Genomic DNA, 71,691 nt, shown 5'->3' with positions numbered 1-71,691 from the left:
AATCAAATCTCGTTTTTGATTCCTTTTGGCGAAGATGGCTGTAGTAGTGGTCAGAATACGGTTGCTTTCTCGTTAGGAGTCCTGACTGCGGGCGGCTTTAATCAACGAAATTTGTTAGTGCGACTCTTAAATCAAACGATCATAAAACAGTTGGACAAGGCATCTTTATGCAAAGCAGCGTTTTGTACTAAGAGACCGGTTCACCTGAAGAGCGCCGTAAGGCAAGGGAGTAAAAGAAGATAGAGGTGCTTTAGTGTACAGCACCGGAATAATTTCGACCATTTGGGACCCGTATTGGTTAGAGGATAGATACGCCTTATTCTGAGTCTTGCTATTCTTAAACTCAAAGGGGTCAAGGGTTCTCAACAGAGGGTGAACAGTTCCTTCAGGCGAAGGCCGAAAGGCGTTCTGCCCAAGTGGCTAACCTATATATAATCCTGCCTGGGGTGTACATGTTGCGGGAAAGAAGGCGAAGTGGCGTTGTGTCCGCCGCTGGAGGAACTCCTGTGAGGGAAATACGCTGCTTCTTCCTCGAGTTGTACTCCAGTTTAGTGTCTCTAAATCGCCTATACAGGAACACTACAAAACAGTGGAGGGGAGAGCCGCCTCTTAAGAGCTGTTGTGTGTGCACGCAGGCGCCTTTACTCTTTTCTCGGCCTTCCCCCTCCTCGATTGGGAAGATCATGCTGTTGTAGCAAACGAGGAAGATTGCTCTGACATCTCGGTGGACACGTTAAAGGCGCAATGATGGAAGGCAGGAGTGAAGGAAGGAAAAGATAAAGAGGTGCCATATGTGAGTGCTCCAGAAATTTTCACCAAAAAAAAAATGATTTCATCCACGTGGGGATCTTTAACAGGCACCGACGTCGATCAGCACACGTTTGCGTTTCGCATCGATTGAAATGCGGCTGCCGCAGGCGGATTCGAACTCGCGTACCCCGGCTCAGGAGCAGGGAGATATAACCAAAGAGCCAGCGTGGCGAGTTTCTCGTTTGGGGGGCGGACGCAGGGTAGCACGTCATGTCGACCGGACGATTACTATTGTGCAAAATCGGGAGGAATTCGGTTACAGATAAGGTATTTTTGTGAAAAGTTGTCATTTGAAAGTCATATTACTTAGTTTATTAGTTAATACAATTCTCCCGTTTTCTGATGTCCACTACTACAGATGCCTTACTGTGCCAATAAAAGGCATCTTAATACCTCATAAAGCCTGTTGCGAACGACTACTGGATAATTGCGGTAAAGCACTAAATTCTTGCACTTTTCCTGCGAATCTGTAAGGACTGCCTCCATATTCCTGTCTGCTGTGCTTTGTGAACTGAATCATACCTTTGGAACATACCTGCATTTATTAGTCCCAGATGTCTTGAATTTCATGATGTGCTCTATTTTTAGCACTTAGGCAATAAGCCGATTTCGTTCTCGAGTGAAGGAATCCACTGCCTGAGTGTTTCAGTCACACAGTGCGACAGCATTCGCCCCTCATTTGGATGTCTATGCAACATGGCTGGCATTACTTTTTCGGGGAGGAAATGCGCGCTGCTACGAGTTTGTGGACAAAAAGGCGAACGTGGTGTACACAGGCAAAATTGTTTCCAAGATTCATCTTCAATCGGACGTCAACCGGCAATATGTGAGTTCCTACATCGCTGGTCTTCCTTCTTTTCAGTCTATATGAAGGAATATTCTTAATTGGACACTGAGGAGAAAAAAAATGATTTTTTGGATTTTAGAGCGAGAGATCTCCTCGGGGTAAAACATGCGGTTTCCATATGGATGAGGCGATTACCTTCAATGCCTCACGAGGTCACACCGAACTTGATTGCGCGGTGGTATGTTCCAAGCTATGGTAGTATGACCACGTGATCATATGCCCACTGGGTACCTCACCCTGACATTTGATTTGAGACACAGGAGAGCATGCTTAAAAGAGCGATCGCTCGTTTAACAAGCTTCAAGCCACATTGAACCCCGGCCATTTCTTCTGCCGACGCCGCAGCAGCAAGGCGGGCAGATGCACCGGATGATATGAAAACGAAAGTAACGAAGGGATTGCTGCGGCATAGGATTCGCGCGCAAGTTCAAAATGAGTGGCGCCCTCTACCGAATGCCAAAGAAAACATGTTTGATCAAGGATTGGCTATTTTCTCCCCGTCCTCCTCCCTCAGTGTTCCCCTGCCCACGCTTACGACAAAATGACGAGACGTCAGAGCCAGCCGGTTCCAAGCGTTTCGTATATTTGGGCCCTGTGGCCATTTTCTATTCTGATACATTATCCACGTTCGATTTCGAATCCACTTAGTACTCTCTAATTGATCACAGTTTTTCAGTCATGCAAGTGCGGCTTTCAGGCGTCAGTGGAAAGCAACCAAACCATTGGCTGTGATACGGTGAGGTCCGGTCTCATGTCAGCCAATGGTAACGTCGATTCCCGGAGACGCTTGAAAGACGCGCCAGCTTAACAGAACAAGTGCGAAGTTCTCTAGATTGGAAATGGATTGCGGATACTTAGAGAATATGGCTCACACGGTAACGTATCGAGACAGGCAAAGTTCAATCTCTCCTTGTTGTTTTAATGCTACCATAAATTTTATTGCAACTCTTTGTCAGAGGAAGAGGGTCACAAGCATTGGACAAAATTTACACCTGGTTGTTACAACGCAAATAGGAACACAGGCACATATGTCAAGTTTGATCTCTAGTGACCGATTACCTTTGCCATGAGCATAGCTTTTGTCATTTCAGCGTACGCCTTTATTAATCATAAGTACCAGCATCTTAGTCCGCCACTTTACCTTCTTTTCTTTACGTTTCCTACAACCTTTTGCGAGATTACCAATTAATTTGTTGTCCACAGCTCGAACAGGAAATCAACATCCACCGAACCCTGTGCCACAAGCACGTCGTTCGCTTCCACGGCCACTTTGAGGATGCCAAGAACGTCTACATCATCTTGGAGCTGTGCACAAGACAGGTGTGTTAACATTCCTGCTTTCGGTGGTATATATTTCCACTTATTTTCCTTGAGTTCATTAGAAAATGTGGAAAATGTCATCAAGGTTCGTTTTCATTTCGTTTAATGGTGCTTAACGTCCCAAAACAACTTAGGCTGCGAGGGACGCTGTAGTGGAATAATGTTTGAATAATTTAGGCCATCATGGGTTCTCTAACGTTCACTGACTTCGCACAATACACGAGCCTCTTGCATTGGCACCTCCATCGAAATGTGACCGCCGCGGAGACTTTTGCGTAAGAGGCGTTTTCTCTCTTATGCAACTGACGGGGTTTCGCTTATTTAGTTTTGAAGGCCCGATGTAGGATATTCAAGGTTTTCAGTGCTCCAAACTGCTTCTATGACTGAAATTAGGTGGCTGGAATATGTATTTGGTTGTTTATATGTACCGGTAATTTTTGCGACAAAGGCCACATTGTGCTCTTAAATCATAATTTAGGACGCAGCCAAGAAATGAAAGCTGCCTGCGTTGTTTCGAAAACTGACATTTAATATTGCTTTGTGGGCACTGTATTTTGTGCAAATAAAAGCAATTACTTCAATCAAGCTTTCTCCAGACTGGGGGGATTGGAACAAGTGTGCTAGAGTCGTCATGCCCCAGTCTAAAACCTGGAGGCTTGAGATGTTCGTTGTCATGTTCTTAAGCGTGTCTGTCCTTCAAAGTTCTTTACCATTCTTCTATAGCGCATTTTCCCCCGCAGTCTCTGGAGGAGGTGCTCCGGTGGCGCAGGATCCTGTCGGAATTCGAGGTGCGGTATTTAATGCGCCAGCTGCTCCGCTCCTGCGAGTACCTGGTGCAGGAGCACGTAATCCACCGAGACCTGAAGCTCGGAAGCTTGCTCCTCACCACAGGCTCTCAACTCAAGGTGGCCGGTCTTTGGACTCGCCACCCGCGTCCACTACGAGGGGCAATGCAAGAGGTCCCTCTGCGGCACCACCAACTACATAGCCCCCGAGATGCTGACCCAGAAGGGCTACAGCTACTCAGCGGACATCTGGTCCGTTGGGTGCATCATGTGAGTCTCACGTGATGATTGCGCAGAACTGTTTGCAACTGTTCACAAGTTAATGATTACGAAGACAGCTCGACTGACATCGTACCGGTGCATCCGTGCGCATATGCATAAGAGGGGGCGTCTATTTCAGAAATGTGAATATAAAACTGGCAAATCCTTGCCTTGCTTTTCTGCATGTTAACCAAGGTAATGTTCGTCTAGCATGGGAACAACGGTTCACAATTGGCAGCGATAACCTGAAAGTTGTGACGGAATACGTCTACTTAGGGCAGGTAGTGACAGCTGATCCGGATCATGAGAGGGAGATAAATAGAAGGATAAGAATGGGGTGGAGGGCATATGGTTAGTTTTCGCAGATCATGAGTGGCAGTTTTTCAATTTCCCTCAAGAGAACTTACCGGTACCCACCTACGGGGCAGAAACGTGGAGGCTAACGAAAAGAGTTCAGCTTAAGGGCAACACAGCGAGCCATGGAAAGAAAAAAGATATGTGTAACGTTAAGAGACCGGAAGCGGGCAGAGTGGGTGAGGGAACAAACGCGGGTTAATGGCATCCTAGTCAAAACCAAGAGAAAGAAATGGGCTTGGGCAGGGCATGTAATGCGAAGGCAAGATAACCGCTGGTCCTTAAGGGTAACGAAGTGGATTCCAAGAGAAAGTAAGCGTAGCAAGGGGGGGGGGGGAGGGCAGAAGGTTATGTGGGCAGATGAGATTAAGAAGTTTGCAAGCAAAGGGTAGATGCAGCTGGCAAAGGACTGGGTTAATTAGAGAGACATGGGAGAGGCCTTTTGCCTGCAGTGGGTGTAGTAAGGCTGATGATGATGATGAGGATGAAATCCTTGCCTATCTTGCATTGTGGTGACAATAACGCGGAAAGAAATTGTGGCCGTGGCATTTTTATTCCAAACGTGCCAAGCAAATCGAGCCAGGGTTGGCTGTGGTGACGGGTTGTGTTCAAACTTCGTTGCTGTGCTCGTAGTCGGGTTATGTCGAGTCAAATTTTACGAATGCACTAGGCGCTATATACAAATGGTTGATTTAGTTACAGCAAATTGCAGGCGCCAACATTTTTCGCATTTCAACTAGTCAAGTATCCCGCAGAGTTGATTTGATCTTGTTCATTCCAGTATGTTGGCAGGCGCAATTTTATCGGGACAATGCACTTGCGTATATATGTGATAGATATCATGTCCCTTACTTTTTTTACTTTTTTATGTTTTTCAACCTTCGTGATGCTTTAATTTTCGGATGCGAGAAAACCTAGGAATCAGTAAATTGGGCGCTCATTATCCTAGTGGCGTAAAGCAGCGCAGACTGGACGAGACAAAGATTTAAAAAGACGTCAGATACGCTTCATCCTTCTTTCGTATCTTATCCAGTTTAGGCTGTTTTTCACAACTATCAGGTTACGTCACTAGCCCACACTATTCTTTGCAACCCTCATTGCCACAAACCTGGCGGGCAGTCGTCTTCAAAGTCCTTGCGCTGACACGCCTGTTATGTTGGGATTCGCAGACACCGGCCGCCAGACAGCAAGTGGCGTTAAATCATTTGTCGAGAAAGTACGGTTGGAAACGTGTTGTCATGATTATAAGGTATAGAACCGCGTATACGTATCTTCCAGGAAGGAAATAACGATTGCTGCATAGAAAATATTACCCATAAAATTGCTATAAGCTTCCTCTTCATGTAAAAAAAATCAGATCATGCACTTCATGTTCGAAACCGGACACTTACGTGCATCACGTGCGTCGTTACCATTCCGCGGTGATTTGCCGGTAGTGCTGTCGTAGCATGGCTGTGCCTGCACTGCTTCAAGCTGTGTCGTGTTGTGACGTTGGCCGCCACATAGTGTGCGGATTCCCGCGGAAACTGACAGGCCGCAAACTCTTTGCCGCAGGTACAAGCTACTGGTGGGACGTCCCCCTTTCAGTTCGTCGTCTAAGGCGACGACCATGGCCAGAATCTTGAGGAACGAATTCGAGATCCCTTCGACTGTCTCCCCCGAAGCGAGCGCCCTCATCCGATGGATTCTCCAACCGGAGCCCGCTAGGCGGCCGAGCATCGAGGCCATCATGCACCACGAGTTTATGACGAAACGTGAGCGTCATCTTGCATCTCTGTCCGTGTGCTGTGTGCTGTGCTGCCTCAATCATGGTTCGTTTTTTGTACTGCGTCAATCATGGCTTATGGTTCGGCAGCCAATTTGATATATATACGATAGTCGAGGTATTTCAGACGCCAGCGCCAATTGCTCCTGTAGTAGGCTACGCAAAGCCAACTGGAGCATTGTATTGTGGTCACGGAAATGGTACGAAGCCGAAAGAACTTTATCCCCGAAAACGACTCGAACCCGCACCGGCGTTAAGAAAGCAGCTTCGTTCCCCGATGCCTGAGAAAATTCAGCCACGGAAATTAACTAGTCACGCTGCATGCATGCCCACGATTTGTTCTTTTTTTCCATATCAGGTCTCATTCAGTCACCAGGTATGCTCAAGTAGTTGAAACCGAAACTAAATGAAGTGACTGACGTGTTCGGCTTCCCGAGGGTTGCTTAGGAGCTCGCAATCTCTTTAACGCGACAGCTTTAAGGGTCCTGTTCGGAGGAAACCCAGCGTACCAGTTGGTGTCCGCCGATTCTCATGAGTCTGCTTAGAGCGACAATCCCTGGAGTCAGTGGCAGATGAAAGATGATAGTCCTGTCCCTACAGCTCCACGGTCCGGGATAGTCGCCCCTGCATTGTGGCGCCGCTCCGTGCATTGTCTCACAAGCAGGGTGGTGAGAATGGACCGACGCCTCTGGTGGGAAGCAGGTCCAGAGGGATCGATCAAGTACCAGATCGGGACAGTGGGTGAAGGTGGAGAATCGGTTGATACCATTGGCAGGAATGTTCCATTTGCCATTTCGTTCTTGAGTTGTATTCGATTATAGCACATCTGCTGAATCAGCGCCAATGAGTCGCGTTTATATCGGCACACGTTTAATGAGTAAACTGAATTCTTTCCCGGCTTTCTTGTTTCTGTGTACGTGCGGAGGCTTGTGCGTGCTTTTGCCTCGGCCACCTGAGACTACGTCTAAGCGTAACTGTGCGCACCGATCACTCTTTACTCTTATGGAAGCAAATTCGCAAGAACACGAAATTATATTACGTACTGCACCAATTCTTGTCAAAAAGAGACGTTGTGCTTTCCTACACGCCGTTGCTAGAGCGAAAAATTTCTCTTTTCGCGCGTAAGAACTTATCCGACGAGTACCAACCCCGAGCAAAGCAGTCCGTTGCCTTGTCTGTTCACAGCTGGCCTAGCTCGAGCGCTCCGTCGCTCGGCACTGGCTGCTCGTCGTCGTGTTCCACGTAGCACGAAATGTGCTTTCGCGCTGATTCGAATGTATTAATCATTATCAATAGCTTTTCCTTTTGCTTTAGCAGAACGAGGTTTCTCGCGATAAAATACTGTTGATGTGAAAATTTCTCACATGATAAGAGAATTTGTTGCAGGCTGATGCAGCAATTTTTATTCACTGAACAAAATTTTATGGCTTTGACTCGCAAGAATAAAATCTTCGATATCAACTTTGTGTCGTTCTTCTATGTACGTGATATAATTCACATTGGGAAGAACTGCTGTGCATAATACAGGTACACAAAACGATCAATGCCCGCAAGGACACAACGTGTGCCTGTAACCGTGGAAATCGAAAAAGTGAAATGGGTTCTGTGTGCATGGCAACATGAAAAAATAGTTTCTGCATGGGGCAACATTCAGTGTGTATTAAAACTGAACGTGAGTGCAGCCGGCCTGTGTATACTTGTTACGGTTTGTGAGACGCACAGCGCCGTTACTGGCATCCCGCGATGCGGGCTTTGCAGAGTTATCAGCATGGATTCCTGTTGCATGCGGATTTTAAACGGTTTAGAATGGGGCCAGCTGAGCTGCATATCAGAAAGCTCTCCGTCGAATCTACTGCAACTAGTTATACATCGATGTAGCTTTTAAGGCTAGGGTACAACTTCTTAATCACTTGACACGGTGGTATGCAACTCTCATTGTTTCGAAGCATTAGCTCATGGACTGCGTGGAAGAATGTTCTACAAGTGCATACATTCCCGAGATTTTTGTTTGTTTTTTGTGGTAGCACCTATTATTTGCGTTCACATTTACGAGGTTTGCTTTTCTGAATAAGAATAGCAACGTGCGGGTCTCATCAGGTCTGCGACCTCTTCTCTCCAGAAGTGCTAATCACGCCGCCTAGTTCATGGCATTGATATATCCCCACAGCCGCAGAATGCTTTTCGCCCTCTCCTTCCAGGGCTCATTCCTCCACACCTGCCTGCCTCATACGGAGGCACTCAGCACCGCCCAGGACTGAACCGACCGGAGACACGCAAAGGAGAAAAACGAAGGTTGAGCTGAAGTGGACAGCGTCCCCGATTCAAAAGTCCCACATGGAAACAGCTTCACTTATTCAGTGCTTCAGCAGCGTCACATTCTTTTTCTGCTTTTGTTACTGGTATTGTAACATTTGTTTTATTATCACAATACTAGATTTCTGAAGCTTTTATTTTCATTCAAGCGCTAAAGAATCTTCTTTCTTGTTGAAATGCAATGTTAATTCTTTGTCATTGGAGCACATGTACAGATGATATTTTTGACAATGCCTCTGTCATTACTGCCAAGGCTGCGATTGGGCTCCTACGGTAGACAGCACTGAATCAGTTCTGATCTGTGCTACGGCTGTAAGGCGATTTTAGGTTCCTTCGTCGAGCTTTTGAATAAATATTTGTAGTGTATTTCGTGTATTCGTTTGCAGTTACTGCAGCTGCTGGTTGAAGACTCTTTATCGTCTCCTAGAGCAAAAAAAAATGATGGTAGGAGGCAGATCTTTTGAAGCACACAAACTGCGGAATTTTGATTCCAAACATTGTGATCCCATGCGGCCACTTAATGGAGGTTATCGGATGGCAGCGCCAATTATGACCAGTACAGCCAGGTTCTGATGGTGCCGTATGAATTTTGTTTAATTTGTTTTCAGTTATTTTTAACCCAGCAGCTTTACTAGGCCCTATAGCAGGCGGGCATGCCCGATTTGTACACTCAGTCCCAAGCGACATCGAGAGAAGTGTAAAACGCAACCACATGGCTGCAAGAAAAGATAAATGATGACAGCAGAGTTAAAAATAAGAAATAGTGAGTCCATGGTTAAGAGAGGAAAATATATACGCAAAGACTCATTGCACGCTAAATTATAAGGTGATTAGTAAAAATATCAAGAATATAAAGTGATTTATTGTCTGTAGAGACTTATTTCTATTTTGCTAGGTAGTTTTCATGTGACATCTGGTGCGCCGATTTTGGGCGCAGAGTCCAGAAACAGCGCTCTACGCCAGGATCACGTTTAAATATGGGCGGATAAAAAAACGACCAGGCGTCATGCGAATTTTGGGTATACTGTGTAGATAGTCACTTCCACTCTTCTGACATCTGGCCTTGCAATTTCTGCTTCTACTTTTCTTCACCTGTTCTATTCCAGTCAGGCAGTAGCAGATGAAAGGGGATAGCCCCTTCCTTCCATGGTCGGGTGTACGGTCCCAGCTCTGCATTGTCGAGCCGCTGCCGGCATTGTTATGCTAGCCGGTTCATGAGAATCTGACGACTGCATTGGCCGAACGCAGGTTGTTTGACGATGAGAAACAGCTGCGTTCTTGAGCGGCGTCCGACTATAAACAACGAACAGATTCAGGGCATTTTTCCATCCACAGGTGCTGCGACAAACGTAATGGCGGTCTTCAAGAACAGTCGCGAGTAAAAAACATTAGCACACGAGAGGGATCACAGGAGTGCCGGAATGACGTGGCGTGGCGCTGCAGGTGACGAAGAGGCTGATAACAAGGGTCCATTCTTATTCTTGAGTAGTGTTGAGGGGGGGGGGGCTTCAGCGGACCGTGAGGGCCCTGCAAGATTTATTATTGCGACAGCCTTTAATGGCTCATACTCGCGGTGGCCGTCCGTTACATATTAGGCCACGAGACCTTGTCACGTGTCACAACCTGCCAACTAATCTGTGAGCAAACTGCCCATTGTGGCGGGTAGTGTGATCCGCCGCCAAGCAACACTGCGCTTGCGCGGCGTCACGTCGCCACTCAAATTCAAATCAGTGCAATGAGTCTCATACGGCCTCCACCTTCCCGCAGTTAAAAGATATTTTAATGCCTCCAACGAATTTCTTTTTCTGTGTCGCCGTCTCTCTTTTCCTTTTTTGTTTTTCATATTGCTTTGCTCCATTAAGCGAAGAGTGAAGATGGGGATAGTTGTTTTCTGCATGTTTGGCAGTTATTTTCGGGAGCAGCATCAGCCACACTGCCGAAGGATGGCTATGAAGGAAGAGGGAATAACTGCCTGAAATAAGCGGTCGATTGGTTGTTGCCTAAGCGACAGAACAAGTCAATAAAAGTGGTGATATCGTACGCCACATTCGTGCCGGACGGTAGGAGGTGTTATAAATTAGATTCGCGCTCTACCGATATCCCCAGAAGAAAAAAAGATGCCGCGCGTCAACTTCGCTATAAGAGTGCAAATCGTGACGTTAATTCTGGAGGGCAGATCCCGGAGAAGCAATGCTGCCGAGGTAGGGTGCGCAGTATAGGGACAGTAACCCGCATTGTGCGTGCCATCCTAGAAGAAGAGAGGATTGGCGACGCTGACCTTAGCTGACGTCCGAGATCCCTCAGTGAGGAGGAAGACCGGCTGATCGTAGCCGCCGCCTTCTGCAGTCCCCATACGGCCGCTGCCGAGATAGAGGAGGAAATGGGCAGGCATCCACACACTGTCTTTGTGGGCGATTAGGACACGGCTTCGCTCAGCAGGAATATACCTCCTCTATAGTCGCATCGCTTGCTGGAGGCTACTTCTCACCGCGCAAGACAAATGACTCCGTCTCAACATTGCCACAAGGCACCTCGCTTGGACTGCGGAAGGTTAGAGGGCAGTCGAATTAAGAGATGAATCGACTTTCTTCATAAAATAGGGACAGGAGCGGCCCGTCCGTAGGCGGTTGGTGCTCGGTCAGTGCACGATAAGAAAATTGGGAATTTTTATTTCGACCGCCTTTTTTTTATCTGCAGTCACTCCAAGGTGAGAAATTCACCCGGCCAGTGACTATGGCCAACATTCCTTTTCAAATAAAATGAGTAATATGCTCCAGTTTTTGTTATACTCCTTCATTGCTAACACCTCATCTGGGTGCGTTTATGTTTAGCAGTCTAATCTTCCACACATAGACTTACAAATGAGTATGCTGGAGGTAGCGGAAATTGCACATTTATACTAGAATCTAACAATAAAAGGTTTTCGGAAATGGACGCTCAGCTTTACTCAGGTGAGATTGCGTAGTCGTATTTATTTTTCGCAGCAGTGAATCGCAGTTCGCGAAGCGGTGGCCTTGGGGCAGAGCGTCCGTCTCTCATTCGGGAAGTGCTGCGTTGGATCCCCTCTGCCTTCGTGTATCTAAGGGTTTTCTAATGGGTACAAGATTTCCCCCGGCCTGGTCCTCGGCTCTTCTGGCTGAATACTTGGGAAAAGGATCTTCGACCGAAGAGTTGTGCTGGGCGACCAGAATTTCGTTCCGCCGTCAAGCAAGGCTAAATTCGCCTCGTGCAGTAAAAGCCCACTTGTGGCCCTTTCTTGCTGTGGCCTTTTCAATAAAGCGAACGTCACACCATTAACGTGTGGGGTTGAACTGCGCACCAAGGGCTCTGGTCACTGATCAGGATCAAGGGTACGCTGACTTCCGTTTCCTGCGAAGTTATTACTCAAGAAGAGTGTTGTAAGGACGTATAGTTGGAACGTCATTATAAGAACAATAACTAACTGCGCGAAAAGGACGGGATAAGCGAGAAGAAGCACAAGGGACGAGAGTGCAGTCTAACAACTGGTTTATTCCACCAACACATCCTTCCTTCAAAAACAAAGCGCAAGCACACCAACACACAAAAAGCAAAAAGCGTGATCACCTCGTCGCCCCGAGAAACTCCAACTCCTTGCGGTACAAGTGGAAGGGCGCTCCACTAACACATTTATCAGGCCCTTGTTTCGTGATTTCCAAGAATTTGGCAATTTCGCGTCCTTTCCTTTTTTCCAGCGTCCGATAACCTTAGTCCTGCCGAAAAGCGGAGTGCATTCTTGGCCATCATGCTTGCAGCTCTTACAATGCTTAGGCAGATGCTGGCCCCATGATTCAACTAAGGGATGCGAATCATGGAGTAATGTAAAGTTCATACTACGGCCCGTTTGCCCGACATACACTTTTCAGCAGGGCAGCGGAATCCGATAGATTATATTCGATCTACAGTGCACAAGCTTGTTCCTGTGGTTAGGATTCAAAGCGACCTTCTTTTCTTTCTGGTTGGTTCGTTCCATAATCGGTGCTTCATATTTCAGCAGGACAGATGTCCTATCCTAACATGGGGGTGTAACAACGTTTTAAATTACGTCTTGCCAGGCCAAGAGAGTGTCTTAAACCGAACGACATTTCTAACACAATCGATACAAAAGACCAGCTCCGCAGGAAGGAAACCGGGAGCGTGGAGAGGATAGCGTGCGTGGCCAAGAAAGGCTGTGCGTACAGCTGGGACTGGTGACTTGGTATGACTAAAACCCCAAAATAAACTTTTCTAGGGAATTAAGGTACGACTGGCTGCGTTGAACTGAAAAACTTAGATAAGGGATTAGTAAGCATGGGGGGGGGGGGAACCAAATAGCGAAAAAAAGAAGAAAATAGTCCGCCAACACTGCCTCAGTGGTCGACTTAACAGCGTTTGTTAAGAGGGCTTCAAGTCCTTACATCGGTGTGCTCTGGAAATGTGGACAAGATCAAATCCTTATTTATGGTGGGAACATCTTTTGAGATACACCTTGCTGACACCCGCTAAATTTGAGTGTTGCCATTTTTTTTTTTTATTTATTTTTTACAGAGACCTGCAGCGCCCGAAGGCATTATTTCAGGGTGGGAAACAATAAATTCTGCTCGTTTGGCTAAAGTACCACAGGACAACAAAAATACAATGACACAGCTAATAATGATTGACGAAATGCATGCACTGAAGGAGGACAACCGCGCTCCACAAATGAAATGACACTAATGAAATCAAAGACACGGGCAAGAGAACTGCGCGCCAGTCACACATCAGATAAGAATGCACAGAACTGATCTTCCGTGCAGCACTCAGGGACGCCGGCTGGCAGCATGTTCAACGCATTAATCGTCCGTGGAAAGAGCGAGGTTTTGTAAATATATGTAATATATTTAATCTCTGGTATCTTCCACTGATGGTCAAGTCGTCTAGAAATAAACTGAGTTTGAAGCAAGTACCGGTCTTTGTCAATGCTCAGCTTTCCAAAATAGATGCGATACATGATTTGCAAGCTGAAATATTTCCTACGGTTAGCTAAAGATCCCCAACCAAGGTGGTTTTTAAAAGACGCAACACTAGTTGAGAAGCTGTAATTATTGGGCACAAACCACGCAGCGTTATTCTGGATGCGCTCGATCATGCCAGATAAGTAAGCAAACAGGGGGTCCCATACAGGACAGGCATATTCAAGAATTGATCGTATGTAAGTGAAATACAGGATTTCTTTGAAATTAGACTGCACTTTATTGAGACTGCGCCATTTTGGCACCCAACTATACAAAAGCCCGGTAAGCTTCATGGGCGATTGTCGGAGAGCTAGCAGTATGACCACGCACTAAGAGTTGGAGAGACTGCTTTCGAGCTCTCTTTGCCACTCGTTGGCCAATGAGTTCACTGAGTGTACTCATTGAACTCATGAACCAACGGGTGGCAAACAAATTGAATAAATATTCTCATAAATGAAGGGATCGATGCGCTCACCAACGGGCGTCAAGGATCCCGTCAATGACGAACGCTTTGCCCAGACGAAGTCAAGTCCTCTTGTGGGAACGTTGGCAAGCACCCTGAAGTTTTGCCCTCCTTTGTTCAGTTTCGCATTGCATATGCAGGATGCAACGTGAATGGTAAAAACAGGATCAGATATACTTCAGTTTCATGTTGAGGTTAGTGACTTTTTATTAATAACATAACGATGTAAGGAAAAGATGTTGCCAGCCGCGGCATCTGCCATAGAAACCTGAAGCACCTGAGTCGCGGCTGGCGGATATAAGCGACAGGGAGAAGACGTGAGTGTGGATTTTGAGTTATAGCGTTGGTGAGCGCGTCGATCCCTTCATTTATGGAAATATTTATTCAATTTGTTTTTCTCTTCAGTGTTGAAATTAAGTCTATCTTGTGCCCTACTTCTCTTTGTTCTACTTGTCAGGAACACATCTTCGGCATTCCTTTCCAACCCCTCCCCTCCCTGTCATGCTTAGGGCGCATTCACACTAGTCCAAAAATCCGGCGAGCAAAACGAATTCCCTCGCCAGGAAAACTAGGACCTGTTCTCATCTGTTGACGCCCGGGCGAGGCGGAACCGCCACGCCGCTGCTGTTCCTCGCTTTTCCACGCACTTCCCGGCCACCACGTCACCGCTCGCGGCGTACACAGATATGTTTAGAAAAGAGCATAAATCGATGCTGTTTGTGTACCATAACCGTATGCACGCTTGCGTACGTAAACGCAGGCATATTCCCATTTTTAGTTCAGCGTATGCAGACTCGCAACCAAACGCCCAGCCTAATGGCGCCATCTGCTTGTCAGGACGGGAACTAGTACTGTCAACAAAACCGGCGCACCTCTTAGGCCTAGTAGCGGCTGAATCGCCGATCAAAAAAAAAATAAAGCAAATTTATCGCCTATACCTTTGCCAATAGGTGAGGTGAGACGAAGCGATGTACCAGTGTCTGATTTATGGCCAGTGAACGCGCTGAACAAGGCCGCAACAACGACAAATCCATTCCGAGGCGAGGGGTCCTGCGTCGAATGGCGCCGCCTTGTTTTTCACCGCGGCGGCGAACGCGAAAAATTTGGTTCCAGTCCTATCGCCCTCTCCGCGCCGCTTTCCGCCTCGCTCGGCGTCAAAAGCGGCCGAATCCGCTTCGCCCGCCGGATTTTTGGACAAGTGTGAACAGGCCCTTAAAGGCCGATCTGTCCAGGACCGAATTCTGCCGGCGGAAAAAAAGCCGCCGAATCTCGTCAGCCAATAGAAAGGCGAGTACCCGCGGCGACAAACATTGCGGCGCCCTTCGATGCAGGACGTCTCGATTCAGACTGAATTCGTCGCTATTACTGCCTTTCTTTAGCGCGTTCACTGTCCATAAAAGAGCCAGCGGTCTTTCGCTTTGTCTTATCTCGCCCATAAGAAAACGTTTGAGCGGTAAATTTGCCTTAATTTTTATTTCGGGTGACGATTTTTCGCCTTTTAGGATTAAGAGGGGCGCGGTTTGTTGACAACAACGGTTCCTCTCCTACCACCAGATGGCGCCACTAGGCGTTTAAAATTTGAGAATGTTAAAAATGGCGTAACATCCGACGAAATCGCTGCATTTAGCGTACGCAAGCGTGCATACGGTTTTGGTATGTAGACAGCATCGATTAACCTCATGCCACATCTGTGTACGCCGTGAGCAGACTACACACAGACGATGAGCGGCCACGAGGTGGCCGGGAAGTGTGAACGAGACAGCATTTCGGCGGCCGTGGATTCCGCTCCCGTTCGCCACCGAATGTCCAAGTGTGAACGCGCCATTACTCTGAATTTGCCCTCATGGTTTGTCTTTTTACTTTATTACATGTTTCTCAGTATTTTGTTCTGCCATGCTGACTTAACCCTTATCTGAGTTTTCATATCAACGCAGCTTGTCATACCAAGCCCCCTGTCTTAGCTGGACACACAACATTGCTAGGCCACTATGGCTATCTCTCCACGATCCACACACCCGCATTCCTTTGTGCTGAGCTTGCCTTTTTGTATTAACAGTTTTGCAGGTAGACCAAATAATCAACTTTAGCAGCCATCATGCCTGGACAAGTTTCACACTCCCCACCCTAACTCCATTCCCACTTCCCACCCTCCTCCCCCTCACTGGTTCTTCCAAATCGGAGGGATGACCCTAGTTAAATCCCGTCAATGATAATTGCTTTGCCCAGACGAAGTCAAGTCCTCTTGTCGGAACGTTGGCAAGCACCCCGAAGTTTTGCCCTCATTTGCTCACTTTCGTAGGCATATGCGGTATGCAATATAGATGGTAAAACATGATCAATTCAATGGCAAAAAAACAGAATGTAGAATTTCATAAGGCTGTAAAATGCAGATTAATAAGGAATAGTTCTGTGATAACTCAAAAGGCAGTGCCCTACTCTTTGAAGCCAGATTAGGCTGTCTTACAACGCGAAGATACAAAAGAAAATTTAGCGAACAAGATGACACATGAGCAATGTGTGGTACATCAATAGAAAGAATTGAACACATTATACAAGAACGCGGCAGTATTTCCCGGATGTCGAGGGAAACAAAGTCCCTCTCCCCGAGGCCCTAGAGTTTAGAGAACAATGGTCATGCGAATGGATCTGCGCTACAAGTTAGCAAAACGGGATTGGAAGATTGGCGCCTCAAAATGTTGGGAGGCGTCATCAGCTTCGGACAGCATGGTTAGGGATTGTACTTTAAAAAGAATGACGAATTTTCAGACCAACCCTGTTAAAAAAATAAAGCAAAAAAAAACGAGAATGGTGGACATGCTACCACCCCGTTTAAAATGCGGCACTGGTATATCTCCCAACAATCCAAACTGGGCAAGAGGGCGGAGGTTCACACATAGATTGTCACTATATATTCTCGTCCCTTTCACATTGTTTTTATGAGCACAATTTCATGGGCTGAAGTCATGATGTACTGGCCACTCTTAAACACACACGAAAAGCAAAAGCTCCAGTTAATTGCTTAGGATCCGTTAAAATGTTCGAGGTGGCCTCAGCCATTACATTCTTCCCCAACGTTTTCCACAGGACAGACCGTGTGTCCTGGCTAAGAGCTGAAACAGCCGAAGCCATATCTGTGATGAGTACTTAGTGCGCAACCACAGTAACACACATTAGCCGTGTGTGTGTGTGTGTCTGCGTGTGAAGCGTTACAACGTTCCACTAAGGACGGCCGAGTATTGCAGCCCATGCTGAACTTGAACTTTACAGCCTGGAGAGTGGTCTTCGGTCACCGCCTTCGCCGCCGGACGATGCTGTCGTCGCAGTGCCCGAACTCTCCGCAATCCCTTGTGATTTCTCTTCACATTTAGCTTCTCTATTTGCAACAACTTCCTCACAGAGTTACACTATATTAAGGTCCCGTTACTATTTGTGCACCCGTCCAGACACTTGATGTTGCCATTTCTTCTTTTATGGTAGAATCATCTCGGTATCGTCTATCAACTGTTAAGAAATTTTAGATATTTTAGAAAATCCTTATTTTTATTTGCCTGCAATTGTCCACCGTCCATGCATAAGTTACCGCTAGCTGTGGCCTTTAACCGGAAATTGCTCCCAGTACCCATATGCGTTCTTTGCAGTGTTACTTTATTCCTTGCCAATTTCTTTTGCGATATATCAACTTATCAGTTCCTACCCCCTTCACTTCGTCGTTTATCTGTTGGACTCCTCCATGTTGTAGCCATCGATAAACGAAGGGTCGTCTAGATACCTGAATCTCAAATAGAGCGCACGAACCTATTTCACGTTCCTTTAAATGCTGATATGTTTTTGACCATCTCCCTCTTTCTTTGCCCTTATGCATTTTTATGAAACTGATCATGTGCTAAATTTATTTTTTATATTTCGTTCCTTATGTTCCCAGTTTATATGTTGTTGGCCGCGGCATCCATTATTGCATTTGCTGATACGTATTCGGAAGCCCGGTAAAAATTCAAAGGCGGTGCCACTGCCTATCCCTGCGCCCAGCCCTTCTCTAAAAAGAATGCCATCTCGTTCAAATACTCCGAAAACGCCTATTCCATGCAGTTTCCTGTTTATTCTGCCATTAGAAATCCATCCTTTCCGACGTTGCAGCGAGACCATTAGCGGCATCATTTAGTCCTGCAGCAGCTATTTTGAACTACAAGGTACCGCTACCACTAAGGCCTATTCACACGACAGACCGTAGGGTTGAGTTGAGTTGAGTGGTTGTAAACTACCGGTGGGATTAGCCTTGCAGTTGCTGCCGGCAATTGCTCCACCGTAGCGACACCTAAATAGAAATCAGAGAAACACTGTCCGCAAAAAAACCCAAATAGACACTCCTGAGGTCACCATGTGGAGGCCAAATCCGTGTCCTGCAGGTAAAGTAGAAGAAGGCGAGAAGCATCCCTTCTACTCGACTGGCTCCCGCGCGTGAAAACAATGTTCTGAAGAGAACTGTGAGGACCTCCTGCCTTCTTGAGGGATCCGAATAACACAGCCCGTTCCGCGTTGTACAAAGTACAGCACAAGAGGTAATGTTTTATGTCACCACACACACCACACGTTGAACACAATGGTGACAACGCTAGGCCAGTCTTATACATCCACGCCGGCGTACGAGCAGAATCCGTGCGAACGCGGTGCAGCAAAGTGGCTTGGTACCTTTTGAGACCCTTTGTCACACATGGCTGATGAGGAGAGCTCCACAAAGAACTGAAGTGGCACAGCACCACATCTCTGAACATTTGCTTGACTTCATGAGGGACTCCATGTACTGGAGTCCCGGAGAGAGCTGTATGCGCGAGGTTGTCTGCTATCTCGTTGCCTAAGACACCTTTGTGCGAGGGCACCCATTGAAAACGTATAGAGAAGCCTTTGCTATGTAGATTCTGCACCAAACGTAGGGATCTAGGACTCAAGGTATCAGTGGGGAACCCGTACTCTAAATTTTGATGGTTTATGGTTTATGGGGGTTTAACGTCCCAAAGCGACTCAGGCTATGAGAGACGCCGTAGTGAAGGGCTCCGGAAATTTCGACCACCTGGGGTTCTTTAACGTGCACTGACATCGCACAGTACACATCTAAATTTTGAAGGGCAGATTTTGAATCCGTAATTATGACAGTAGGTTGAGGCGTACAACAGCGTAGCTTCTTTAGAGCTGCCTCAATGGCAACGCTTTCGGCCATTGTGGAGGACACGACTTTAGTAAAACGAACAGACCAATCATACTTCAAAGACGGAATATGAAAAGCAGCTGCACTAGATCCTCTGACCTTGTCCACAGAGCCGTCTGTAAAAATTTGAAGATGACTGGCATATTCGGTCTCAAGATGTTCCAGTACGTGCGAACGCACTGCCGCTAAAGGAGAATTCCGCTTAGCGCGAACGTGGGGAATTGTCAAGGAACAATCGAGTCTCGGAAAAGACCAAGGTGGCTTCAACGTCTTAGGTCGATCTCGAAGGTCGAGACCCAGAGAACGAAGAGTATTTAAAGCCAAGTACGCCTGGGACTCAGATCTCTTTCGAAGGCGCTGTTGAAGCGCTCTCCCGGCAACAGTCTCTCTGAGGCGGCCAATTTTCAGCAAAAGTCTTTGTGAAGCGGCTAGCCGAAGAGGTTTCGATTGAGACTCATACAGTACTGCATTGTTTGGAGCAGCCTGCGGAACGCCGAGAGCCCTCCTTAGTCCCATTTTGTGCAAAACCTCAAGGCGTTCCAGCTTCGATACCGAGGGGGAAATTAAAGGGAGCTGGTACATTATGTGACTTGTCACCAGGGCATCGTGAAGCCTGATCATTGAAGCAGGATGGTTTCCCCATTGCTCACTAGCAACTCTACGAAGCACATTGAGACGCGAAGATAGTGAAGCCACAATCGAGTCCACAGCTCGTCGCCCCTGTAGACGTGAGTCAATAGTGACGCCCAAAAAGCGTATGTGGTTAACCTGACGAACGCAAGACTGATCAAGGTCTATGCTCAGCCGCGCATACCGTCGTCCCCTACCTGGGAACAGGACGAAGCCAGATTTTTCCACCGAGAGAGTCAACCCAACACCTTGAAGGTAACTTTTAACTGAAAGCACGGCCTGTCGCGCTAATAGAGATAAGCGTTTGTGTTGATATCAGGTTAACCAAAGACAAATGTCGTCTGCATATATCGACATATGGACATGCCTACGATGTTTTTGCACTTTTGCGGGAAGACCAGCCATGACAACATTAAATAGCGTTGGGGACAGGACACTACCCTGAGGTACCACTCGCGATACCGCCCTTTCGGAGCTTATTGTACTGCCTAACCGCACTCGAAATTTACGATCACTGAGAAATGAGTGAATGAATCGCGGAAGATAGCCCTGTACGCCTATGACCTGCAGACTATTCAGTATTGAGCTCTGGAGGACGCTATCATAAGCCTTTGATACGTCTAGGAAAATAGCTAGTGTTGAAAGTCCAAAAACACTCTGATGTTCAATGTGGCTTATCATGTCCAGGACGCTATCTTGCGCGCTTAAACCTGTGCGGAATCCAGTCATGCATGTTGGTAGTGCCCTTCTATCCTCAAGCCACCAAGACAAACGCTTACTTGCCATCTTCTCCATGAGCTTAGCCACACACGACGTCAGCGATACAGGACGATACGAGGCCGCGTCTGTCATCTCTTTGCTGGCCTTCAGCAGTGGGACTACACAAGCCACCTTCCATAAAGGGGGAACGTCACCAGACTCCCACACTCGATTGAGATAGGTTAGGAGCATCTTCCGGTGTTCCAGAGGCAGGTTCTGTAACATTTGATTGGTAATGCCGTCAGGACCTGGTGCACAGCGACGCCGCAGGCTGCGGAGCGCTGTCTGTAGTTCTCGAAGTGTGAACGGGGCGTCCATAACAGACGGAGACGTAGCAGGCAGAGCGCAGGGATGAATGCCTGGCCTAGAATTTACAAATGCATCCGCAAATTCCTCTGCCAAGCACACGAGATGTTTCTGCGTGCGCAATGCAAGCGCCTCGAAAGGTTTACTCGGACGAGAGCCACCAGCAAGACTGCCAACGACACGCCAAATTCTCGTTATCGGTGAGAAAACAGTCAAACTAGCGCAAAAGGATGCCCACTGGAACCTACAGAGCTTGTTCGCATGACGTCTAATGGCAGAGTTGAGCCTGTTGAAAGTTGTGTTCACGGCTCTGTCGTCCTTCTTCCGCAACAGTTGTCGCTCCGCCCTTCTGCGCGCTGCGCAGAGGTTCCTGAGTTTTAAATCCGGAGTCGGAAAATGATCAGGTAGCTTGAGCGCCGTGGTAGCAGCCATATTAGCATAAATCATTTTGTCTGTCACATCACCGGAAACACAGGCTAAGTGCTCCCTGTATTTGTCCCAATTAACAACATGGCAAATTTTAGCACCACGCAGATGGAAGTCGGCAGTAAACACAAATATCGGGTAGTGATCACTTCCCATTCGTTCAGCTCTAGTTGACCACTGCACACGGACGTCAGGTGAATGTAAGATTAGGTCTATAGATGTGGGTGAGGTTGGAGGCCGAAAGAAAGTGGGACTTCCGTCATTGGCCACGCACAGGTCAAACTGTCGATGACTTCTACAAGTTGGCGTCCGCCAGGATCTGTGTTCCTGTCACCCCAGGCAGGGTGGTGGGCGTTGAAGTCACCACAGATGATTCTGGGTGCTGGGCAGCGGTCACAAAGTTGCTGGAGGAACAAAGCCATATCGACCTTCTTCCGCGGGGACACGTATACTGATGCAATGGACAGAGTTCGGAAGGCGAGCCGAATCCTCACAGCCACTACCTCAATACTGTCGGCGCAAAGATCGGTGACGTTCAAAGCCACATGCGGAATCTCCCTTCGTATGTAAAGGGCGGCACGTCCTGCGGGAAAAGACTTTATGCTGCAATTCTTGTGGGCGACGTATCCCGGCAAAGACCTCCCGCTTGGCAAGCCAGCCTGCGAGAGGGCCAGTACTGGAACACAGGTCTCTTTCAAAAACAATTTTAGTTCTGCTAATCGACTTATAATCCCAGCGCAGTTCTATTGCATGATAAACGGCACTTTTCTAGGGTTTTTATTTGCAACAGGTTGAAGAAAACTAGCCATCTAGGAGTTGAAGTTCTCTGCGAAGGCGGTGATCAAGGTCTCAAAGGAAAGCACCAGCTGTATAAAGTTCTTCAAAGTGCCAGGCTGCATCGCTTGGCTATATGAACGCAGGACATCAAACAAACCGCGTAGAAGGTCGGAGAGATTCCGGCTTTTGAGCTCCTTATTTTGCTGCACGCACTGGCGCACCACTTCGACAAAAGACGGGGACTGGGACTCACTCTTGGCCACGGTAGCTGGTGTGTGCATCTCTTTTAAGGCAAGGGGATGTCCTCCATGATGTCGAGTCTTGCTGTGATGTGGTCGCTGAGGAACATGGACACTTTTTGCAGAAGCAGATCGAACAGCCAGCTCACCCTCAGAGGCCGTTGCCGACTTGCTCGGATCAGGTCTTGCAGCGACGTCGCTTGCTACCACGTCCTGAGCTTCCGACTCGAGCGCAGGGAACTCTTCACTTCCATGTATCGGCTTCTCAGTAGGTTGTGGTTTGGGGCCAATAATGAAGGACTTGCGACGGTGTAAGGCGCTTACACGGAATGTGCAGCCACTGAAACTCGCTGGATGGTCACCTCCACAATTAGCGCAAGCAAAATCTGCCTTGCACTCTTTGTAATCATGGCCACCACCACACCGCTTGCAACGTTGATCTTTGTTGCAAACTCTCGCTACATGTCCAAAGCGTTGGCACCTGAAGCACCGGGGAGGAGTTTCAACGAACTCGTGGACTGCATGTTTGGTGAAACCAAGGTCAATTATTCCAGGGCGCTCGGTGTTGGGAGAAAACGTTATCACAATAGAGTTTGTAGGCTTCGCTGCCCATTGTTGTTCTCCAGGCTCCACCCGGCGCATTAACCGTCGCACGTGCAGAACTCCTTGCGGTTTCAAGTAGTCAAGAAGGGCACTTTCCGAATACCACACTGGTACTCCCCTTATAACACATGTGTTAGTCATGTAGGAGTGTGGCAACCTGGCTTGAACTCGTATGTCACCGATCTGAGAGCACCGCAGAAGAATGTCTACTTGCTCTTCCGTTGAGATATCTAGATGAAGAGCCCCTTGCGTTGTGAAGCGACTGCGAATCGGAGCAGATCCCAGTAGTACTTTAATATCATCGAACAGCTTGATAGGGTTCCACTCTCTGAAGTCAACACCTTTCTCTGTTGGCTGACCTATCAATGAGATGCCGACTGTCCGGTGCTTCCGATGACTTACCACTTTGAAGCCGTCGTTGTCCATTTCCGCCATGTCAGCCACTTCCTCGTCAGAGGCGACGATAGTTGAGTCGTCCCCACTGAGCGATGATGACGCACTGCACTGCTGGACGTCCCTGATGACTGGCAGATCCCCGCCATGTGATGCCATGGCCGCCTCCGCCCCACTGGGCTCCTTCGGATGGCGCTGTCCCTTTAAGGATACCGGTGCCGGAGCTGCCGTACCCTTCCCGTAGGGACAGTACCGCCTTAAAGACGCGGCCGTCTTCCAAGGATGGAAATAACCTAGTTAATAACTAGAAAACAAGGCAAAATTACTGAGGTGAGGTGACAATAGAAGGAAGGAAGGAAGGAAGGAAGGCCTCAGACGTTGCTGGCACATACCCACTACGGGGGAGTGGCCGAGACACAGGCGGTTAATTACTGGATACAGGAAAGTTTTGACGGGAAAAGGAGTGGTAATAGTATGTAGTCTGAGAGATTGGAAAAGGGAAGGAAAGGGGTCCAGTTAACTTGGAGATCAAAGACGGGACAATTGCTTAATGTGCATAATAGTACACAATGCCTGTAATGTTGCAATGTCGTACTGATTGAGGGCGGGAAAAAGAAATTAGAATGGGAGTCGCTGCGTTTCCTGAAGAACATTTTGCACAGCAGAGCGCACACTCCTGTCGCTTCGTCCAAGCAAAGAAGCGCCAATGGAAAGAACAACCGCGGAAGACACAGGCAAGCCCAGTTGATGAAATGGAATCTGCAAAATACTCTTCCTCAAATGAGAAAAGCGGCGGCAGAACAGCAGGAAGTGATCTATTGTCTCAGGTTCGGCACAAAAAGGGCACAGTGGGGAAGCTGCCAGGCCAGATCTGTGAAGGTAGAAATTTAGAAGGGGAACCCGGCAACGCAAGCGCGTGAAGGAGACCTCTAGTCTGCGTGAGCGCCAGTCTTTGCTACTCCAAGGATGCAGAAGAGGCTGATATTTGGGAGATGATGTAAGAGCCGAGGCAGCAAATTCCTGAAATATTGTGTAGCTGCGAAACCTCACCGCAGCTGTATATGCACATGATGGCAGGACAGCAACAATTGGGCCGCTGAGAGAAGCTCTTGCTAAGGAGTCTGCAACCTCATTTAAGTGAAAGCCCATGTGACCGGGTACCCAAAGCAACCTTACCGAATTTAGATGGAGCGGAATCAGGAACTTAAAGAGGTGTAACGGCCGAGAGTCAGTGGGTGAGGATAAGGAAGAGCAAATGGACAGAGAGTCTGTCATAACCACGACCTGGGAAACTGTAGATTCTAATTTTCGTAAGGCTAAGATTACTGCTAATAATTCAGCCAGAAAAATTGGAGTGAAGTCAGGAAGACGGAGAGAAAAAGACCAATCCAGTGAAGGCGAAAAAATTCCCACACCTGCCTTTTCGCGATCCTGCGAGGCATCAGTAGCAATAAGAACATGAGAGGGAAAGGACCTTAGGTGGTCCTGCAATAGACCCTGAAGAAGTGGGAAGGGCTGCAGCTTTGCATTCGATGGGAAAATATCATCGAATTCAATCTGGACAGATGAGGAGTTGTTAAATATTTGGCGGACATCTGTGAAATGAATATTTATGCGATCAAGGAGGGACTGCACGTAACATATCTGCGGGGTATGAAATCGAGACCAGGCAGCACTAAAAAAGGCGGAAGGCTGACTAAGAAATATTATACTGGAAGCGTGAAGAGGTGAGTCGCACAATTTTAAAAATGTTTGAACTGTTAAAAGGCCAAACCTAGCTGATAACGAAGGCATTCGCGCCTCAAGGTGCAGAACAGCATTGGCGACATATTTTGGAAGCCCCAGACAAAGGCGCAACGCCTCACGCTCCAAAGGCACAAGAGGGCGAAGTTTATAGGCAGGAGCTCCGGAGAATAAAACACACCCGAACTCTAAAATTGGGCGGACGTACATTTTATAAATCATCAGAAGCGTATGCCTTCTCATGCCTGGCCTAGCACTACAAAGCCTGCGCAGGATGCCAATGGCCCGAACTCCTTTTGCAGAAACTTGCTCAATGTGGGGCCGCCAGGAGAGAGTAGAGTCGTATATTACACCGAGATACTTCACCGTCTGAACTTGAGGTATTATGTTATTTCTATAGACCAGGCAGATATTTACTGGAACAGAAACTGGAAATACTAACAATGCGCATTTCTTCACATTAAGGGACAGATGAATTCTTCCTAGCCAGTTGTCAAGAACATTGAGGTAATTTTGTAGGGTTTGATAAAGAGTGTGAATGTCACTTGCTGATGCAAAAAATGCAATATCGTCGGCGTACACATAAGTTTTCACATTTTGAATGCATGGAATTGAGCTTAGAAAAATGTTAAAAAGAACAGGTGAGAGAACTGATCCTTGCGGAACACCTCTGGTCTGTGGAAATCTCCTTGATGAAACACCATTTTGGCAGCAGTAAAATTCTCTATTTTCCAAAAAAAAAACAGATATCCAGGCTACAAAATAGCTTGGGAAGTTGAGTTCCTGTAATCTTAGTAATAGAGTCGAGTGCTCCACGCTGTTGTATGCTTTACTGACATCCAAGGTGACAAGCGCAGCAAACTTTTTTCTATTGCGAGCTAATTTAATACGGCTCTCAAGGTCAGTATGAGCACACCAAATTGAACAACCCGGCCTGAAACCAATTTGGCATGGATTCAATACAGCATTTTCTGAAATGAATGACATGACACGGCTGAGAAGGACCCTTTCCACCAATTTCACAAGGTTCGATGTTAACGAAATAGGGCGTATATTGTCTAAAGTTAAGCCCTCCCCTTGCTTTTTAAGCAATGGAACTATTTCAGCAAGACGCCACTCATGCGGTATCCAAGGACCTTTAATAGAATGATTAATTAGAGCCAACAGGTCTGCAGGAGATTCATTGAACAATATTTTGATCATAGATGAAGTGACCCTATCGGGGCCAGGAGCCGCTGGGGATAAGCGCAGAACAATTTGCGACAGCTCAGGCATAGAGACCTCAGTGAAATCACTTGAGGTGCATGTGAATATAGTAGGAGAAGGTAAAGCAGATGTAAAGCGAAGCTCTAGGCCACACGCAATATGCTCTAAGGCCTTTGCGATGTCAGCAGGGGACTGAACAAGGGATTCAATGTTGGCAGCCGGAGGAATCACCTTGTTGCGCCTCAGGAAATTAAATAAAGCTCGTTTATTTCCTGATTGGGAAAGGAAATCATAATGATTTGTATTATACTCCTCCTTTGCACGGGCGACAGTGCGCTTAAATGTTGCTGCAACATACTTATAATCCAGCCAATTTTTGGGCATTGATTGATGAGAAGTTTCTTCCAAGCTGCTTTTCGTCGTCTATATTCACGCGTGCACTCAGCATTCCACCAATTGTTCGCGATTGCACCCTTTGTGCTCTTAAGCAAAAATTCAGACTTTTGCCTTGCATGGTCCAGTACCGAGCATAGATGTGCAGCCTTGCTTTCGGCACTTCTCTGAGCGCGAGTGTCTGAAGTGATTTGGAGGGCTGATTTTAGCGTGTCTTTAAAGCAATTGTAATTTATTAACGTGCGCTGATGTCGCTCAGGAAGAGTTAATTTACACGCAAACTTGAAACTAATTGGTAGATGTTCACTGTTTATTGCACAGTCAACAGGCGCCCAAGACATAACAGAGACTCCTGGGGAGGAAAAAGTTAAATCCAAGGCAGAGCGGCATTGACTGCGGACAAACGTAGGCAATCCGGAATTGTTGCAGATCAAGTTATTGCCAGAAGCCCAATCAAATAGTCTAGAACCAAAGCTGTCTGTTTTAAACCCCCAAGTCACATGGTGCGAATTGAAGTCGCCAAGTAACAGAACCTGAGATCGGCTACTAGACATGAGTGAGTCAAGGGGCCGAGTGTCACGCACACCAGAAGGGAAATATGCATTAGCTACCGTAAAGGGCTGTTGACCTGGGACACTAAGGTCAACCGCGAGGATTTCACATTCATTGTCCGCATATTGAAAAGAAATGCATGCCCTGTGGCGAAACTTTGTAGATATGAGCACTAACAACCCTCCCCCTCGTGATGACCGGTCAAGCCGGAACGGATGGTAATCCTTGAGATGATAATTGAAATTTGAAGTTAGCCATTGTTCCTGTAAAGCAACTAAATCCGGTAGAAGCTGAGTGCATAGGCAATTTAAATCTGTTGAAGCTGAGAATATAGATCGACAATTCCACTGGAGTACACTTAAGAACCCTATCTTGGCGGAAGTGCTGCAGCCGCGACTGCCTTTTCTAGAATACTGGTCTTAGCCTTTTGACTTGCGTTACTTTTCTTTGTCTTTGATTGGGGGCAAGATGGACCTGCAATATTCAGAGGAGACCCACTTCGTTTCTGGGCGCGGAGATCAGACTCCATATCCATACAATCCATAGAGGATGCGTCCATAACGCTATGCGAAGAAGAGGCCTGAGAGGTCTTTTGTTCCTCACATTGTTTTTGGCCCTGTGGAGCGGAATCGATAATTACAGAAGGAGGGGTAGCTTCCGAAGCCAAAGAAGACAAGAGCGGAGCGGTGGACGCCTGCAGAAGATTGGTCATGTGAGCAGCTATGACCTGCGAAATGCACGTGGACACGGTTTCCATAATGCGATCCATTGCATTTGCCACAGCTTTCTCAACTGCCGCTGTAATAGCCTGGGACCAACTAGAATCCATTATGGGTGGACATTTGGCGGCCACACTAGAGTAGGCTGAGGTTCTCTCCTTGACTGCGGCAAAAGCCTCTCTCCGCGTGCATCTGCGCTTGTCTATAAGCTCGAGCACCTGAACTTCTGGTGCTCGTGCAGGACAGTCAGGCGAATCAGCAGAGTGAGCACCGCTACACAAACAACATTTCTCTTGCTGTTCAGGACATTCCTCTCTGCAATGACATTCCCCACAGGCACAGCAGCGTAAGGCCGATTTGCTGGCTTTGCCGCTGTGGCCAAATCGCCAGCAGTTTTGACACTGAAGGGGCCGAGAGTTAAAGGCATCTACTCGGAAAACCAATGGCCACACCTTAATCTCTGACGGGCAAAATATTCCTGCAAATGTGGCAATTACGGACTCCGTAGGAATTTTTTCTCCGTCAACCATCCTGCTGCATCGATGGACAGCAATCACTCCCGCAGGCGAGAGGTTCTCAAGCGTTTCCGCAGGGCTCAATCGAAAGTCGACCCCTCGGACCAAGCCCTTGGAACATGCTAGATGAGGCGGAATGAATGCGCTCACCGGGTGGTTGGCGAATGACGTACACTTCAGCAGGTCTTCAATACAGGCTTTATCCGGCGACCTGCACAAAATGCCACCCCTGCCGAACTGCCGGACGTCGGTAATGTGCATGAAATGCTGCGATGTTGACCTAAGGGCCGCCTGCACGGCCTCCGGGTTGTTCACTCGGATAGCGCCTCCATCGGAAGGCACTAATGCGACTGGAATGCTTGAAACACCGCTGCGGAAAAAGAGATCGATTGGGAGCTGGTCTTTAGGAAGAGACGCCGACCAAGGGGAAAACCCCTGGCCAGGAGAAGAAGTAGACATTAAGCTTTCGTCCCGCACCCAATCACCCAAGAACAGGAGCAAACAGGCACAGACAAAAAGGAGAAATTTAGCAAACTAGAGCAACACCGCCAGGTACTTAGCCACTGCCCCGCAGCCTGGGTAGCTGAGCCACGTCAACAGAACAGCGACCAGACGACGCAACGGAGACGGGAAACGGACAACCCGCAGCACTATTGTTCTTCCTCTTCCTCCTCTTCACCGTAGGGTCTGCGGCGGCGCATCGCGGTTCACGCGTCACTATGCTGTGCGAGGCGCGCTGCCCGCCCGCGGCCTGGTCACGAGAGAAATATCAAGTGGGTGCTTCCCGGCAAGATTCAGCGGCGGGTCACGAAGTTGTGGGCTTTACGTCTGGCCACCAGCCCACATTTCCCGACGTTTCCATAGGGTTGCTAGTAAGGTTGCTGTAATAGCTTCGGCAGCAGTGAATGTCTCTCCCACGGTCAAATTTCAACGGAGGCGAAATTCTAGAGGCCCGTGTGCTGTTCGATGTGATTGCACGTTAAACGACCCAAGCCCTTCACTACGGCGTTCCTCACAGCCTGAGTCGCTTTGGGACGTCAAACCCCCATAAAGTAACAAAAAAAACCATTGTGACCGATTTAAATTACTTCGCGATTAATCCGATTAACTCCTAGTTTCTGCTCATTCAATTTCCACCCCCTGCGATTTAACATTAGCCGGTGAAATGTGACCGGTCAGCGGAGAGGGGGAGAGAATGAGTCAAGGGCGGAAATCGCCAGATGTCATCAACAGGAGGACCTCCTTTTAGGGGGCATTTGCCGATTCATTCTTGAGTTTCATGCAACTGTAGCTCATTCATTGTTGGCTAAAGATGTGCCGAGAGGTGGAAGGGTAAATTGGAGAGACGGGGTCAGTAGTCAGCATACTGAAGCTCGCCTTCTGTTTCCTGCTTCCCAGCGTTGCAGCAACTTCCGCTCGCTTGGTGGGTTGTCTGTTTTTTTGGTCCGCCGTATCCGCTTGGCAACATCGGACGGCAGATGAGTTGTAGTGAGGTGGGCACACGTGATGCGCAGGCCGCGGACCGACCGTCCGTCGTGTGAATGCGCCTTTTTACGAGCTGACGCCTTGCAACATTCTCTTTCACACGGCTGATATGCGGTATGCTCATGCCCGCATCTCCTTTGCTTGAAATCAACCCACCGCATTCTACAGCGCATGCGCAAACGACAGATGACAGCAGCTGTCAAGCAGGAACGGAGCACTCGGAAGGCGGAGTACAGATCTCGTGGATCGGGTATCGCCTGCGATGCTTCCATGCGTTTGCATTGAACCAGTGTTCTGTCTAGCAGACGAGTTTTCCCTCATTTTCGTCTCTGGTTTCTTGTCCTCTCCGGGAATATCCTCGCTGCCTCTCGCCTAACCCCCCCCCCCCCCCCACCCCTTCGCTCCAGTATAGTTCGGGCGCTGTGGCTCAAGTTGGAATTACCGGAGATTAGCACGTGTGTACTCCCTCCCGCTCACTTACTTTCGTCCCTTTTCTTGCTGGTGCCACCGCTTTTATGGCTTTGTTCTTTCCCAGACTCTTGGCTCTGACACTGACCGCATTTGTTGGCGTTTCACTGTTAATCTCCTTGCTATCACTGCCTGCCTTATGAGTCACTTTTTCACAGCTCCTCGTAATTCCTATTTTCTGACCTGTTTTCTCTAACTTGCCCAAGCTACAAAAGCTATTGCCCATCCCGTGCACACATTCTGCACTGGCATGTCCGCCATCTTCGTTTACAATGTCGGTAGTTGCCACGCTTTCCCTGAGTATTCGGTTGTCCCCAGTCTCCCTATTTCAGGTATACCTTTCCAGCGCATCCACCCACGGCTCTAGTGTAGAATTTTCACTGTCTACCCTGATAAGTTGAGCAGTCAACACCTGAAAACGAATACTTCACAGTCTCAGCATGTAACCTGCTTTTGCTTCACAGTCTAGCACTACGTGATTATGCTAATAGAAACATTTCTAGAATATATAGAGGCTCAGATACCGCACGAAAACACGGGGTCATACAACATTTGAAAACTACGTCCTTGCGTAATAAGACGAAGGAGGAAACACATACGACCTAAGAACGTACTTTTCAAACTATGAACAAACTTACCCAAGCGAAATTAACAATAAATAAATTTAGTCATCTGCAAACGCCGACTCCTGCCTGGAAAACGATGAACTAATATTCGGGTACGCAATTTTGTGTCGTAACTCCACAGCAGGAAAGCGCGATTCATGACTACGAGGAAACCTGACACTGGCGGAGATAGTACGGGCTGTTCACAGTGCCTATGCTAGCTTATCACGAACTCTGTGACGAGTCAGCCTTTGCTGCTGTAACACGTTCTGGCGAAGGTGTGGTAAGATCCCTAAAAAAAGCTATATTCCCCAGATATGTACAGCAAGATGGATGACCTAAAGCGCCTAGAAGGCCTGTTCCCGAAGCGAGATAAGGGAAGGGATTTCTGGGGCGCCTACAAGACTACAATAGGCCGTCTACAATAGGAGGGCCACACCCGGCTATGTGCGGCCACAGCCTGGATCTCGGTGTCGAGTGGCGCCAAACAATAGCGGGGCTTATTTTCATGCACGTGATGCTACCTTTCAAAAACCGTCCCGCACCGGTCAGAAACGGCAGTGTCGAGCTCCGTCGCTGGTGCCTGTGCTGAAGTGTGCATTGCAGCTGTGGAATGCGTGGAGCCGAGATCGCGTTTTCTCTCAGTGATGGCTTCTGCGACTACCAGCGACGAATTCCCCCACGTCGTCATCGACACGAATTCCCAGAGAGAATACACCCGCGGCAAGTTTATCGGCAAGGTATGTCTCCTTAGACGACCGGTGTGGTAATTTCTATACAGCAGAACGTTCTGATACCCTTTTAGCATAGCCTGATTAGAACAACACCCCGTGAAAAGAGCAAGGATATTAATTGCTGCTGTCGCTTTGTGCGTCGGGTAAAGCGCAAATAAGCTTTGAGTGCTCATATGCTGTGCGAGTGGTTAATGTACAGTTTTTGGCAAGCGTAACCATGACAATGAACTTAGCAGTGTAACGTAGCAAGAATGGCGCACCATAAGCTCTATATACAGCGTGTTTCACCTAAGACTTTATACAATTTTTAAAGTAGGCGTTTTTTGTTGTAAAGGCGCTTTTTATTTGGTATAGCATTGTGAGCGGTGTAGTACGCCAGAATAGACTAAGATGTGCGAACAAGCAGTCTGGGTAACCAAAACTCAATAGTATGTACGTTTTAACTATTGCTGTTAGATTCTGTAATTATTGAGAGGCATGTAGCCCACCCTTACCATTATCTATATCAGTTTTGGAAGTTCGATAACGCGGTAACCTTCTGCGCTCTGGCCGAACAAATTTTCGTTACATCCTGCCCAAACACGTACGTTTTCGAGAACCTTGATGGAAAAGAAACCTCTCCACTGCACGTAACTAATTGAAATAGCCAAAATTTGTTGGGGCACAGCGCCGACGGTAACGGCTTTTGTGGAAATTTTAAGAACTGCTACTTAGATTAGTTAAGGAAGGGTACACTACTCTCGATAACATCGGAGCTTTGCGATATTAAATAAAAAGTTAACTATTCAATATTAGTTAACCAGACTGCTGGTTAGGACCTCTTTGCAGTATTCGGGCGTAGTAGACCGCTTCCATATAAATAACTGCGCATCTCCAACAAAAAAGATTAATCTTAACACGTTTCGACGCCGACTTGACTCTTTCATCAGGGGTGACTGCAGTAGCTAGCGTCTTTAAGTATGGAGGGGAGGAGGGGCTCAAAGGAACGAAATCTGTGATGCGAAAGGCGTGGGGGAAGGGGGGGGGGGGGGCTTGAAAGTTTGAAGGTTTATTTCCGCAACTAGGTGTTGTGAGGACAGCCAGGAAAAAAGCTGTATAGACAGCTTGAAAGGTCCTGGCTTCCTCTTACAGCGCAGCATTGACGGCGGCAGAAAAGGACAACAAAATATAAGGAAAAAAAGCACGTATGTTCAGTACATAGAACGACACATGTTCGTTCAGTACGCAGTACATTCTGCATGTAAAGTAAAAAAGAACTTCTTTATGTCCAAGAGCCTATAAAGGCAAACGCAGAGAGGAGAAAATAAGGGACAGCAAAATTGACACATCCACTCAAAATGGTAATAGCAAGAAAAAAGAACTACAGAAACAATGGGGCAATTCTTTCAGAGAAATATTGGAGACATCAAGATTCTTGTGGCAGTACAACTGGTTCAGAAGTGTCGGTAAAGTATGCTGCAACATTTGTTTACCATAGTTTGTGCGGCATTTCTTAACATTCCAAAGCTCTGCTGCGCGGGTATCATACACAGTTCTGCTTTGCTCTAACCCAGCAAGTGTAAGTAAGGAGTCATCATTTTTCATTATGGCGAGTTTATATTTATGGCACTGCCTATAATTATACATGGATTTCATTGGAATAACGTTGTGTCGGTGGAAAAGGCTCGCAGTGTGGAAGAAATACGGCACTTTACATGCAATGCGTATAATGCGTTTTTGTAAGACTCTGTGTTTGTTAATATTTTCGGCTGTTGTTGTTGCCCACACCATACATCCGTAGTTGGCTATGGAAGAGAACAAAGAGTGATAAAGTAACATGTTGACTGACGTAGGAAAATTAAAGCAATGGCGGCGCATGATTCGAAACTAACATTGAAACACCACCTCCCCTTCTTATGGATCGGTTCATATAGAAACACTTGTATGTCGGAATCACATAGACGTCACCTTCACAAGTAAACCACGTTTCAGAAAACATAACATTGAAACAAGTTTCCACTTCTCTGAAAAAACAGTCAAGTTCTTCTTGCTTATTTCGACCAGATCTGAGATTAACATGAATGCAAGAGCAACAATGAAGATTATCAGGCTTAATGAAACTATTGATGTCAGAAAGATTAACTAGATCAGTAGAAAGAGCCATTGGAAAAAGAGTGCCGCGTATTGCCACACATTACTGGCTTTACAACTGGTCCAAATCGGCTGGACAATGAATGACAATCGCAGGATCATGTTGTTTCCTTCTAACGAACACTTTCCCATTCCGGTGCCAAGCGTACTGGTAATCATTTTCACCTGCCCAAGCCTTTGCATAGCGCAACAGCTCACGGCTTTGACGCGTCGTGTTTTCGCTGACAGATACATCCGAGATAGCATCTCTTAAATCTGTACGCTTCTGAAACCACATGTCACGAGTTGAGAGCTTTGAAAACCGTACAATGATCCCAGGCACCTTTCCTGGCTTTGAAGGAAGTCTGTGCACAACGTCGACGTCATTCAAAGTAAGCTCTGGCAAATCCACAGATTTTGCTGCGTCATTTACCTTTTCCATCAGATTCTCATCATTTGTCACCGGTATGCCGTGCACCTGAAGGTTGAGCGTTCTGTTTCGCCACTCAAGGTCGTTTACAGTCATTTTCAATGACTCAACATCATCAGCGTCGACTCTGGTCTCAATCGCACTGATATGTTTCTTTAAGGTACAGATCTCTTTCTCATGCTTTACCTGTTGCTCAAGTATATCATCGTATTTTTTTGACATTAGTTCAATAGACTTCTTCACTTCATCGACTTGGTCAGGCAGGCCAGCAAGAGCATCAAGTTTTTGACATATGCCTGCTAAACAGACAGCAAGGTCAGGTTGCGTACTGGGTGTGTCCGAGCTTCCTGCGTTTGTTTTGCGACAGTCTGGACATCGCCACGTTTTGCGACCTTTCTCGCCTTTTACCTTATATGTTGACGCAGAAACACCAGAGCAATTGCCAAGATGGTAGGTGTACTCACATTCGGCGCACTTGATGGCGAGTCCGTCATTTGGCAGACATTCTTCGCAGGAAGGGCATGTCTCCGGCATGTTAGCCTTGGTATAGCTTGTGCAGCATACAGGCTTAAATTCGGAAAATCTTTCTCCTAACACTACAACTGATAGCACGGTAGAAAACAAGGCAGCAGCGAGCAACAAGGCAGCGGCAAGCAACAAGGCAGCAGCGAGCAACACGGCAGCAGCAGCGGTGGTGAAAGAAAAAATGGCAAGTAGAAAAGTAGGTTTTTCACCAACCTGTAAGGCGAAAACAAAGCAGATAAGGGGGCGTCCCATCACCACCGTCGCTGCCGTCCGTGTGACCCGTTTACAGCTCGGCCGGTAGAAGCGCGGGGGCGCAAAAGTCTGTGACGTCACACTTAGTGCTGTCTTGAGGCCAGCGCAGCAAGGTTCGTCGTTGAAATCTGCAGATGCAAGTAATTCACGGAAGCTGAGCGTCGGAAAGGCACACTGGAATGGCACGCCTTCAGGTCAGAACAAGGCAGCGCACTATGGCAGCAGGCAGTCAGGGGTAACCCACCTGTAAGGCGAAAACAAAACAGATAAGGGGGCGTCCGATCATCACCGTTGCTGCCGTCCTTGTGACCCGTTTACAGCTCGGCCGGTAGAAGCGCGGGGGCGCAATAGTCTGTGACGTCACACTTGGTGCTGTCTTGAGGCCAGCGCAGCAAGGTTCGTCGTTGAAATCTGTAAGGCGAAAACAAAATAGATAAGGGGGCGTCCGATCACCACCGTCACTGCCGTCCGTGTGCCGTCCGCGTGCCGTCGCTGCCGTCCGGGTTAATGCTGTTAGTCACGTTGCACAGTAGGGAGGGGGTCATTGGCGACTTTTTTTCGTTGAGTTGAAGAGGGAAGTCCCTGGGCTAATACTGGGGGCAGGTTTGCTTTTTTGCGGTTGTTGTTCAGGGTGGTAGTAGTAGTAAGTGGATGAAAGGGGAAGAGGAAAGGAAAGTGCACGGGCCTGTGACTGATGTTATCGGACCACCATCACTGCCGGCGTGCAGATAAAGAGGATTGCAAACTAAACATTTCGACAGATTTGCCTGTCTGGTTGGGTTTGAAGACTTATAATAAACTGAACAACTCCAACCAAAAATTTTAACTTTAACCCAACGTTTCGAAGCCAACTCGGCTCATTCATCAGGGGTGATTGAGGGCAGTAGCTAGTGTCTTTAAGTATTGAGGGGGGGGGGGATGTTAAAGCAACGAGAGCTGTGACGCGAAAGGCGCGGGCGAGTGGGAGAGGGGTTTAGGCTGTTAGTCCCCACCTCCCTGCAGTGCGCCAGCGTGACTAAAAGCCTAAACCCCCTCTCCCCCTCCCCTGCGCCTTTCGCGTCACAGCGGTCGTTCCTTTGACACCCCTCCGCCCTCCATACTTAAAAGACGCTAGCTACTGCCCTCAGTCACCCCTGATGAAGGAGCCGAGTCGGCTTCGAAACGTTGGGTTAAAGTTAAAATTTTTGGTTGCAGTTGTGCAGTTTATTATAAGATAGAGAGGAGAAGGATAGGTAGAGTTTCAGACGAAAAGGGGAGTATAAAGATGCGGGCGACGCAGTCGTATCAGTCAGCTGCCTTAGACTAGCAATAGCCGTCCAGGCCCGTTTCCTCCAGGAAGGCGAGGAGAGACCGGAGTGCCTTGGAAGCGTTGGGGCCGGTGGGGTAGAGGGGGGCACTGGTCGAGTCGGATGGAAGGCTCAGGTCCCTGTAGCATGCAGCCAGCTTTGCCTGGTGGATGGCAAAGGCGGGGCAATCGAGGAGGAGGTGATCGGTGGTCTCCTCCGTATGGCCGCAGCGGGAGCAGTCTGCCGTGAGGGCCAAACCCTTGCGATGGAGCCTAGCCCCGGTCCAAGAACATCCGATGCGGAGCCGGAGGAGGAGGGACCTCTGCCGTCTGGTGATCCTCTTGTCTGGCAGGCATTGAGGGGTGTCCCTTGGGCAACCCTGCGGTCGGGGTTAGCAGCTGGCAAGGTGGTCAACACCGAAAAACAAAGACCGCACAAAAGCAAACCTGTGCGACGTGACTTACAGCCTTAGCCCCCCCCCCCTTTCTCCCACTCCCCCAAGGCTTTCGTTCCAATGACCCCCTCCATACTTAAGAGGGCTCACCAATTACGAGGCACATCAGATTTAAAATTTTCTGTCGATAGATGGTAGCACTTAAGTACCACTAAAAGGAGGGACTTCTATTTCCTCTCCAGGTGTATAAATTCTATCGCGACACGTAAGTGTTAGTTTTTGCGCGAACAAAAACTAAGGCCGACAACTTTCTGTGTTTATCCTGCCCAAGCTGGCAGACAGAAGCACAAGCGAATAAACCCTCTCAAGGGGTGGTGGTCAGAAAATGGACGTTTATCCAGTAACCCACAACTGAGCTGCCGCAAGGAAATGTACGTTTTCCGGTTTAGGTTTCCCTAAGCTCCCTGGCATCTTTTCTCCGAAAATTCATACACCATAGTAGGGTGGGGTATACAGCCTGTAGTTAGAAGCAGTGTTGGTTTCGCCTAGCCAGAACAGATAAGTGTGAGTCATCTTTTGGCACACCTTGGGAACACCTTCACTTCGGCTGGCTATTCTGTATACCGCGTATTCCTCCGTCGCCCCACGCTATACAAGCCTCGTGACCGTGTACGAGTGTGGACGCTGATTCGACGACGCATTTTCGTTTAAGCATCCGGCCGACGCTTCTTTGGGAGAAGTAATGCTGCGGAACGGTTGTACTATTTGTTTGTCCGAGTTCAAAACCGTTGGCGCGAGGGAATATCACTTTGTTATGCTAGATGCAATCAGCGTTATCTGGAAGGATTGCAGCCAGGCGAAACTTTTTCGGCATTATCCTGGACTGTTGTAGTTGTTTTTATCGCGTTATTTGGAGGGTCTCACTTCGATGACCACCGAGCAGGTTTGTTGCCATTGGGGTCGCCGAATTCTTCAGTTTGTTTATGAACCATACTCACTTCAGTAACTTAATTACTGCTGAAGTACTTCGTTTCAATGTCTCATTCACTGCTTATAATTTCAGAGCGGAACAAATAAAAGTTCGGTAAAATAGTGAGATATGTGGTTTTCAAAAGCGCTGCGATGGTCTTGTTGCTATTCGTGGGGACTTTGAACGCAAATTCCGACATTGCACAAGCGACTTCCAAATGTTCTGGACAAAGCTGGTGTTAGGGGATCATTTTTAAAAATAATAAAAATTGCAATTCAATAGAAGAAAACATGGGCGCCGACCACGCCAAACGCGTGCGCTATTTCTGTACATAAAAACGGCAGCACGCTTGAATTCTCATGACGTCACGGGTTTGAAAGCGAAAATTCTATACCTACTATGGTTTCCGGGAAAGTCTCATTATGCGCCCTGCTTTTCTATGTTTTTAATATATTTTGTGTTTTTATGTATTATATATTTTCTATATGTATTTATATAGCGGCCCTTCCGAGCTTTTTTTCTTATTGAAATATGCGACTTTTGGAAACGTAGTGCAGGAGGTACGACTAGGTGTAGCGCATACCGGAGAGTATTTTAATTTGAAGAAGAAAGATTCTGTAGGAAAACAGCGCCAAAAAACACTGGACAAAAATCACAGACAGACATGAGCGTTGTTTTCCTACAGAATGTCTCACGAACTTGCCCAACAATACACCTTGAGAAGAAGAATGGTTGGGGAACGCTTGCCACATGCGAAACCGGTTCAGAAGGAAAGCTGGATGATTTTCCCAGCCAGGCCACGAACATTTGAAATCATTTTATTTACACTACGGAGATGTCTATTCTGGAGTGGGGGGCTCGGAAACCCGCGAGCTCTATTCTGCCGACAGGGTGTACCGACGCTTACAGTCGACAGTTCTTGCACTGATAACGTGAATATTTGGGCTGAGTTATGTCTGGTCGGGAGGAGAACTAGAGAGAACAGAGCGACACTCGACCAAAGATTCGTTAGAGAACCGATATTTTCGATGCCGATCCGACACATTCTGGTTGCACTGGCTTGCAGAGACCAACGTTGGCTTTGACCGGTTCTCCAGACGTCGCAGTTGCAGTGCAGCTGAGGCTGAGCAGGAAAAGGAAGGAGGCGGTCCTTTCTCCTCTTGATGTGGGCTGTTGCACAGTCATAGATAGTTTACCGCGAATATAGCATGAAATCGCAGATAATTGGCAAGTGCCTCGGTGAAAGGAGGTTAATGGCTACGTCATGACAATCAGTCTGCCCCATTAGCCCTCTTTACATGAACCCGAGAGCGTCGGGTCGATTCAGGGGTCGGGTTCAGCATGGTCAATCCAACTCAACCAGTGCGTGCTTAATGGATTCGATTTTAGCGATTCGAAATTGGTTCAACTGTAGCGAAACCAAGCTTCGAGCAAGCAGTAGCAGCCTCCAAGATTGAGGCACGCCATCGCTGTATCCGAGGCGCGACGGCGCACGTGAAAAGCAAGCGCGTATTTATCCCCCCCCCCCCCCCCCACTAACACCACTTTACGACTCGATAACGTTTACAAGCACATCGGGTCAGGGTCGAGTTGAGTCAACGTGCCCCTTGTGCGGAGTTGTCTGGACCCGACTTGGCGCGCGTTTATATGAACCCAGTACCGATTTTCGGCGTGATAACTTAATAACCAGGTCATGTTGGGTTGATGTAAGCGCCGAAATTGGCTCGATGGCCTCCTATGAGTAATATTTGCACCTGCATTCTTCCCTTATATCGCCACCTGGGTTACCGCGCCCCTACCTAGGGCAAGTAACAATGCTGTTCTCCTGCAATTTCCTGAATAGGGAGCCTCCTTACTGTGTTTTGGCGCTAACAAACCTTATTGTGTGGCTGCCGGAGGGAGGGGGGGGGCGCTTTTGGGTGTTGCCTTTCAACCTACTTCGTTTCCGCTCCACAATCTCGAGCAAAAAAAGAAAAACAGAACTCGCTTTCCGAATACAGCCCAAGCTAGAAAATAGGAGAGAAACAGCTCAAGTCCGTGCAAGTTCTCAGTAAAACCCAGGGTACATGAACACAGACAACCAAGGGGTTAGTGGTAGAGTGTAGTAGCGACAAAGTATTCGGAAGCCAGATGGAGTCACGTATCGCTAGTTAAGTTTAGCGCCAATTTCAAATGTCCGCAGTAAATATATACACAACTTTCAGAGCCTCTAAAACGCAAACACTACGCTGGATATGGATAAAAATTGTGGCTGGATGATCAAAAATAAAAATGGGAGGAAACTTTGCGGACGAAATTCTGATATCTGGCTTAGTTTTTTCACGACACGACATGAAAAACTGACATTTCTAAAAGTGCTGTTTCTGAATATTTACCTCTGTTTTGTAAAAAAAAACGAAACTTAAAAAAATATTATCGGCCCACAACATTTCCTCTATCCAGTAAAAAAGAAAACGCTGCCACAGACCTCATGAAAATCGAGCCAGATTATGACACGCTAGAGCTTCTGAAAGTTCTCATATATTTCCTATGGACACTGCCTCTGGTGAACCCTCTTAAAGACGCTAGCTACTGCCCTCAGTCACCCCTGATGAAGGAGCTTAGTCGGCTTCGAAACGTTGGGTTAAAATTAAATTTTTTGTTGGAGATGTGCAGTTTCTTATAAGTCCTCAAACCCAACAAGCAGACAGGAAAATCTGTCAAAATTATGCTTAGTTTTCATACCGCGTATATAGTGTTATGCCTATAAAAGCGGTCTTCTAACTCAAAAAGCATATCTTTAAAAATTGTGTAATGTGTGAGGCCAAACACCCTAGGCATGTAGCCGTTAGGCCTACCTTTCGAGACGTTTTAGACTTGAGCGGTACCGTAATGTCTCCACTCTACCGCTGAGAATCAAATCTCGTTGTTTAATTCCTTTTGGTGAAGACGGCTCTTGTAGTAATCAGGATACGGTTGCTTTCTCGTTGGGAGTCCAGACTGCGGGTGGCTTTTATCAACCAAGATCGTTAGCGCAACTCTTAAGTCAAACGATCATAAAACAGTTGGACAATGTATCTTTATGCAAAGCAAGGTTTTGTACTAAGAGACCGGTTAACCTGAAGAGCGCCGTGAGGAAAGGGACTAAAAGAAGATAGGGGTGTGTTAGTGTACAGCACCGGAATAATTTGTACCTTTTGGGACCCGTATTGGTTAGAGGATAGATTTGGCTTATTCTGAATCTTGCTATTCTTAAAGGCAAGGAGGCTAAGGCAAAGAGGGTGAACAGTTTTTTCAGGAATCTTTAACAGGCACCGCCGTCGCTTAGCACATGTTCGCTGTTTGCGTTTCGCCTCGATTGAAACGCGGCTGCTGCAGCCGGATTCGAACCCGCGTACCCCGGCTCCGCAGAAGGGCGCTATAACCAAAGAGCCACCGAGGCGAGTTTCTCGTTTCGGAGGCGGACTCGTCATGTAGCTCGTCATGTGGACCGCACGACTACGACTGTGTAAAACCGGGATAACTCGGTTACAGATGTGGTGTTATTGTGTAAAGTTGTCATTTTAAAGTCATACTGCTCAGTTTATTTGTTAATGCGATTCTCCTCTTTTCTGACGTCCGCTAATATACACGCATTTCTGTGGCAATAACAGGCATCTACATTAGAAACATACCTTTGAATCATACCTTTTAAACATACCTGCTTTCAGCTTGTATTCGTCCCAGATGCCATGAATTTCGTGCTCCGGTCTAATTTGAGCACTTCCCTCGAGGGAAGGAATCCACTGCCGGAGTCTTTCAGTCACACAGTGCCACAGCATTCGCCCCTCATTTGTATGTCCATGCAACAAGGCTGGCATTACTTTTTCAGGGCGGATTTGCGTACGTCTACGAGTTCGTGGACAAAAAGGCGAACGTGGTGTACGCAGGCAAAATCATCCCCAAGAAGCATCTTACATCGGACATTCTCTGGCAATATGTGAGTTCCTATATCACTGGGCTTCGTCTATTCTCTTTCTTTTTTTTTGTAGAAATTTTCTTAATTAGACGCTGAGGTAAAAAAAATGCTTTTGTGGCTTTTAGACCGCGGGCTCTACTCCTCGGGCTACAACATCCCGTTTCGATGTCGATGAGGCAATGACCTTTAATGCCTCATGAGGTCAAACCGAAGTTCACAGCTCGGTGGTATGTCCCATGCTCTAGTATTATGACCATGGGATCACATGCCTATTGGGTACCTCACGTTGACATTTTATTTAACACAGTGGAGACCATGCTTAACAGATCTTTCGCTCGTATAACAAAGTTCAAGCCATGTTGAACCCCACCCATTTTTTTCTGGCGACGCCGGTGTAGCGAGGCGGGCACACGCACCGAATCACATGAAAACGAAAGTAACGAAGGTCGTGATGCGGCATAGGATTCGCGCGCAATTTCAAAATGAGTTGCGCCATCTAGCGAAGTCAAAACAAAGCTCGCGTGATCGCTGATTGGTTGTTGTCTCCCCAACCTCGCCCTCCAACAATGTTTGCACTGCCCTCGTTTTCGTCAAAATGACGAGTCGTCAAAGCCAGCCAGTTCCAAACCCAAAAGCTTCGCGGAATTGGGCCTTGCGGCCGAATTCTATTGTGATACATTATCCACTTTCGATTTCGAGTCCAGTTAGTGATCGCCAATTGGTCACTGTTGTTCAGTCCAGTGTTCCTCTATATGCTCCCGGGAGCATATCTAGGAACACTAGTTCAGTCATGCTGCTAGCGCTTTCAAGCATCAGTGGAGAACAACCGAACCATTTTCGCTGATATGGTGAGGTCCGGTCTCATATGAGCCAATGGTCACTTCTAAGGACGCTTGAAAGACGCGTCAACATCACAGAACAGTGACTATCGCGATAGGAGCAAATGTATTAGATATGGATGGTGGGTTCTTATAGATTATGGCTACTGTGTGTCGATTTCTGGCCTTTTCTAAAACTTATCATACCTCCATTTTCGTCAAAAGTAACAGCTTGGTCCTTTCATGCCTTAACATAAGGAGACTGCAATCTCTCCATGTCCTTTTAATGCTGCTGCCAATTTTCGTGGAACTTTCTATCTGAAGATGAGGGCAGTGCTGTGGCATGTTGCAAGTTGCGCGTCCGCGCCGTAAGTGTCGCCACGGTCGGAACGATTGCAGCGATCCTGGTATCTGGCAGCAAACGCGGCTGGAGTCAAGCCTAATAAAAAGTAAAATTTCTCGACCATAGTAGACAACACAAACATGCTTATGAATGAAAATATAACCAGTCGTAAGCATTAAAAATAGTATATCAAAGAAATAAATTGCGAAAATGACACAACGCGTCTGCGCCGCCAGTGCCGCCGCGGGCAACGCTGCAGCGCAGTGGCAGCAGACGACAGCGACCGGCGCAAGCATAGCGAAACTACGCGAGCGACTGCCGACGCGACGTGCGCACTGGACCAGCGTGATTACCGTCCTCAGCGTCATGTCGCATATGTATTGTTGCGCGAAGTGGTGCAGCACATCCGGCAAGAGTGGAGAACATCTCTTCAGATTACCTTCTGACCACAGGTATTTATGAATTCACTGACTATCGTATCCCTCTTTGCATAGCCGTTGGCGACCGTTGTGCCTTTGTTTTGACCGCCCTTGGTCGTTACCATTTGAAATTGCCGACGGAATAGAACTAGTTTTACCTGGCGCTGTTTACTGCAGTGGCTTTGGTTTTGCGAGATGAGTTTGATAAGTACGTTTAAGGACATTAAAGCAAAATTAAGGGAAGGTGCTGCAGTTTGAGATGGCCCAACAGCCGTTGCCTCTCGTAAGCGTGGGACCGTTAGTTACCTTGCTTGCTTGTTCGCATGTGTGTGTGTGTGTGTCTGACTCACTGACTTTTCTCGCTGCCTTTAAAAGCTTATTCCCCGCAGATTCCGGTGCCCTCAGAGTGTATTTTAAATATGAATATTCTAACTTCTGTGCCTATAGCGTCGTCAGCGGAGTAATTGTAATGCTCAGTTTGGCTGTTTCTTTACGGAGTTCAGCGCGCTTGAATATTATTTCTTGCGTGTTCGTGCATGGTTTCTGCAGCAGTGATGCACGTCACATAAATTATCGAGCTGTTCAGACTAACACCACTAGTGTTGGACACCGCGCTGAAAGTCCATTGCACGCCGTGAGCCGCATATAGAAAGTCCGCCGGTCTTGTTTTCCTTACTTTTACCGGAGCTTTCCCTCGCGATATCCGCGCTCAACCACCCATGTACTCCGTGGAAGCGTTTCTCGAAACTATTGCCTACCGTAGTGCTGCCGCTCCAGCATTGTAAATTTCGCTCCACACTCCACCCCGGCTGTCCTCTACGCTGCTCGCTCGCGGGGCGCACGACTGACCTTGGAGGGCTCTGAACTCTCCGCATTATTCCCATCTCCTCACATATGTCTCTTATCTCGCGCCTTGTCCTTGACAGCTTTTGGGAAGCTCGCAAATAGTTTCGCCTAGTACGCCGGAAACGCTCGTTTCCGGCGGGTGGGTGAGGGGAAGGCGAAGGTCGCTTTCTTCTTGTCTGTGTCTTTTTTGGGACATTTCCCTTGCTTAAGCACTTTTTTCCCCTTCTTCTGGACCCATGCTATTTGCCTGCACCTTCAGTTTCTTGAAAGAGCAGTGTTTCCTGTTGATGTTCTGCTCACATCCCTTTCACACTTCCCATTTGATCACAGTGAAAGCAAAAGATGAAAAACTGTGCCTACTGGTTCATTTACCTGCTGTTCTTAATCCAGACTTCAAATTTGTGGGCAAGCAGCTGTCTGCCATAGCATAGCTACATTGGCACTTGTGTTTAATGGAGGAATTAGAAAAGAACGAATCATGGGTGGTGGTTAGTATGCAGTTACCTAGAGAAAAGTGTGAGTGGAATAATTGCTATGATCAGATAGAGCTTAAGTCTGCAGTGAAGCTCTGTCCCCATTTCTATCTGCTGCACAAAATTATGCCGCACCCAAAAAGCAGTTGGAACAAAGAACTAGTTATTGTTACCTAAACCAAAAGCAGATCACAAAAGAAAACATAAGCTCAAGAATTTTAAAGGTTCTGGCTTGTCGATCATAGCCAGACATTAAAAAGGTGATTTCATTCATCGTTTCGATTGGCCAGCATAGCAATAGACTAGCAGGCTGTGGCACATTGTTACAAACTGCTGTCTTATTTTGCTTGCATCCTGCCACAGTTGTTTTCACGCATATATGTTATATAATGTTCGTACCCCTTTGCTGTGTAAGGAGATGCTAATAAGCATTCCTGAAGTGAGGTATGCAAACCTTTAAAATGTATGAAATCATGTTATTTGGCTGTTTTTCAGATTCTCCATTTGGCTGAAATATGCCAATAGGCTTGAACTCCTGGAGACACCAAGGGAAAAGGTCTACAAAACATACAGGCTCTGCTCAAAGCACTTCACGAGGGATTGCTTCACTAGTGATGCCTGCACAAGGCTCACGCATGAAGCAGTCCCTTCCGTGAAGGTGCATGAGCCTCGTCTGAGAGCCTTGGTGCACCCGGGTAAGCAAAATTCCTCTCCCAGTAAATTCTTCCCAAGCTTGATCCCTCAGTGTATCCTGTGGCTTTTTTGTTGCAGATTTCTATGAAGGAGGTGCGGCACAAGGTGAGGGCACTATTTTCAGAAAAACCCATCCTGTAAATGTAAGACCTAAGGGAACAATTGCATTCATAGAGGCTAACTGCAAACATCACTTCCCGGGCACAAAACTTTCCTGCTTCAATGTCATGTGGCCATTGTTTCAGTTGCATCAGACTGCAGTTGTGTACCATGTTGTAGCTTAAATTTCTCTTAACCATATTAACAATCAGATGCTGGATAGTGCACTCCAGCAGCAGTGAGGAAAATAATTTTTACAACTCTATGTTTAGTATTCTTGTCATTATTACTTACTGTTCGCTGCGGTGAATAGAGGGCAGACTGCGCGAATTCACTCCAAAATAGCACACAGGGTCAAGAAAGAACACACACACGCACAAACTGCCAGCAGCTTATTGTGACACACGAGGCGGTAATTATACATGAAGTGGCCGCATATTGTGCAAGCATGGAGGTTAAACATTTTACCGGTTTCTAAGGTAAAAATGGTTCTTTGAGGAGCAACCCGCCAGGATATTTAGCGATGCACATGTCACTTAGGCTATCTGATTTCTTCCTGAATGATTTCGGGAATAAGTTTGCAAGCATTCATAGTGGTGACATTGCACGCTTCATAGATAGGTTTGCAGTTTGATTTGTATTTCCTACAATGCACATCAAGTGAATTTATGGCCTCGTGGTTCACAGTAAAGTGTTCGTTTGTGTGTTTTCATTCTTCTTCCTGTGTGCTGCTGTGCTATTTTGTATGTCGCGGTATATTGATCGCACAAATTTTTCCTTTTTAATCGTAACTGCCTACAAACTCACAAAAACGATTTAAGCCCAATTTAAGATCACACTAACTCCCAGCAAGAGAAACCGTTCCAAATAGAACATCAAGGCCATACTGTGCACTGAGCAGAAGGTGCTGCTATGCAGAGCTTGATTGGCTATCTTTTTTTCCTTGTTCGCATAGGCATTGAATCCGCTTCACCACTACAGTCCACTGCTGCACCAGTGGAAGTCATGCTTGGTCACGGTAAGTCTTCCTGCAATCTTGCATAGGAAAACATTCCTAATGTCTCACTACACCAGTTGGTTTGTTTTCCTTGGGAGTAACTAAGTGGTACCTATATTTCAGACTACTTGCCGTTGCCATCAACACTTGGGCTAGGCACAATTGCTGGTGCAGATTCTGCTGTCCATGACACAGGTAGGTGCACTAAGTCAGGATCTGTTTTACATTACAGCTTGAAATGAAGAACTTTTCATTTGGTTCAGGCTAACCCTGTAATGCAGTATTACTTATGCTGAGGGCTCTGTCATAGCACAAAAAAATAAACATATGTAATTACTTTGCTGGCTGATTTCTTTAGATTGGGAGTGTCTAAGCGGTCGTTTAATTGCAGACGACCCACACTCTTCACGTGCCCCGCAGCTCACTGATGTGCAGACTACGCCCCCTCCCCCAGCTGACGAAGAAGGTAGGTGCAATGCACTAATAGTGCAGTGATAATCTATGAAAATTCAACAATAGACTGCAGCACTATTGCTGCAGATTTGCACGTAATAAATTAACCCTCTGCAATAGCAGCAGTGTGCAATTATGTCGTGGTGTGCAATAATTAGGTGCACGTCGGCACATCTTACTGTACCACTACTTCGGATGCCAGACATTTGTTTCAGAAGAGAAGAAACAAGTGTTAACTTTATGCTCACCAACTAGTATTTCATATATTTTTCTGTGTGCATATGTATGAATGCATTGTTTACGTGGTGGACCCCTGTGTTATCTGTACAGAATTATATTTACAGGTAATTTTTCATTCAGCTCAATGAAAACATTGGATAGCCTTCTCAGGTACTTGTTCTTAAAATTGCTTCACTAGCCTGTTGCTTACCATTCACATACACGCTGCGTAGCCAGGCTAAAAATGTGCACCTGAGAATTAAAATACTTGGTTGAAGCCTCCCACAGTGTGTTTATTTATTTGACAGGTGCTGCCCAAAGCACACCCATCAGAGTGATTGCATCAGCATCATGGGACTCACCTGATTATGGTAAGTACTCAAGAAAACATTAGAATTTATTGCAAACTACAACCTTCCACTTCAATGAAAAAGTATGCATCGGTAACCTTGATATATTCATGATGGGTATCGGCAGGCCCGTAACAGCGTGTAGGTATCGCTTTACTGCACATAAATATTTCTGGTTTTTTCCATTTGCTTAACTCAAGCTTGTCATGAAAAATTGCTCTGAATATTAAGCAGGCAAAACACATGGATAACAATGAGATCCATTAACTATTACCCTGTCTGTATTACGAGCAACTAGTTTCCATTTAAGCGAGGCGTAAAGTTGGTCGCCAGAAAAAACTGTCCCTATCAGCGAGGATCATATTAACGGGGCACGACTGTATTCATCATTTCACACAAAAACATTGCCCTGCAAGTTTGGCAACCTGTAGCCCTGTGACTGCACCCTAATCTTGATTTTGTGAGGGATGTAGATGTAGGTCTCGCTCTGAGGCAAACATAAATATGCTTTTTTTATATATTTTTTGCAGCTGAAGCTGGTCCTAGTGGCCTCAGCGGTGCCAAAGAGAGTGTCAGACAGCCAGTGATGACACCAGCATCAGGAACGCCCAAGAGTCGGCGGAGGAAGGGCGCAGTTGTGTACACCCCTCGCACCAAAAAGCGCTTCGAGAAGTTGCATTCTCGAAGCGACAGGTACCGAAAGGCACTGAGTCGGATTAGGAAAAGGCACGACACAAGGCGAGTAACGCAGCAGGAGGCTCTCAACAAGCTTGAACCGCATTTGCCACAAGACCTTTTTGAATTGGTTAAAGCTCAAATCAGGCTCTGCTCATTTCCGAAATCCAAAAAGCACTGGTCAAAACAAATTAAACAATTCGCTCTCAATTTGTTCTTTCACTCTCCAAAAGCTTATCGCTTCCTCAGAGAAAAGCTCCATTTGCCACATGTGAGGACGCTAAGGCGCTGGCTGGCAGACATCCCAATGACACCTGGTATCATTCCAGGTGCCATGGATGCAATAGAATCAATTACAAAAGATTGGCCACTACAAGACAAAGCATGCTGTCTTTTATTCGATGAAATATCCTTGAAAAAAAATTTGATGTATGATCAATCAAAAGATATTGTAATTGGCTTCACAGATGATGGGAATACTAGGACTTCTCGTGTGGCAAACATAGCCCTTGTTATGGCGGTGTCTGGCATATCAAGAAGTTGGATGCAGCCAGTAGCCTTTGCAGCGTCCCACAATGCAACTTCAGTTCTTGCAATGCGCAAGCTGCTATTAGATTTAATTCAGCAGCTTCAAACCAAAGGTCTTCTGGTGAAAGCGGTCATTTGTGATCAAGGGTCGAACAATGTGAGTCTGTCAAGAATGCTCATCCATTCTATCCATGAACCATATTTTGTTGTCAACAACCGCAAAATATACTTCATGTTTGACACCCCACACCTAATCAAATGCACAAGAAATAATTTGCGACGACATAAGCTCACCATTGGCTCTGAGGTTGTTGACTGGACACACATCGAAACCCTTTACAAAAAAACTCGTCACATTGATCGGGCCTCCAAAACACCAGTTGAGCATCTCAAAAGCAGATTGGCAAAAAAACTAAAAGAGCAACACATCTACAGGATGCCCTTTGCTGACATGAGAGTGAAGTACGCCACACAAGTGTTCAGCGAATCCGTATCTGTGGCACTCCTCACTCTCATTGCCATTCAAGAGCTTCCTGTTGATGCAAAATTTACAGCAGAGTTCACGGAAAGGATGGATAAGCTTTTTGACTGCCTGAACAGTTCGGCCCTGAAAAAGCAGGACGACAAGTTGCGGTACGCAATGACAGAAGGCTCGGAACATCATGTCTTCCTTGAGTCGTGCATAGATTGGATCGCCCAATGGCATTTTGGTGGTCCTCTGGACAAGCAACCACACACCATCAAAGGTTGGCACATTACAATCAAAGCCTTACTTCTGCTGTGGACAGATCTAAAGGCAGATTTCGATTACACTCATCTTTTCACTCGTCGGTTGCAGCAGGATCCGTTGGAAAATTTTTTTGCAATAGTTCGTCAAAAACATGGCTGCAATGAGACACCTAATGTGTACCAATTCGTGGCTGCTGTAAAACATATTTGGATTGGCCAACTTTTCAAACTTTCGCAAGGAAACTGCGAAGTGACAACACATGCGTTCCTCACCAACTTGGAGAGTGTTTCTGCAGTATTGTCACCAAGCAGCACTCCAAGCACAAGCCACAGCAGGCAGCAAGGCTCAGGTTCATCTGACTTGCAGGCGTCTTCACAAGATGCCCCTGACATAGTATACGAAAATGTTGTGTACCATGTCGCTGGCACTCTTGTGAAGAGCTTTCTTGACCAGAGAACCACAGAATGCACATGTGAGGGAACACTCCTTGCAGCAGACGGTGGCTCTCTCCATGGACGACACCAATTTTTTGCACTACTCAAGGAGAATGGTGTTCCCGAGCACCTTTTCCAGTCAATTGCCGCAACTTCTGAGGCATGTCTAAATTATATAAAGAAATTGGATTCGGCCTTCAGAAAAGAAATCTCTTGCTGTGCTCATTTGTCCAATGTGTCCAGGAATCTTGTTGAGAGGATGCCTAACCAGCAAGCTGTTTTCTGTTCATTAGGCTGCAAAATTAAATTCCTTAAATTATTCTGCCGCACAAGGCTGCATTGGCACCTTTCCTTTTTAAACAGGAGCATGACGTCAAAAACAAAACAGAGTGCTCCCGCCAGAAAGAGGCGCAAATTAGCCAGCTAAATTCATGAGGCACTGTGTTAGGATATTATTGTATTTGGATTTTTAATGCTGCCTACTTACTACACATGTGCTCTCTCTTTAACTTTTTGTTGTACTATTTATTTTTTATGTATATAAGTATTTATGTACCTGTTTATCCGTAATTCTGCTCCGATTGCACATATACTGTACTGACTGCTTTTGCTCCTGCTGCGTTACTTCTTTTACAAAGTACAAGTTTGCCTTCTAGAAGCCTTGTGTGCCTTGTTAGTATGAGCATTGCTATGACCATTGGTTCTCAAATTAATATTGCTGAATGCTAACCACTTACAAGAGGTGCTAGGGAAACCGTTTTGTTTTGGCTTCTCTTTCTTCCTGCGTGACAAGTATACAGGCTCAGTGCCCTTCAAGGAATGCCAGAATTCAGTTAATGACTGGCTGTATGCTAACCATAGTTCTTATGATCAGTAACAGTGCCATTTGTGCAAAAAGTAAATTTGTGAAGCACACCATAATGTTGAAGCATACATCGATTCAGGTGCTCGCAAAAACCAAAAAGTGCTCTGCGGAACCCAGGAGTTCTTGTGGTATATAACTTGTCAACCTCTGGTCATGGCTTGCCCTCTGTTATGCTGCTGGGAAAATTGGTGATAGCTACAGTTCATTTCATACATAAGGTACAACACAGTGAAATGTACGAAAGTAATCAGCAAGGAAAAATGAAGGGAGGTATGTTATTCCGTGCTTGTTTTGTGGCCGAGTGGTCTGAGGATTGACAAAGCAACAGCGTGTCGTCAGCAATAACAGTGCATTTAATCAAGCTCATGACAAATGCGTCATGTAGTAAGCCTGTAGGCAAAGCATTCACCATGTTTCGCTCACCACAAGGAACGCACTACTTTTTGGTCATGGATGCAGGCAGCGCAAACAAGAGCGCTAGCTTTGACAGCATTGCACCTGATGTATGAAACAGAGAGCAGAACCCACAGGCAGCAAACGCGGACTGGCTCAGGTGCTCGGCTCTGTAACATTTAAGAGGGGTGTACGCATAAGATGAAAAATGTTTGACATGTTTGCTGGTGTCCAATACAAGCGTGCTCGAAATATGCTGCGGTGCTATTTGTAGTTGCTTTTTTTTTCCTTCTGGAAGTTGTAGCGTTTGGGGTTTCACCTTTTGGAGCAACACATGGGTCATGAGGGGCACAATAGCAGCGGCCGGCGCATTACGCTGAACTGTGTGGCGTCCATAAGCGTTTGCAGATACTGTACAGTACACGGACCACTTGCAATTTACCATTCAGTAATATAATAACTGGACATTGTGGTAGATGCAGTATAACGCCACATAGAGAAACATTACTGGCCTGTTACGAGCCCTGTGCGTTTTCATTTCTCAGATGAGTTATTTATACGCACGCATATTTTGTTACACCCCAATGTGTCATCGCAAGCTGAATTAATGACCTCCAATTACTGTTCGTCACCAGCCACGGCCACAACTGTTCAGAGAATTTTCATAAAGTCGCTTCTCCACACAATTCTCGGCCTGCCCTGGTTGCATCTTCCTCCCCTTGGTATCTACAAAACAAAGAAACCAAAATAGGGCATGGCAGACGAGCTGTGTCCTAAAGCATGCAAGCCTGTAACTCATCTGCCAAGAGCTAAACGTGCCCAAGGTTACCTAAGTTCTTTTCATGGCATCTGTTTACTAAGTTATAGCACTGCAGCATATTATGTTGTCCTTAGTCTGATGCAACGAGTGAAAGGCTGAAACTTTTCGCTGCCCTTCTCTGTATGTGTGTATGCATAGCCACAGACAGATACATTTCAATACATCTCGGATGTTGTACTTCACTGCTGTTCATCTGAACCTGCACAAAAGCATATGCTACATGAATGTAGCACATGCTTATATGTACCGGACCTACCTTGATAGTACCTTACCTCTTTGTACCCTGTATATATTCTCTGTGCACTCGCTCATGTGTTCTAGGTTTCCATAATGGAATTTATTAATTTTGATTTTTAGAACGATTGTCACTGATATTGCAATGCCCAAGATGCCTAAAATCACTTTTGTACATCGATTGTCACTACTGATGTTTCCTTTAATAAACTGTTCTTTGGAGAAAACTATTTACGTTTTTGGTACTCGAGCGAGCGCCCTAAGCAGCTGCTAATCAGCCGCGCTGGCCGCGCCGCTCGCCACCATGCACCGTGCTGCCTCAACAGACACATCGAAATGCAAAAGCGGGTAAGCAGATGTCGTAAGTACTTAGGAAATCAAGCGGGAATGCAGCGCGGGAGCAGCAAGTCACCAGTATTTACGAAGCTTGCATCGAGCTAGCGGCCGCCAGCACCACGAACGCGCGAGCAACCGCCCGCAACCAGCCGAATAAACAAACGCCGCCATATTGGATTTTTCTGGATTGGCTTGGCTGAGCTTGTTTCAAAAAGTTTTGAGCAATTTATGCCTTTACCGCCAACTCCCAGGCACCGCCACCGTCGCATTTCAAAATCGTCCCCATTGGCTCTACGGGAATGTCACACCCTTGATGAGGGTCACAAGCAGAGGACAAAACTTACACCTCATTCCGGTAAACATATATTAGTAGAGCCGTATATTGCAAGATTTCGTTCTAATGGCCGATTGTCTTTGCCATCGCAGTGTTTTTTTTTCATTTTCATCGTAAGGGTTCATAATTATAACTACCAGCGGCTTAAGTCAACCACTTTTGCTTATTTTGCTTACGATTAATACAACGTTTTGCGAGATTACAAATTAATTTGTTGTCTACAGCTCGAAGAGGAAATCAACATCCACAGTACCCTGTGCCACGAGAACGTCGTTCGCTTTTACGGCCACTTTGAGGACGCCAAGAACGTCAACATCATCTTGGAGCTGTGCACAAGACAGGTGTGTTAACATTCCGGCTCCTCTGTGGTTCCCGTTTCCACTTATTTTCTTTGTATTTATTGGAAAACGTTCCTAATGTTCTTGAGGTTCGTTTTTCTTTCGTTTAATTGTGCTCATGGTCCCAAAACAACTCAGGCTATGAAGGACGCTGTAGCGGAGGCCTCCGGAATAATTTAGACGACCTTGGATTAGGTTACTCGATCATGCATTTGGTTGTTCATTTCTTTCGGCAATTTTTGCGAGATAGGGCACGTCGCGTTCTCCAATCCTAATTTAAGGCATAGCCAAAATTTAAAAGGGATTTTATTGCTTTCAAAACGGTCCTTTAATATTGTGATGCCTTCATGTGGGCACTGTTTCTTGCAGCAAGAAAAACAATTAACTGAATTAAGCCTTCTCCAGACTGGAGTGCGCCAAAGTCGTCATGTCCCAGTCTAAAACATGAAGGAATCCGATTTTTTTTTGTGATGTTCTTTGGAGTGTCTGACCTTCAAAGTTCTTCCCCAAGCTTCATTAACGCATTTATTTTCCAGTCTCTGGAGGAGATGCACCGGCCCAGAGGGTGGCGGTCCGAATCCGAAGTGCGGTATTTAATGCGCAAGCTGCTCCGCGCCTGCGAGTACCTGGTGCAGGAGCACGTAATCCACCGAGACCTGAAGCCCGGAAACCTGCTCCTCACCCAACACTCGCAACTCAAGGTGGCCGTCTTCGGACTCGCCACCCAAGTCCCCTACTTGTGGCAACTCAAGAGGTCCATCTGCGGCACCACCAACTACATGGCCCCCGAGATGCTGACCCAGAAGGGCTACAGCTACGCAGCGGACATCTGGGCCGTCGGGTGCATCATGTGAGTCTCACCTGATGATTGCGCAAAACTGTGTGCAACTGTTTACAAGTTGATGCTTACGAAGACAGCTCGGTGCACATCGCACAGGTGCACCCGTCCGTAAATGTATAAGAGGGAGCGTTTAATGTCGGAAATGTGAATATAAAAACTGGCATATCCTCGCCTATCTTGCCTTGTGGGAACAATAACGAGGGAATAAAGTATGACCGTGGCATTAATATTTTAAACGGGCGAAGCAAATCAGGCCAGAGTTGAGGGCGGTGGTTAGTTGTGTGCAAACTTCGTAGCCCTGCTCGAAGTCGGGTTATGTCGAGTTGAATATGTGAATTTTACGATTGAACTAGACGCTTTATACAACTGGTTGATATAATTACAGCAAATTGCAGGCGCCAGAATTTTTCGTATTTCAACTAGTCACCGTATCCCGCAGAGTTGAATTGCGCTTGTTGATTCGAGTATGTTGACAGGCACGCTTTTAACGCGACAAACACTTGCGGATATCTCTGATATATATCATGACCCTTATTTTTTGTTCTTTTTGATCTTTCATGGTGGTTTACTTTCCGTTTGCGAGAAAACCTTTGAATCAGTAAATGAGGCGCTCATTATCCTAGAGACGTAAAACAGCGCAGACTGTGCGAGACAAATAATTAAAATTACTTCCAAATGTACTTCTTCCTTCTTTCCTATCTCATCCAGTTAGGGCTGTTTCTAACAACAATCAGCTTACGCCACTAGCCCAAACTATTCTTTGCATCCCTCATTGCCACAAACTTGCCGCGCAGTCGTCTGCAAAGTCCTTGCGCTGAAGAGGGTTTGCCAGTGACAGTGTCCTTAGGAAATACATGGGAAATTTCAGAAGCTGTAGCGGGTCTAAAAATGGCTCGATTTTGATAAAGTCTGTGGCAGCGTTTTCTCCTTTAATGGATGAAGGAAATGTTGCAGACAGATATTATTTTTTAAGTTTCATTTTTTTTTCAAATCAGAGATAAATATACAGAAAATTTGCACTTTTTAGATATGTCGGTCGTTATGTCATCTCGTGAAAAAACTAAGCCAAATATCAAAATATCGTCCACAAGATTTCCTCTCTTGTTCTGTCTTGATTGTCAAGCCGCAATTTTCATTCATATCGAGTCTAGTATTTGCCTTTTACAGGCTAATAATAATAATAATAATTGTTTTTTTGGGGGGAAAGGAAATGGCGCAGTATCTGTCTCATATATCGTTGGACACCTGAACCGCGCCGTAAGGGAAGGGATAAAGGAGGGAGTGAAAGAAGAAAAGAAGAGAGAGGTGCCGTAGTGGAGGGCTCCGGAATAATTTCGACCACCTGGGGATCTTTAACGTGCACTGACATCGCACAGCACACGGGCGCCTTAGCGTTTTTCCTCCATAAAAACGCAGCCGCCGCTTTTACAGGCTCTTAAAGTTGTGTTATGTATTTTCTGTGGGGGTTTGAAATTCGCGCCATATTTATCTAGCGCGACGTGGCTCCATCTGGCGTCAGAATATTTAGTCACTACTACACTCAACCACCAGCCTCTTAGTTGTCTGTGTTCGTGCGCGCAGGTTTATGATCAGAACTTGGACAGACCTGAGCTTTTTCTTTCCTTTGTTCTTGCTTGGGCTGTATTCGGAAAAGATTTCTGCGTTTCTTTCTTGCTCGAGCTTTTGGTGCGGAAAGGAAGTGGAATGCAAGGCCACACCCAAAAGTGCCCACCCCCCCTCCCTTCCCGGCAGACACGCAAATAAGGCATTGTTAGTGCCAAAACAAAGGATGGGGGCTCCCTGTTTAGGACAGTGTGGGGGAACAGCATTGTTCCTTGCCCAGCGCAAGGGCGCAGTGACCCAGGTGTCTATAAAATTGAAGAATGAAGCTGCAAATATTCCTCATAGGAGGGCTTCGAGCCGATAGCGGCCAGCGCTTACATGAACCCACACGGCTGGTTGTTTGAACACCGGTACTGGTACGCACGCCGAGCTGGGAGTCGACGGGTCGGGTCCATTCAATTCCGCCGTAAAGGGGTAGGTGACTAAACTTGACCCTGAACCGATGTGCTTGTAAACGCTGTTGGGTCGAAAAGTATGATTATTGAGAGGGAAGGGGATAAATGCGAACTTCCTTTCCACGTGCGCCGTCGCACCGCCGATACAGCGATGGCGTGCCTTAATCTTGCAGGCTGTTACTGCTTACTCGACGCTTGGTGTCGCTACAGCTGAACCGGTCTCGAATCACTAAAATCGAGTTCATGTAAACACGCAGTGGTTGAGTTGGATTGACCATGCTCAAACCATGTGTCGGACCGGCATCGAAACATCTGCTCTCTAACGAATCTTTGCTTGAGCGTCGCTCTTTTTCCCCAATTCTCCTCGCGACCAGGCATATCTCTGCCAGAAAGTTCGCGTTATCAGTGCAGGTGCTGTCCACTCTACGCGGGTAAACATGGTTGCACCTTATCTGCAAAAAGGAGCTCAAGGATTACCGAGCCCCCTACTCTAAAATAGACATCTCTGTGGTGTAAATAGCGTGATGTCAAAAGTTCATGGCCTGGCTAGCAAAATTATCCAGTTTTGCTCTTGAACCGGTTTCCCATGTGTCAAGCGTGTTCCAACCGTCTTTATTCTCCCAATTAGATACGCCTCGGTATGCGCAACACCTAGTCGCACCTGCTGCACTATGCTTCCTAAATTCGAATATTTCAATCAGAAAAACGCTCGGAAGGGGAGCCGTATATACATATATAAAATATATAATACAGAAAAATATATAATATATAAAATAAATAAAAGAACGTAAAGAAGGAAGAGCTCATTATGAGACTTTCCCGGCAGCCATAGTAGGTGTGCAAGTTTCGCTTTCAAACCCCTGACGTCATGACAATTAAGGTGCGCCGCCGTTTTTGTGTTCAGGAAGAGCACACGCGGTTGGCATGGCTGCATTAGCCATCTTCTATTAACTTGCAATTTTTATTATATTTAACAATCAACCGCTACTAGCAACTTTGTCCAGAACAGTTTGTAGTCGCTTGTGCAATGAAGAAATTCGCGTTCAAAGTAACCACGAATAGCAACAGAACGATATCGGTGCTTTTGCAAACCACACATCTCACCATTTTACCCAAGTCTGATTTGTTCCGTGGTGAAATTATAAGCAGTGAAGGAGACATGAAAAGAAGTATTTCAGCAGTAATTTAGTTACTGAAGTGACTATCGCCCATAAATAAACTGAAGATGTCGGCGACGCGTATAGCAACAAACGTGATCGGTGGTCATCGAAGAGGAACCTTCAAGATAAGGCGCTAAAAACAATTACATCAACCCAGAATAATGTCAAAATAGTTGCGTCTGGCTGCATTCCTTCTAGATAACACTGATCGCATCTCGCATAACAAAGTGATATTCCCGCGCGCCAACGGTTTTGAAGTCAAGCAAACAAGTAGTAGAACAGTATCGCGGCACTCCTTTTGTCATAGAAGCATCGGCCGGATGCTTAAAAAATGTAAGGTCAACAGCAGCAAAGACAATGCAAACTAAGCACTGGTAGTGTAAACAATGAGAGCGCAAAAAGGTTTTATCAGATGCCGCGTCGTTGAATCGGCGTCCACACTCGTACACGGTCACCAGGCTTGTATTGCGTGTGGCGACGGAGGAATACGCGGAATATATAGCCGGCCAAAGTGCGGGAAGGGGAGGTGTTCCTAAGGTGTGTGAAAAGATGACTTACACTCATCTGTTCTTGCTAGGCTAAACCAACACTGCTTCTAACTACAGGCTGTACACCTTACCCTATCATTGTAAATGTATTTTCGCAGAAAAGATGCGAGGGAGCTTAGGGGGACCCAAACCAGAAAACGTACATTTCCTTGTGGCAGCTGAGTGGTGGGTTACTGGAAAAATGTCTATTCTGTGACCACCACCCCTTGAGACGGGTTATTCTTTCGTGCTTCCGTCTCCCTGCTTTGGCAGGATATACACAGAAAGTTCTCGGCCCTACTTTTTGTTCGCGGAAGAACTAATACTTGCGTGTCGCGGTCGAGGAGACGTCGCGGTAGAATTTACACACCTGGAGGGGTAATAGAAGCTCCCTCCTTTTTGTGGTAATTAAGTGCTGCCATCTATCGACAGAAAAAGTTCAAATGTGAGTTGCCTCGTAGCTGGTGAGGCCTCTTAATTTGGAATTCGCTGACGCCGGCCACCAGACGCCAAATGGCGTTAAATAATTTGTCGAGAAAGTACGGTTGAAAACCTGAAGGTGTAATTCTCATTTACGCAACCGGGTATATGTATCTTCCAGGCAGGAAAGTAACGATTGGTGCAGTGGAAATATTATCCATAAAATTGCTATAAGCTTCCTCTTCATGTTAAAAAAATCAGATCATGCACTTCACGTTCAAAACCAGGCACTTACGTGCATCACGAACGTCGTTTGCCCACAGTTACGTTACCATTTTCTGGCGCTTGGCCGGTAGGGGTGTCGTAGCATGGCTGTGCCCGCACTGCTTCAAGCTGTGTCGTGTTGTGACGTTGGCCGCCACAGACTGCGCGGATTACAGCGGACACTGACAGACCGCAAACTGCTTTACGCAGGTACAAGCTGCTAGTGGGGCGTCCCCCATTCGATTCGCCGTTGAACGCGGATACCGTGGTCAGAATCAAGATGAATAGATTCAAGATCCTCTCGACTGTCTCCCCCGAAGCGAGCGCCCTCATGCGGTGGATTCTCCAACCGGAGCCCGCTAGGCGGCCGAGCATCGAAGCCATCATGTACCACGAGTTCATGATGAAAGGTACGCTTCATCTTGCATCTCTGTCTGTGTCTCTATGGGCTGTACTGTTTCAATCACGGTTCGTTTTTATTTTTTCAACGCAAAATCGCTATAAGTTACGTTCGGCGAAAAGGCCGAGCTTATTGCCACAGTAATTTGGGATTGTTCGGCAGAGGTCGTGTACGTGCGGAGGCCTGTGCGTGCGGTCACCACGTGCACGTGACACTATGTAAAAGCGCAACTTTATGCACCGATCATTATTTACTCTTGTGGCAGCAAATTGGAGAGAACACAAAATTTAGCGTCGAAATAACACGAAACGAAACAGTGTCTTCCTACAGGTCGTTGCCAGAATGACAAATTTCTCTTTTCGCGCGTAAGAAGTGATCCGGCCCGTACCAACCCCGAGCAAAGCAGCCCGTTGTCTGTTGCCTTGTCTGTTCCCAGCTGGCCTAGCGCGAGCGCTCCGTCTCTCGGCACTGCCGGCTCATTGTCGTCTTCCATGTAGCACGAAATGTGCTTTCGCACTGATTCGAATGAATCATTCATTATGGTTGTAGCTTTTCAGACATGTGTACAACATCTTAAGCACTTGACACAGTGGAAAGGAACTCTCAGTGTTCAGAAACATCAGCTCATGGATTGCGTGGAAGAACGTTCTGCAAGGGCATTCATTCCTGAGATTTTTTATTTTTTTTCGTGCTAGCACCTATTATTTGCGTTCACATTTTCGAGGTTTTCTTCTTTGACTACGAATAGCAAAGTGCGGGTCTCAAAAGGTCCGCGACTTCTTCTCTCCAGAAGTGTTAATCACCCAGAGTAGTTTAAGGCATTGATCTTTCTCCACAGCCCCTGAATGTTTTTCGCCCTCTCCTTCCAGGGCTGCTTCCTCCACACCTGCCTGCCTCATACGAAGGCACTCAGCACCGCCTAGGACTCAACCGACCGGAGACACGGGTCCGAGAAATACGAAGGTTACGCTAAAGTGGACTGCGTCTACGATTCAAAACGCCCACATGGAAACGGCTGCGCTTATTCAGAGCTTAGGCAGCGACCAAGTTTTGCTTTTCTCCTTTTTTTACCGGTGTTGTAACCATTGTTTTTTTTTCACAGTACAAGGTTTAGGAAGCTTTTATTTTCATTCAAGCGCTAAAGCATCTTTTTTCTTGTTGAAATGCACTGTTAATTCTTTGTCATTCGAGCACATGTATACAGATGATATTTTTGACAATGCCTCTGTCGCTACTGCCAAGGCTGCCAGTGGGCTCCAATGGTGGATTCCAGTTAATTATTTCTGATGTGTGCTACAGCTGTAATGCGATTTTAACTTTCGTACCGTGAACTTCTCAATAAATATTTGTACTCTGTTTCGTGTGTCCGTTTGCCCTTCCTGCAGCTGTTGGACGAATACTCTTTATGGTCTCCTAGAGTAAAAAAAAGAAGAAACGATGGTAGGAGGCAGCCCTTTAAAACCATACAAACCGCGGAATTTCCATTCGAAACATTGTTATCCCATGCGGCCACTTAGTGGAGGTTATCAGATGGTAGCGCCAATTACGACCAGTGCAGCCAGGTTCGAGTTGTACCCTATGAATTTTGTTTAACTTGTTATAAGTTTTTTAATCCAGCACGCCCTTTTACTAGGCCCTATAGCAGGTGGGCACGGACAATTTGCACACTCAGTCCCAAGCTAGATCGAGGGAAGTGTCAAACGCAATAACACGGCGTCAAAGAGTGCAGAGTGCATGGTGAGTGCAGAGTTATAAATAAGAAACTGTGAGACCATGGTGAATAGAGGTAAATATATACGCAAAGACTCAGGGCGCGAAAAATTATAAGGCGATTAGTAAAAATATGAACAATATAGAGTAATTTAGTATGCATAGAGACTTTTCTATTTTGCTTGGTAGTTTTCGCATGACATCTGGTGCGCCGTTTTGGGGCGCAAAGTCCAGATACAACACTCTGCGCCCGGATCACTTGGAGATATAAGTGGATCAGAAAAACGACCAGGTTTTCGCCGTGTTTCTGGACCCAGATAGTATGGCGGCAGCTATGACAATAATGCATATTATGGGCACACTGTGTAGATAGTCAATTCCACTCTTCTGTCTTCGGGCCTTGCAATTTATGCTTCGATAAGTTTTCACGTGTTTTATTCCACGCAGGCAGCAGCAGATGAAAGGGGATAGCCCCCTACTTCCATGGTCGGGTATAGTCCCATCTCTCCATTATCAAACGGTTCCCTGCGTTGTTACGCTAGGCGGATCATGAGAATCTCACGACTGCATTGGCCGAACGCAGGTTCCTTGACGATGAGAGAACTTTGTGCTTGAGTTGAATCTGACTATAGTCATATACAAATCAAGAATTAAGCGGCAAGTTCCCCTTAAAGGAGTCCCTCCAACCACTCAGGTCGACCAATTTACCCCTTTGACCTACTTTCTTTTTCTCCCCCTTGCGAGATTCATTTGCATCTGCCAGCCTAAAATCCCAGTGGGTGGCATATCAATGGGGAATAACCACGGCTTAATCGGTTCAGCAGACAATGGAAAGAGGTGCTCGTTATGACATACATGGGGAAAGGAAACATCCTCTGAGACCAAGCTGCACTATAGTCGTGACTATAGTCGGATACAACTAAATAACGCTACAGCTTTTCCCTATCAAAGTTCCCCTTTCCAGCCAATAATTAAGGGGTCGGCAGATTGTCGTGACTTTGCTGGCCTGACAATTCAGGCAGCGGCGCCTCAATGTAGACAGGGGTCTATCCCCGACCACAGACGAAAGGGAGTATCCCCTTTTATCTACCACGCCCTGCTTAGTCACACTATCATATTCATAAAAATCGGCCGACGCTGTCTATAGGGTGGAACGGGGTCCTTTGAAGGGCAAAAACAGCTGCGTTCTTAAGCTGCATCCGACTATAAACAATGAACAGATTCAGGGCGTTCTTCCACCCGCAGCTGCTGTGAGAAACGTAACGGCTGTCATCACGTACAGTTGCGAGTAAAAAAACTAGCTCACGTGGGGGATCACCGGAGTGCCGGAATGACGTGGCGTGGCCCCGCGGGTGATAGAAAGGCTGATAACGAGAGTGCTGGGCCGTTCCCATTCCTCAGTATTATAGGGGGCTTCAGCGGACTGTCAGGCCACAGCAAAATATATTAAGGCTCATACTCGCGGTGGCCGTCCGTCCGGTCACGTGACCTCGCAGTGTCCATCGATTACATCATAGGTCACGTGACCCTGTCACATGTCAAATAACCTTCTCACGTGATCACTACCTGCCAACTGGACATTGAGCAAACTGCCCACTGTGGCGGTTGGTGTGATCCGCCGCCAAGCAACATTGCGCTTGCGCGGCGTCACGTCACCACTCAAATTCAAATCAGTGCAATGAGTCTCAAATAGCCTCCCCCTTCCCGCAGTTAAAATATATTTTAACGCCTGCAACTAATTTTTTTTCTATGTCACCGTCAGTATTTTTTATTTTTTTGATACTGCCTTGCTCCCATAGGCTAAGGGTAAAGATTGGGATAGTTGTTTGTTTTCTGCATGCTTGGTAGTTATTTTCGGTAGCAGCCTTGGCCACTCTGCCGAAGGATGACTATAAAGGAATAAGCAATAATTGCCTGAAATAAACGGTTGATCGGTTGTAGCCTTAGCGATAGAACAAGTCAATAAAAGCGGTGTTATCTTGCGCCATATTCGTGACGGACGATAAGAGGTGTTATAAATTAGATTCGGGCACTCCCGATCTCCCCAGAAGGAAAAACGAGATGCCGCGCGCCAACTGCGCTGCAAGATTGGAAATCGTGTTGTTAGTCAGGGAAGGCAGGTCACGGAGAAGCATTGCTGCCGATGTAGGGTGCGCAGTACGGACCATAACCCACATTGTGCGTGTTTTCCTAGAAGAAGAGAGGATTGACGACGCTGGCCTTAGCTGAGGTCCGAGATCTCTCAATGAAGATGAAGATCGGCTGATCGTAACCGCCGCCTTCTGCAGTCCCCATACTGCCGCTGCCGAGATAGAAGAGGAAATAGGCATCCAGGTAGTGTCTTTGTGAGCGATTAAGAAACGGCTTCGGTCAGCAGGAATATACCTCCCCTATAGTCGCATCGCTTGCTGGAGGCTACTTCTCACCGCGCAAGACAAATGACTCCGTCTCGACATTGCCACAAGGCACCTCGCTTGGGCTGCGGAAGATTGGAGGGCAGTCGAATTCGGCGATTAATCGACTTTCTTCATGAAATGGGGACAGGAGCGGCCCGTTCGTAGGCGGTTGGTGCTCGGTCAGTGCACGACAAGAAAATTTGGAATTTTTATTTCGACCGCCTTTTTTTATCTGCAGTCGCTCCAACGCGAGAAATTCATCCGGTCAGCGACTATGGCCAACGTTGCTTTTCAAATAAAATTCATCATATGCTCCAGTTATTGTTACACTCCTTCTTTGCTAAGACCACATCTGGGTAAGTTTATGTTTAGCAGTCTAATCTTCCACACTTAGATTTACAAATGAGTATGCTGGAGGTAGTGGAAATTGCACTATTTTACTGGAATCTAACAATAAAAGGATTTCGGAAATAGAAGCTTAGCTTTATTCAGGGCAGATTGGGAAGTCGTATTTATTTTTCGCAGGTGTGAGTCGCAGTTCGCGAAGCGGTGGCCTTGTGGCACAGTGTCCGCCTTGCATTTGGGAGGTGCTGCGTTGGATCCCCTTTGCCGCCGTGTATCTACCGGTTTTCTAATGGGTACAAGATTTCCTCCGGCCTGGTGCTCGGCTTTTCTCGGTGAAATACTTGTGAAAGGGTCTTCGGCCAAACAGTTGTGCTGAGGGATGAGAGATTCGTTCCGTCGTCAAGCAACGCTAAATATGCCTCATGCGGTAAAAGCCCACTTGTGGACCTTTCTTGCTTTGGCCTTTTAAATAGAGCGAACGTCACGTCATTAACGTGTGGGGTTGAACTGCGGACCAAGTGCTCCGGTTAGTGATCAGGATCAAGGGTACGCTTACTTCCGTTTCATGCGAAGTTATTACTCAAGAAGAGTGCTGTAAGGAGCTATAGTTGGAACGTCATTATAAGAACAATAAATAACTGCGGAAAAAGGACGGGATAAGATGGAAGAAGCACACGGGACGAGAGTGCCGACTAACAACTGGGTTATTCCACCAACACCTCCTTCCTTCAACAACAAAGCGCATGCACACCAACACACAAAAAGCAAAAAGCGTAATGATCTCGTCAACCCGAGAAACTCCAACTCCTTGCAATACATGTGGATGGACGCCCCACTAACACATTTTTCAGGCCTTTGTCTCACGATTTCCAAGAATTTGGCAATTTCGCGTTCTTTCTTTTCCCTGGAGCGTCCGATAGCCTTAGTCCTGCCGGAAAGCGGAGTCCATTCTTTGTCGTCATGCTTGCAGGTCTTACAATGCTTAGGCAGATGCTGGCCCCATGATTCAACTAAGGGATGCGAATCATGGAGTAATATAAAGTTCATTCTACGGCCAGTCTGCCCGACATACACTTTACCGCAGGTCAGCGGAATCCGATAGATTATATTCGATCTACAGTCCACAAACATGTTCCAGTGGTTAGGGCTCAAAGCGACATTCTCCCTTTCGTTCTGGCTGGTCAGTTCCCTACTCGGTGCTTCATATTTCAGCAGGACAGAAGTCCTATCCTCAAATGCGGGTGTAACAACGTTTTAACTTACGTCATGCCAGGGCAGGAGAGTGTCTTAAGACGAACGACATTTCCAACACAATTAAAATAAAAGACCAGCGAGCGTGGCCATGAAAGGCCGTGCGTTCAGCTGGGACAGGTGGCGGGGTATGACTAAAGCCCCTAGATAAACTTTTCTAGGGACTTTAGGTATGACTGGCTGCGTTGACCTGAAAAACTCAGATAAGGGATTAGTAATCATAGCGGAACGAAATACCGAAAGACAAAAGCCGAAAATACACCTCCAACACTGCCTCAGTGGTGGACTTAACAGCGTTAGTTACGGAAGCTTCAATTCTTTACATCGGTGTGCTCTGGAAATGTGGACAAGACCAAATCCTTAATTATGTTGGGGACATCTTTTGAGGTACCCCTTGCTGACGCCCGCTAAATTTCAGTGTTGCTATATCTGAGGTTTTATTTATTTATTAATTTATTTATTACAGAGAGCTGCAGCGCCCGAATGCATTAATGCAGGGTGGGAAACACAATAACTTCTGCTTGTTTGGCCGAAAGTACCACCAATAACAAAAATACAATGACACAGCTAATAATGAATGAGGAAATGCATGCACTGAAGGAGGACAACCGCACTCCAGAGATGCAATGACGCTAACAAAATGAAAGACGCCCGCAAGTGAACTGCGCGTCAGTAACACATTAGATAAGAATGCGCCGAAATGATCATCCGTGCAACACTCAGTGAGGCCGGCTGGCACCCGGTTCCACGCATTGGTCATCCGTGGAAAGAGCGAGGTTTTGTAAATATCTGTCCTACATTCAGTCCCTGGGATATTCCACTGATGATCAAGTCTAGAGAAAAAGTGAGGCTAAAGCAGGTACCAGTCTTTGTCAATGCTCAGCTTTTTAAAATAGATGCGATGCATGATTTGGAACCTCAAATGTTTCCTACGGTTGGCTAAAAATCCCAAACCAAGGTGGATTTTAAGAGACGTGACACTAGTTGAGAAGCTGTAATTATTGGCCACAAATAACACAGCATTATTCTGGACGCGCTCGGTCATGTGAGATAAATAAGCAAACTGGGGGTCCTATGCATGGCAGGCATATTCAAGAATTGGTGGTATGTAAGTGAAATACAGGAGTTGTTTGGCATTAGGCTGTCCTTTATTGGAACCGCGCGCCATTTTCGCCCACAAATACAAAAACCCTGTGAGCTTCTTGGGGCGGTTGTCGGGGAGCTGGCAGTATGACCGCGGAGGATGTGTAGGATATACTGTTTTCGAGCTCTGTTTGCCACTCGTTGGTCAGTGAGTTCACTGAGTGTACTCATTGAACTCATGAACCAACGGGTAGCAAACAAATTGAATAAATATTCTCATTAATGAAGGGATCGATGCGCTCACCACGGGCGTCAAGGATCCCGTCAATGATGAACGCTTTGCCCAGACGAAGTCAAGTCCTCTTGTGGGAACGTTGGCAGGCACCCTGAAGTTTTGCCCTCCTTTGTTCAGTTTCGCATTACCTATGCAGAATGCAACGTGGATAGTAAGAACAGGATCAGATATACTTCAGTTTCATGTTGTTGTTAGTGACTTTTTATTAATAAAATAACAATGTAAGGAAAAGATGTTGCCAGCCGCGGCATCTGCCATCGAAAGCTGAAGCACCTGAGTCGCGGCTGGCGGATATAAGCGACAGGGAGACGACGTGGGTGTGGACTTTGAGTTAGAGCGTTGGTGAGCGCGTCGATCCCTTCATTTATGGAAATATTTATTTGATTTGTTTTTCTCTTTTGTGTTGAATTTAAGTTTATCTTGTGCCCTACTTCTCTTTGTGCCACTTATCTGGAACACATCTTCGGCATTCCTTTCCACCCCCTCCCCTCCCTGCCATGCTTAGGGCGCATTCACACTTGTCCAAAATCCGGCGAGCGAACGGATTCGCTCGCCGGGAAAACTAGGACCTGTTCTCATCTGTTGACGCCCGGGCGAGGCGGAACCGCCGCGCCGCTGCTGTTTCTCGCTTTTCCACACACTTCCCGGCCACCACGTCACCGCTCGCGGCGTACACATATATGGTTAGAAAAGAGCATAAATCGATGCTGTCTGTGTACCATAACCGTATGCACGCTTGCGTACGTAAACGCAGGCACATTCCCATTTTTAGTTCACCGTATGCAAACAGACTCGCAACCAAACGCCCAGCCTAGTGTCGCCATCTGCTTGTCAGGACGGGAACTACTACTGTCAACACAACCGGCGCTCCTCTTATGGCGCGTTCACACTTGGACATTCGGCGGCGAGAGCGAGCGGAATCCGCTGGAGCGGCAAAGATTCCGCCGAAATACCCAGCGGAAATGACGATCGGTCCAGGACCGAATTCGGCCGCCGGAAAAAAAATCCGCCGAATCTCGTCAGCCAATAGGAAGGCGAGTACCCGCGGCGACTAACATGGCGGCGCCCTTCGATGCAGGACGCCCCGATTCAGACTGAATTCGTCGCTGTTACTGCCTTTCTTTAGCGCGTTCGCTGGCCATAAAAGAGCCAGCGGTCTTTCGCTTTGTCTTATATCGCCCATAAGAAAACGTTTGAGCGATAAATTTGCTTTAATTTGTATTTCGGGTTACGATTCTTCCCCGTTTAAGCTTAAGAGGGCCGTGGGTTTGTTGATAACAATAGTTCCTCTCCTAACCACCAGAAGGCACCACTAGGCATTTAAAAGTAGGAATGTTAGAAATGGGGTAACGTCCGACAAAATAGCAGCATTTAGCGTAAGCAAGCGTGCATACGGTTTTGGTACGTAGACAGCATCGATTAACCTCTTGCCACATCTGTGTACGCCGTGAGCAGACGACACACAGATGATGAGCGGCGGCGCGGTGGCCGGGAAGTATGAACGAGACAACATTTCGGCGGCCGCGGATTCCGCTCCATTTCGCCGCCAAATGTCCAAGTGAGAACTCGCCATACCCGCCGCGGTGGCTCAGTGGTTAGGGCGCTCGACTACTGATCCGGAGTTCCCGGGTTCGAACCCGACCGCGGCGGCTGCGTTTTTATGGAGGAAAAACGCTAAGGCGTCCGTGTGCTGTGCGATGTCAGTGCACGTTAAAGATCCCCAGGTGGTCGAAATTATTCCGGAGCCCTCCACTACGGACCTATTTGTTCTTCTCTTCTTTCACTCCCTCCTTTATCCCTTCCCTGACGGCGCGGTTCAGGTGTCCAACGATATATGAGACAGATACTGCGCCATTTCCTTTCCCTAAAAAACCAATTATTATTATTATTATTAACTCGCCATTACACTGAATTTGCCATCATGTTTTGTCTTTTTACTTTATTACATGTTTCTCGGTATTTTGTTCTGCCATGCCGACTTAACCCTTATCTGAGTTTTCAGATCAACGCAGCTAGTCATACCAAGCCACCAGTCCTAGCTGGACACAGCATTTCAAGGCCACTATGGCTATCTCTCCACGATCCACACACTCGCATTCCTTTGTGCTGAGCTTGCCTTTTTGTATAAATAGTTTTGCAGGTAGACCAGATAATCAACTTTAGCAGCCATCATGCCTGGACAAGTTTCACACTCCCAACCCTAAATCCATTCCCACTTCCCACCCTCCTCCCCTCACTAGTTCTTCCAGCTCGGAGGGATGACCCTAGTTAAATCCCGTCAATGATGAATGCTTTGCCCAGACGAAGTCAAGTCCTCTTGTCGGAACGTTGGCAAGCACCCTGAAGTTTTGCCCTCCTTTGTTCACTTTCGCCGGCATATGCAGTATGCAATGTAGATGGTAAAAACATGATCAGTTCAACGGCAAAAAAAAACAGAATGTAGAACTTCATAAGGCTGTAAAATGCAGATCAATAAGGACTAGTTCTGTGATAACTCAAAAGGCAGTGCCCTACTCTTTGAAGCCAGATCAGGCTGTCTTACAACGCGAAGATACAAAAGGAAATTTAACGAACAAGATGACACATGAGCAATGTGTGGTACATCTATAGAAAGAATTGAACACATTATACAAGAACGCGGCAGTATTTTCTGGATGTCGAGGGAAACAAAGTCACTCTCCCCGAGGCCCTAGAGTTTAGAGACAACAATGGTCATGTGAATGGATCTGCGCTACAAGTTAGCAAAACGGGATTGGAAGATTGGCGCCTTAAAATCCTAGGAGGCGGCATCAGCTTCGGACAGCACGGTTAGGGATTGTACTTTAAAAAGAATGACGAATTTACATACCAACCTCGTAAAAAAATAAAGCAAAAAAAACGAGAATGGTGGACATGCTGGCACCCCGTTTAAAATGCGGCACTGGTATATCTTCCAACAATCCAAACTGGGCAAGAGGGCGGAGGTTCACACATTGATTGCCGCTATATATTCTCGTCCCTTTCACATTTTTTTATGAGCACAATTTCATGGGCTGAAGTCATAATGTACTGGCCACTCTTAAACACAGGCGAAAAGCAAAAGCTCAAAAAACCAATTATTATTATTATTATTAATTGCTTAGGATTCATTAAAATGTTCGAGGTGGCCTCAGTCATTACATTCTTCCCCAACGTTTTCCACAGGACAGACCGTGTGTCCTGGCTGAGAGCTGAAACAGCCGAAGCCATATCTGTTGCGAGTACTTAATGGGCCACCACAGTTACACACATTAGCCGTGTGTGTGTGTGTCTGCGTGTGAAGCGCTACAACGTTCCACTAAGGACGCCAGAGTATTGCAGCCCCTGCTTAACTTGAACTTTACAGCCTGGAGAGCGGTCTTCGATCACCGCCTTCACCGCCGGACGATGCTGGCGTCCCAGTGCCCAAACTCTCCGCAATTCCTTGTGATTTCTCCTTCACATTTAGGTTCTCTATTTGCAATAACTTCCTCACAGAGTTACAGTATATTAAGGTCCCGTTACTATTTGTGCACCCGTCCAGACATTTGATGTTGCCATTCCTTCTTTCATAGTAGAATCATCTCGGCATCGTCTATCAACTGTTTATGTCTTCTTTGAGATATTTTACAAAATCGTTATTTTTATTTGCCTGCAATTGTCCACCGTCCATGCATGAGTTACCGCTAGCTGTGGCCTTTAACCGGAAATTGCTCCCAATACCCATATGCGTCGTCTGCAGTGTTATTTTATTCCTTGCCAATTTGTTTTGCGATATATCAACTTAGCAGTTCCTACCCCCTTCACTTCGTCGTTTATCTGTTCGACTCCTCCAAGTTGTAGCTATCGATAAACGAAGGGTCGTCCAGATACCTGAATCTCAAATAGAGCGCATGACTATATTTCACCTTCCTTTAAATGCTGATATGTTTTTGACCGTTTTCCTCTTTCTCTGCCCTTATGCATATTTATGAAACTGATCATGTGCTAAATTTATTTTCTATATTTCGTTCCTTATGTTCCCAGTTTCCATGTTGTTGGCCTCAGCCTCCATTATTGCATTTGCTGATACGTGTTCGGAAGCCCGGAGTGCCGACGGACCCCGTAAAATTTCCACGGCACTGCCACTGCCTATCCCTGCGCTCAGCCCTTTTCTAAAATGAATGCCATCTCGTTCAATTAGTCCGAAAACGCCTATTCCATGCTGTTTCCTGTTTATTTCTGCCATTAGAAATCCATCTTCTCCGACGTTGCAGCGAGACCATTAGGAGCATCATTTAGTCCTGCCGCAGCTATTTTGAACTACAAGGTACCGCTACCACTAAGGCCGATTCCCACGACAGACCGTAGGGTCCGCGGCCGCGCATCACGGTTCACGCGTCACTATGCTTTGCGAGGCGCGCTGTCCGCCCGCGGCCCGGTCAAGAGAGAAATATCAAGTGGGTGTTTCCCAGCAGGATTCAGCGGTGGGTCACGAAGTTGTGGGCTTTACGTCTGGCCACCAGCCCACCTTTTCCAACGTTTCCATTAGGATTGCTAGTATAGTTGCTATAATAGCTTCGGCTGCAGTGCATGTGTCTCCCACGGTCAAATTTCGACGGAGGCGAAATTCTAGAGGCCCGTGTGCTGTGCGATGTGATTGCACATTAAACGATCCCAGCCCTACACTACGGCGTTCCTCACGGCCTGAGTCGCTTTGGGACGTCAAACTCCCATAAAGTAACTAAAAAAAATCATTTTGACCGATTTAAATGACGCCGCGATTAATCCGATTTCCACCCCCTGGGATTTAACATTAGCCGGTGAAATGTGACCGGTCAGCGGAGAGGGGGAGAGAATGAGTCAAGGGTGGAAATCGCCAGATGTCATCAACAGCAGGACCTCCTTTTAGGGGGCAATTGCTGACTCTTTTTGAGTTGCATACCACTGTAGCTCATTCATTGTTGGGTACAGATGTGCCGAGAGGTGGAAGAGTAAATTGGAGAGTCGGGGTCAGTAGGCAGCATACTGAAGCTCGCCTTCTGTTTCTTGCTTACCAGCGTTGCAGCAACTTCGGCTCGCTTGGTGCGTTGTCTGTTTTTTTGGTCCGCCGTGTCCGCTTGGCAACATCGGACGGCAGATGAGTTGTAGTGAGGTGGCCACACGTGATGCGCGGGCCGCGGACCGACCGTCCGTCGTGTGAATGCGCCTTTTTACCAGCTGACGCCTTGCAACATTCTCTTTCGCACGGCTGATATGCGGTATGCTCATGCCCGCATCTCCATTGCTTGAAATCAAGCCACCACCTCCTTCAGCGCATGCGCAAACGACAGATGACAACAGCTGTCAAGCAGGAACGGAGCAATTGGAAGGCGGAGTACGGATCTCGCGGATCCGGGTATCGCCTGCGATGCTTCCATGCGTTTGCATTGAACCAGTGTTCTGGCTAGCAGACGAGTTTTCTCTCATTGCTTCAAGCCGAAATCGTAGGAAAATGGCGGATTTCCGTCTCTGGTTTATTGTCCTTTCCGGGAGTATCCTCGCTGCCACTCGCCTACCCCCCCCCCCCCCCTCCTCCCCCCGCTCTAGTATAGTTCGGGCGCTGTTGCTCAAGTTGGAATTACCGGCGATTAGCACGTGTGTACTCCCTCCCGCTCACTTACTTTCGTCCCCCTTCTTGCTCTTACCACCGCCTTTATGGCTTTGTTCCTTCCCAGACTCTTGGCTCTGACCGCATTTGTTGGCGTTTCACTGTTGATCTCCTTGCTACCACTCCCTGCCTTATGAGTAACTTTTTCACACCTGCTCGTGATTCCTGTTTTCTGACCTGTTTTCTCTAACTTTCCGAAAGTAAGAAAGCCATTGCCCATCTCGTGCACATGTTCTGCACTGGCATGTCCGCCATCTTCGTTTACAATGTCGGTAGTTGCCACGCTTTCCCTGAGTATTCGGTTGTCCCCAGTCTCCCTATTTCAGGTATACCTTTCCAGGGCATCCACCCACGGTTCTAGTGTTGAATTTTCACTGTCTACCCTGTTAAGTT

The 71,691-nt window shown here is 46.9% G+C and overlaps 2 protein-coding genes across 3 annotated transcripts; both read left to right on the top strand.

The window, feature by feature from the left end:
• Positions 1-42,722: 42,722 nt before the first annotated feature.
• LOC144111259 (uncharacterized) lies at positions 42,723-52,184 on the top strand. Of its 2 annotated transcripts, none has more exons than XM_077644489.1 (8): positions 42,723-43,178; positions 44,960-45,159; positions 45,236-45,262; positions 46,212-46,274; positions 46,377-46,448; positions 46,645-46,719; positions 47,234-47,296; positions 47,806-52,184. In XM_077644489.1, the coding sequence occupies exons 1-8, from the start codon at positions 42,937-42,939 to the stop codon at positions 50,067-50,069; spliced, it is 3,006 nt and encodes a 1,001-aa protein (XP_077500615.1). In that variant the 5' UTR covers positions 42,723-42,936; the 3' UTR covers positions 50,070-52,184. The 2 variants fall into 2 exon arrangements, with proteins under 2 accessions (XP_077500615.1, XP_077500616.1); XM_077644490.1 differs by having other exon boundaries at positions 47,214-47,296; positions 47,806-47,891.
• Positions 50,563-59,565, top strand: LOC144109748 (serine/threonine-protein kinase PLK1-like). Its single transcript, XM_077642543.1, has 5 exons — positions 50,563-50,586; positions 52,849-52,965; positions 53,499-53,812; positions 58,403-58,602; positions 59,462-59,565. Exons 1-5 carry the CDS (start codon positions 50,563-50,565, stop codon positions 59,563-59,565), a joined length of 759 nt encoding a protein of 252 aa, XP_077498669.1.
• The last annotated feature ends 12,126 nt before the right edge of the window (positions 59,566-71,691 follow it).

The sequence above is a fragment of the Amblyomma americanum genome, chromosome 11 (genome assembly GCF_052857255.1).
Source record: "Amblyomma americanum isolate KBUSLIRL-KWMA chromosome 11, ASM5285725v1, whole genome shotgun sequence".
In the NCBI taxonomy this organism is placed as follows: domain Eukaryota; kingdom Metazoa; phylum Arthropoda; class Arachnida; order Ixodida; family Ixodidae; genus Amblyomma; species Amblyomma americanum.
This window is presented reverse-complemented; position numbering and strand designations above follow the sequence as displayed.

Bases quoted from the DNA above. Each gene is read 5' to 3' on its own strand.
- LOC144111259 (XM_077644489.1), top strand. From the start codon at position 42,937: ATGACACAACGCGTCTGCGCCGCCAGTGCCGCCGCGGGCAACGCTGCA. The intron at 45,160-45,235 runs GTAAGCAAAATT...TTTTTGTTGCAG, and splicing joins GAGAGCCTTGGTGCACCCGG to ATTTCTATGAAGGAGGTGCG. The intron at 46,275-46,376 runs GTAAGTCTTCCT...CCTATATTTCAG, and splicing joins GGAAGTCATGCTTGGTCACG to ACTACTTGCCGTTGCCATCA.
- LOC144109748 (XM_077642543.1), top strand. From the start codon at position 50,563: ATGTTGAAGCATACATCGATTCAG. The intron at 52,966-53,498 runs GTGTGTTAACAT...TTTATTTTCCAG, and splicing joins TGGAGCTGTGCACAAGACAG to TCTCTGGAGGAGATGCACCG. The intron at 58,603-59,461 runs GTACGCTTCATC...CTCTCCTTCCAG, and splicing joins CCACGAGTTCATGATGAAAG to GGCTGCTTCCTCCACACCTG.